Raw genomic sequence first — 72,089 nt, forward strand, 5'->3', positions numbered from 1 at the left:
ATAAGAGAGAAAAAAAAAAAAAAAGAGAGAAGCAAATTAGTTGCTTGAAAAAAATGCATAAAAAATGAGGCAAAAGCTAGTTTGTCTGCAAAAAATAGTGGTGTGTGTGCATGAATAAAGGAGAAAAGAGTTACCTTCGTCGTACCTAGTTAGGGCCCTGTGAGAAAAGAGTAGGTAGGTTCCCGGAATTAGTATGAAAGCTAGCCCTCTAGGTAAAATCAATGCCCTCTATGTTTTTTATATGTGAGTTTTAGCACTCTTGGCTAAGTGTTGCTCTTTGATTAGCAAGAACGGTATGTCTTGAGCTGATAAGTGAGCCATAATAGAGGGAAGATGAAATGAGAGTAGCATAAAACTTTACTGGGTATTCTTTGATCCATAGAAAAATTTTTCATGACCTTTGTGTTCATTTGTACATGAGTTTGATTGTAAAAGTATCTTCTGCAATAAGCCTCAATTGAGTGTTTGAATTTAGGTTGTCACGTGTTTTATTGTGTAGCTTGAAAGACTGTTAACACTTGAGTTGGCAACCGTTAAATAAGGACTTGGGACGATCAAGTGCTAAGTTAGGGTGTTTGTTAGCTTTAAAAAAGAGCTAATTTTATGTCCTTAATCCCACTTATTTGAATAATTCTTATGCTTTATTTGTCTTATTTGTAGGTAAATCGATCTCAAAGAGCAAGTGTGTTATTGGGATGAAAACTAAGCAAAAACAGAAGTTGGATGCACCATATTGAGTGAAGACATCAAAATGACCAAACTGCACTTAAGGGCAGTGTTACAACCCTCCCTTGACCCTTACGTGACACTGAAAGGCAAAGAGCATCGATTTCGGGACAAGTAGTTAGCGTTGCAATGCCCAACCAACACTCCAGCTTGATGCTATTGGACAAAAGCAGTCGAACAGGGCAGCATTGAAACACTCAGCAGAGCGTTGCAATGCTACGAACTCCAACGGACGAGTGGCTTCCATGCGTGCGCAACACAACATCACAGCAGCGTTGCGCCTCTCATTCGATGCTTGAGGTTTCATTCAGCAACAACGTTGCAACACTCTTGGTAGAATTGTGACGCTGTGATCGTTCTACAAATAGAGAGTTTTTGTTATAGTAGGGGGGAAGAAAAATACAAAAGGGTGAACAATTTTGGGCAGCGATTAGGATGATTTCTAGGCGATTTTTCACCAGATTCGTCATTCTTTCCTCTTCATTCATTGATCTTTTCTATATTCCTATGCAAGGCAAGGTAAATCCTTTCTTGGGTTTAGTTGTATGTTCGACTTCTTGAAGATTTCTAGTTAATTGTACTAAATTTTGTGAAATCATTAGATCTGATTTGGATTATATTTAATGGAATTTAATTGAATTGATCTGACAAATCGATTGTATTAATTTTTCTTTTGTAAAATCTTCATGGCTCTATGCATAATTGATGATTTAGTTGCATAAACTAGGATTGCATGTGTCGGCTAAGACTGTTTCTAATCTCATGCATGTTTGCCCTAGTTTAATCTTGCCTAATTAATCATGCTATAAGATTAGACTTTCCAACTTGTATTGTGTCTCAATACATGAACCCTTTCGTAATGCAATTTAATTTTAGCTTGGATTTTGCTGAGAAAAAAGAGTTTTGAATCAAATTAGGGCCAATTTGGTTTAATATTGAATTTGGCTAATTGGGCTATTAGTATCTCTAATAGGTTGTGGAGTTCACGGATTTGGTGTTATTAATTAGTATCTAATGATTGAAATTAGACATACATACTATCCCAAAGTCCCCTTTTATTGACTTTCTCTTTTTCTTCCAGATGGTTTAAAATTTTTGTGCATACTAGAATTAATGTTACTACTGTTGTCTTTGACATGTGAAGTATGAAAGTTCACAGACCCTCTGTCCAAGCGTCTTATAACTTTCCTGAATGGTTTGGTTAACAGGGACAAAGTTTTAGCAAGATTTTCTTCTGTATCTTTGCCTTTATTTCGAGTTTAATCTTCATTAAAAACATATTACAAAGTTGTACCTTTACCTTTCTTATCACATTTTTCATCAAAGGTCAATTCAAAGGTTCATAAAAATCCAAACAACTCATCCACCTTCATAGTAGCGGTATCATGGATTTTTCGACAGCTGTAACTTTCTTATCAAATATTTTTTGTAGTGAACCTAGAATTTTTCAAGCAAGTTTTTCTTCAGACTTTTTTAGCCAAGAGCTAAGGATTCATTTGCAATATCCAGGATGCAAGCATTGAACTCGACAATACCAAAATCTTAAGATATTCAAATTTTAAAGTTAGAATATGCATATGAGACAACTTCACTTTAGAGGTGCCTTCATGCACCACGACAAGGATCTCCTACACTTCCTTAGCAAAAACACATGTATTGATAAGTCGAAAATTTTTTTTATCAACTTCGTTGAAAATAACATTTAAAGCACGAGAATTTCCAAGGGAAGCCTCATCCTCAACTTCAGTCTAGTCCTTCTCGAACTTGAAAGAGATCTTGTCATCTTTGTCAGTAACTTGGGGATGTATCCATCCAAAGACAACTGCCTTCCAAGTCTTATTGTCAATGAACTTGCGGAAAGCTATCATTTTGGCTTTCCAATAGGAGTATTTAGTTCCATCAAGCACAGAGGGACAAGTAGCTTTCCAATAGGGTTGTGTGCCTAGTATAATGAAACTTCACTATATAAAAAGTTTAGCAATTACAACGAAAGTAGTTATTTGATAGGCTCCCTCTTCAGTGACTCACGTACAGCTATCTCTTCAATTTCAACTTAGGCTCCCCCTAAGTTTGAGCCTCGCTCACTTACACAAAGAAGTTTCTCCAAGCTTTGTATGAGATCACCTCAATACAACAAAGTTAGGTTCCCTCTATGAGTGAGATCCCTTCACATTCATCAAATTTAAGCTCCCTTATTTATGAGTTTTTATTATCTTCAACGTACTTAGGCTCCCCCTAATTACAATATCAAACCAAAATCCTCCTGAGTTCTACAATGGTTACCGAACCAAAAACTCAACGAAAAATACAAGGATTTTCAATAATAATACATGGAGTTTAAGGCTTAGACAAACCCTAAGCTCAAAACTCTCAATACATATTTTTCTAATAAGGCGGCTAACCCTAAAATTGAATAAGAGTACAATATAAATAAGGCTAACTTTTAGAATATCTTTTAGGAGTGAATAAATATTCTGTGCTGGAGAATAAGCAGTCACAGAAATTTGAAAATCAACGTAGACAAATAAAAAAAAGATATTTTATCGAATCTGCTGCTAAACATGTAAGAATGTTAATAACAATATCTTTAACATGTTGCACAACATGTTGCTCGAGTTTTACCTGTAATAAAATCAGTCAACCACACTACAGTCTTATGATAATATCAGCCTATCACATTGCAATAACAACTTTAGTAGAAGATAATTTTTCATTTGATTTTTAACATTGCGTAAAAAATTATTTCAGCTGAGCCCATGAAAAAGGGCTATCAATACAAATTTTCCATAATTTTTTGGCCACTTTTTAAGAATTTTGACCTTTGCTGTAACACCCGGATCCTTACATATTATGATCCGACCGCTACGACATGCATACTTAGACTTTTCTATCATGGGATGAGTTTTGGTAAAAATCTCAAAAGAACATATCTAATATTTTATTAATTAGGTAGAAAACTATATAAAAAGTTTATTTTACAAAACACCAGGATCCATAAAACATTAGTGTAGTGGTACAAAATGCATATATCTATAATAGTGAGTTTGATGGTTGGCCATTTGAGCGACGTCCAGTTCTGCCACCTATGCTGTGTTCTTACCTACAAAGTCTGTAAAAATAGGATGAGTATATAATATACCCAGTAAGTAGTTCTCATATAGGTAGTGACCAAATGCACAATCACATGCAACATGTCCTGAAAACATATGATTGGGACCGAAAACATATAATAACATGTGGTGGTCGGTTATGCTTCTAACGTAAATTTCTCTGCCCTGATAGGAAGATGAGGACTTAGGCGGAAACTAACCCATCTGATGATTAGCGGGTTATGCAGTCAGTAGGGCCAGAGTCGTATCCAACATCAACCTTTAACATAAACGTAAGATTAGACTAGAGAGGTGCAACCATACATATCCTGTTAGTCCCTAGCATAATCTTGACATAGAATTGGGTCTAGAGGGGTGTAACCATACATGCCCTGCTAACCCTAGAAGCATAACCTTTATCTAATTAAAATTTAATCTAATGAACAAATATAATGCATGGGGTCCCTTGTCAATAAACGTATTTTAAACATGTAATGCAACATAACAATAACATAATTATGCAACATATTAAAGGTACACTACCATGAAACACTTAAAGAGAGGGTGAGATAAACTACTTACCTTGACTGCGAACCTAGTTATTCCTCATTATTCCTTATGGTTTAATCAGTAGAGCTTTCCCTCTTAAATTAGAAGGAAATTTGAGCAGCACTTCCCTTGCGTTTCCTCCTTCTAACTAACAGAATTACTTCACCCTTTTCACACGATTTTTAGTACTGAGTTTCGCTTGAAAATCCGTTTAACTTCCAGCCTAAAGCCTCCTATTTATAGCCGTTTTCAGCTCTTCTCTATGTGACAACTCATCCTACACATGGCTTCTTTAAAATTACTTAGGTTTAAGAATTTCTCTTAATAAGACACCTAATTTTGGCTAACGTTTGCCCTTACGTCATCTACCTTTGTTTGTATTTCATTTTAGGGTTCTCCATGTATAATCTATAAGATCGTGGCCAAATTCAACGCATAATCCACGCTTCTGTCCAAATCTCGCTTTTTCTGTTCTCAGAATCTCACTCTCTCTAGCTTTCTCGTTGGTTTGGCTCTCGTGACTCTCGCTCTCGCTGGTTTGGCTCTCGTCGCTCTTGCTCTCGCTCTCACTCCTGCTCTCTCCCACTGTCTCACTAAGAATCTCGCTCTCTCCACTCTTGCTCTCTCCAATTTTCTCTCCAATCTCGCTCTCTTCACTCTCGCTCTCTCCACTCTCACTCTCTCCAATTTCCTCTCCAATCTCGCTCTCTCCACAATCGCTCTCTCTAATTTTCTCTCCAATCTCGTTAGTTTTCACGCGTGGGTTGCCTTCACTACTTGTGGATTCCACTTCCCCTTTTTAACTCTTTCAAATTTTAAGAGAATTTGGGCAATTAATTCACCTCCAATTCTTCCAATGAGCAGTGCCCAAACAAAAAGTTATCTACTACCCGAATTAACTAGCGTCCAACTTCTAATTAATCCTCCCTGATTCTGCCCCCTTATTCATTATTTTTGGATAATTAATAAATTTCCTTTTTTTTCAATTCTAAATTTTCACCAGATTTTCCTATTAAATTTATATATTTATCATTCTTAATTATATATTTTATTTGTTTTCCTAAATTAGGATTAGGGTATTACATTTATCACCCCTTTAAATAAAATTTCGTCTTACTTAACATTTGACATTTAATTTCCTGTAGTATATGCGTACAAATTTGGGTTGTTACATTTTCTTACCTTATCATCGAGCAATTTTACAAAAGTATCATTTGTTAGACATATTTAAATAATAATACTTATAATTAAAGTATGGATTATGTATGTGGATTAATAATCTATCACATTGATTTATTTTATTTGATTGGATCATATTATGTGATCTATTTAATTAAGGCCCTAAATTCCTAATTGAGTATAGACTAAATGGGTAGAAGGTTATTCAGACTAAATGGGTAGAAAATGATTCCTTTATTGATTAGGATTTAATGGGAATCCTAATTAAACTAGTATATAAAGATCTTAGGGCTATGGTCCTCAGTATACCAAAACAATAAGCACTCAGTCTTTCTTGAATCCCATCTAAAAAGAGATCCCACTAAGGGCATTCAGAGTTTTGGTCGAGGAAGACAATAGACACGTTTAACATGAATGATCCTGGAGTTAATCTATTTAATATAGATTTAAAGTAATTATACTAACAAGTGATACTAGAGCATGGATTTCATGTTGGATTGTTGGTTTATATTCGATTTCCGTTGTCATTGTGATTTAATTTTAATTTTCGTTAGTACTTATAGATTATTTTTAAAAATTGAGAGAATTAAATTCCCGTTGTGGCGTGAATAACACAACAAAAAGAACCCCCGTCGGCCATGGGTAGAGCCGCTAGTAGTATACTGTCAATTTCGCCGACGATAAGTTCTTACTGATAGTGGGTTTTCAGATTTTGTTGTCGGTTAATTCTTACCGATACGGGTGACAATTCAAACTGCAAAAAAAAAAAAAAAAAAAATCATTTCTAAAAACCAAATCGAAAACTCAATGAAACCGAAAAATGCAATTCAGTTCGATTTGAAGAAGTTTTTAAACTAAATTAATTCGGGTTGGTTCGGTTCGATTTCAATTTCGAAAATCGAACCGTTTTTAACATATATATATGTGTGTGTGTGTGTATATGTGTGTGTGAGTGTGTGTGTGTGTATTTCAAAAAAGAGTAAAACCGAATTTAAAATCAAACCGAATCATATATATGCTATTTAGTTCGGTTCGGTTTGAACCAATAAATCGGTTCGGTTCGATTTCACATATTAGAATGTTCGGTTCGATTCAGTTTGACCACCAAACCGAACCCGAACCGAACTATTTTCACTCTTACTTAACGATAAGGGATTTTTCACCAGCAGTATGCAAAAATCTCTCACTGGCCATAAATTTTTTTTTATTTGATTAAATTTCAAACTTGTCCTTGCTTGTAGCACCTTCTTTGTTGAGGTTTTTGGTGAATTAATTTCAAAAATGGTTGATATTGCTGACGTTTTTGTCCGAAGCTAAGTAGGTGTCGTTATTTTTACCTAACCCGAAACAAACAATATTTATAAAGCTTGAACAACAACCTAACTAACTCATAGTTAAAGTGGAAGTAAGAGGTCGATCCATAGGGAAATGTTATAGGGGTGTTCATGGGTTGGGTTGGGTTGGGTTGAAAGATTTTTTAGACCCAACCCAGTTCTTCGGGTAGTAAACTTTTTCAACCCAAATAACCCTTATTAAAAAATGAACCCAACCCAACCCAACCATGAAATATTTGGGTTGGGTTGGTTTTGGGTTAATCGGGTCATGTATTTAAAATTTTGTTCTAAAAGAAGCAAAACATAAATATATAAAAATCTAATTTAATTATTTTTATATATTGAATTAAGATTAACAACTCAATTTCAATTTATATAGTGAAAATTTTCTTTCTATAATGCAAAGAAACTACTTTTAAGAGTTGTTGAAGAATAAATTATTCAAAAAATATTGAAATTAAATAAAATTAAAATCAATATATATAAATAATTGTGTTATAAGTAATAAAAAATATATTTTAGAGTTAATAATAAATTCGGGTTGGTTTAAGTTATATTAGGTGAACCCATGAACCAACTCAACCCATAAAATTTTCATTTATTTGAACCTAACCCAATCCAAATGAGTTGATAACCCAGCCCAAACCGCACAGGTTGGGTTGGGTTGATCGATTTTTTTAGGTCATCAGGTTTTTTGAACACCCCTAAAATGTTATTTAATCCTTTCTTTAACCAAGTTTAACTATGAAAGCTATAAAACGGGATTTTTTATTAAGACAAGAAACATGCTAAAAATCAAAAGATAAAGGATAGGTTTAACCAAGTTTAGAACAATCTTACGTCTAATCCAAGTTAGATGTTCATTGAAATTCTTATCATTGAATTCTACAAATTTAATTCACAATCAGATTAAGCACGCAACTACTTACTTAATCTAGATTAAACTAGTCTCTACAAAGGTGGACAACTAGTATAACCTAGTCAAGAAAGCGTCCTAATCAACAATTAAGGTAGGATAGCTCTTACCCTAATCTATCTACATGCTTTCACCTTTATTGGGTTTCTTAGCGGTCATATAGAAGAGAAAACATGTGCATTAAGTTCTAGGATTCAATTGCATCGATTAATTGTTAAGATAGCTGACTCAATTAACCGAATTTTCTCCAAATCTAGTCATTAGTGTGTCTTAGGTTAGTCAACCATTCAACACACATTACTATTGCCTCTTGGAGATCTTGGCTAGACATTCTATCAAACATATTAAAAGTAACATATTCAATCATGAGTGAATGTGTCAAAACCAAGCATCTAGGCTAAACATGCTCAAGATATAGATCATTCAACATACTTCAAGAATTAAAATCAGATTCAAGAATGCTCAAATTCAGATTGCTAATAATAAAGAAAAGTAGAAAACTCAAAAGAATTTGCAAAAACTCTTGAAATAGAAACAAGATTCAATTACTCCATAAATCCATAGACAAATTCATGAAGAATTATAAGTTATTGATTACAAATAAAAAAGAAATCAAAATTTAACCTAGGTACGAAACAAAATTGTGCTTCCTCTCTTCAACAAAAATGAAAGGAAACTATTTATAGTTGCAAGGATAGCGTCATGATGCCAAGGCCAGCATTGAAACACTAAATCGTAGAAAAGCCAAGAAGCGTTGGGCTAACATTGCAACAATGTGCTGACGCTTGATTGTGCAAGGCATGTGGATGAATCACGTCAAAATCCGAATCATTGTAACACATCAAGTTTTTGCAGCAAAAAGCGAGCGTTTTGTCTTTAACTCAATATTCAATACTCGATACACGATGCTCGATTACTCAATAGCATTTACTCGATGACCCTTTTAGTAATTACTTGATGACTCGACAGCCTTACTCAATTATACTCGATAGTATTCTGGTAAATACTCATTGCTCCATTACTCGATAGTTGATTATACTTGATGGCATTCTGGGTATTTACTCGATGACAATTTACATGATTACTCGATGCTTGATTACTTGATAACATTCATTGGCATTTACTCGATGCATTACTCGATGGCCTTTTACTTAATGATACTCGATGGCATCTCGGTAGGTACTCGATTCTCTTCAATTTGTTAATTTTCTTGGTCATTTTTTATCCTTTTGGCACAATTTTCTCTTTATGACTCCTAAACGCCTCCGGGACCGTTTTACCTACAAAATTAGCATTTAAAGCAAATAATTAACATAATTTTAGGAAAATTAACATAGAAAATATACATCCTTTAAAGACTTAACGAAACACCCCCAACTTAACTCTTGGTCTTCCCAAGCAAGTCTAAACTAGAAATATGCATACATTCAAGCAAAAACATGAATATCAATTGTGCATTCATTTAGAGAACTCATTCAAAAATATTAATATGTACATGTGGTTTACTCAAAAATTTGATTCATATCTCTCTTTTCAACAATCAAGCAAATGAATGATACAAATGGGCATTTAAACCTTTAATATTTTTCTAACAAAGAATTGAAGCCTATTATTTAAAATAAAACGTTTTTCTCTTGTAAATCCGTAAAAGAAAAGACTACTCGGTTTTAGTTTATTTAAAGGCTAAAACTAGTAGAAAGGCTATATCCAACTCTCAATTCTTCTTCACCTTACATTGATTCGGTTATCGGTCTATGATATGAAGGAACTCTAATGAGGAGAACCTTGAGCGGAAGCGAATCAACCAAATTCAATAATTCATTGAATACAAAGTTTATAGTAAACAGACAATAAGATATGCATTTAAATCTAAATTACAGCATGCTTTGCAAAGAAAGGGTTTCAAGAAACCTCACCTTTGAAGACCTTTCTTCGCATTTTTTCCTCAAACGGATTCACGAACTTTTTGAAGATCTTATTCAAGATAAATCTTGAACAAAAACCGGACACTACCACAATGGATACCTTGGTATTCTCAGGGTGAGAACCTAAGAGTGGTGGGCTCTGACTATTTTGGTTAAGAGGGGAAGCTTAAGATGGAGGAGGAAAATTGAGAATTTTCAAAAATCCAAGACAAAACACATAACTCTTCTATATTTTTCTTTCTCTATCTCAATTGTTCAATAGACTTAGATTTTGAAGAAGAAAACATTTTTCCTTTTCTACTTGCTATGGGTGGAGAGAAAAGATAGAGAAAGGAGTTGTAACTCCCTTCCTTATTATCAAAATAATAATATGAATATGAATATGAATATGATAACTAACTTATCATATTATATATATATATTAAATTATATGTTATATCAAATATAACATATAACCTATAGTTTTAATATTGTATCACATATAATATAAACTATAGTTTCTTTTCTCTATAATATGACAGTTAATATAAATCATATTTATATTAAATTTAACAACTATGAATCTCATTCATAGAAAATATATTTGAATCTCATTCAAATATTTATTTCCTCCCATTAAGCTATAAGGTATCAAATGCGTTATGACAATTATATCACATATAATTGAAACAATTTAATTATATCATATATAATTAAATCCCTCTATTAATTTGAACCATTTAAATTAATCCAAAAATTGATTCTCAACTAAATCCCATTGAGCTACCAAGGGGACCTCATGAACCTGTAACTTGAAGCTCCAACGGTATATGAATAATTAATTAAACTCTTTAATTACATTATTCACCATCCGTTAACTGTCGAGCACTCCACTAAAAATCGACAACTGCACTCTTCACACTACAAATATATTTATGTGTCCATTGGATATAACCAATCAACAGTACGATGACCCTTCACAAATTGCTCGTAAGTACAGTTGGGCCAAATTATCGTTTTCCCTCTTAGTTACATCTAACTCCTTAAGTACCATTTATTCCTCTAATGAACAATATATCATAGTCCTACTATAACTAAACCCCTCTCGGGCCAGAAGAGGGTGTGGCACCACATTGTTCAAGACCCGGAATCAGCCCTTAAAGGAGAAAATTATCTATTTACCTCTGCCTCAGGGAAGAAGTGAATTCCATCTTAAGTAGTTGTGTTCACAACTCCTCAAACAGATGAACCTCCAAAATGGTAGGCTTTTTGAGTCACGATCTGACCACTCTCACCCATATAAATCAAAGAACTGCCCTCATAGTCACAACTCACTCAGGATTCAGGACATGTTATCTATGGTCATCCTGGTGAAATGTAAGTCTCTATTATGAACGGTGTTATTAATGAGACTAAGCATTTTGTGGTCTAGTCTTATACAAACTCCTTTGTATAGAATATCCCCGTTTGCATGCCTATACATGAATGATCAGGATCAGATCATTTGTAGCACTTTACAAAAATTGTAGTACCTACAAATCAGGCCATACTCATAGTGTCACCAGGATAAGGTACCCAGTCTTATCCATCTACTACAGACCTTTTAGGTTATCACTTAAACATGATCCATCTGTATATCTCCACATACATGTTTAAGTTACAAAGATATCCTTTGATGTTAGTTTATTAGTTAGTGGTTAATGCAACTAAAATATCATATATTTTATAGACAATGAATAAAATATCAAATATTTTATTAAATACATAATGAGTTTGTTCAATAATGTTTACAAACTATAGAACCCTACGAGATTTAGAGCATCAAGCCCAATATGATATACCTAACTTGCATTGGATAGAGACAATTCCAATACAAGGGTGCCCCTTTTTTTAAAAAAAAAACTCACACACACAAAACGTAAATGACATTTCTTTTACTTAGAGGGATAGCTTTCACAGTCACACCGTAGGAAACCTATCGCTCTTTTCTCGTGGGCCCTAACTAACACGATGGAGGTAGCTCTTTTCACCCCTATCCATGCACACGCACACGTGTTAGTGAAGGTTAAGTTAAATTGACAAATTTGCTTCTTTTTTTTTTTTTGTTCTAGTAATTTATATATATATACTAGGCCCTTTTTCTTTCTCTATGTCTAGACTTGCCTCTAAAACAAGATGGTTGTTCTTAGACCAAAGTTTGTCTTATCGGGGTAACAAAGAAAATTAAGTAGATATGACATTTCTAAGAGTTTGAGATTCTAAATAAATCTAAGACTAAGTATTCAATTTTTTTATGAAGCTAAAAGGAAAAGAAAGTTTCTTTTGAAAAATGAGTTTCAAATTTTGTAAGAAAGGCTTTTAAGAAGTTTAAAATTGATTTGTATCATTGCTTGAGAGAATGTGTCATCAAAGTTCATTGATAAGAATCAAAAGATTGAGAAAAACAAATGATCATGACAAACAAAGTGAATGTTATTCTTGAATGAATGAACATACTTTGTAATGAATCGTGCATTGAAAGCAAAAAGGAGTCATATAAAAAGGAAAAATGATGCCAAGATAATGATATTGTGTTTCTTAAGAGAATAAAAAAAAGAATGCCATAGGAATGTAATAGAGCTTAATCGAGATATATTTCATCAAGATCATAAAATCCACATAACCTAAGCTCAGATACTCAAAGGTTCCAGACATTGCAAAGATAATAGAGATAATAGAGCAAAAATTTTTGTAAGGCTCATTCTTAACAACCTAAAAAAAATGTTAAGAATATGCAATGTATTCCCACCCCTAACTTAAAAATTAAACATTGTCCTCAATGTTTATAAAACTAAGATATGAGCGAGAAGACAAAAAGAAAAGGGAATATAGAATTCCCCTGATTTCACGCAATTGGTGGTGGTAGACATTTTTCCTTGTTTGTTTTTGTTCTTTTCCTGCATCAAATTTTTTGATTTTTTCTTTCATTTTTTTATTCCTACAAAAAGAGAGAAAAGAAAATAAAAAGAAAGGAAAAGAAAAGCTACAAGAAAATGAAGAAAGTTAGTCTAAAATTTTCTAAACCTAGAAAGCTAATAAAGAAAGCAAGTAAAAGTCGTTTTATTTTTTACTAAACCTAGAAAGCTAATAAAGAAAGTAAGTAAAAATTGTTTTATTTTTGACACTTAGATACCTCCAGGAATGGCTCGGCCCAAAAAAAGATAATTATTTGGCAAAATTGTGGGTATGCATATGATAATGAGTATGTAACAATTAAAAGAATTGCTTATGTGAAAAAGAGTCAATCCAAAGAAAGGCTATTTTTTGACCAAGTTTATTGTCAGTACTTTGATTACTACATTGAGAGTACCATTTACTGTTAGTATTTTTGCCCAAAGGCTCCATTAATATTGTACTAGGTATCTAGTAAAAGGGGCCACCATATATGTGAAATTATTTTATCATATTTTATTTTATGACATAGTGTATTAATTGTGAGTGTATGCTTTATTCAGTTAGTCTTACTCAAATATTTAGGAATTTGAGTTCAATTCCTAAGCCGAATGGATCAAACTTCAAGATTTGGAAGGAAAGCCTGGAGATACTTCTTGGGTGTATAGATTTGGACCTTGCATTAAGGATCAATAAAGTTGTATAGATTTGGACCTTGCATTAAGAATCGATAAACCTACTTCTACTGAGGAACAATCGAATACGACTAATATTGAGAAGTGGAAACAGCCAAATCACATGTGTCTGATGATCATTGGGCACTCCATTCCATAGTCTTTTTGGGGTTCTATCACGGAAAGTGAAAATGCCAATAAGTTCCTTGCTCAAAAAAAAAAAAAAACAAGTAGTTTTTTTACTTCTTTAACTTCCATGGCATATAAGGGCAATGAAAGCATAAGAAAGTACATTATGGAAATGTTCAATCTCGCAGGTAAATTAAAGGCACTTGATATCGAGATAAATAAAAATTTATTCGTACATTTGGTACTTATCTCTCTTTTTGCACAATTCATTCAGTTTAAGATTAGCTACAATACTCAAAAGGATAAATAGAGTATTAATAAGCTTATCTCACAGTGTGTGCAAAAAGAAGAGAGAAAGATAGAAAGTGCTCACTTGGCAATTGCCTTTCATGATAAGAAGAAAAGCAAATCTACCGGTGTTATAGAAGGGACATCTCAGATTCTTGGTAAAACTTTGTTCTACGTCATTAAATTTATTGGAATTATGATCAATGAAGGTTTAGTTACAAGGGTAGTGACAAAAGCCACCTTAATTTTGTGCTGATAAAAGAGATGGACCAAATTGAACTAAAGATGAATTTTATTATTGAAATAACTTGTTTATGCACACTTAAGGTTTATGTGATTTAATTATATCAGGTACACAGACATAACACAAGTGAGAGATTATTAGACGTTTAAATAATAATACATATAATTAAAACATGGGTTATGTATGTGGATTAATAATTTATCACATTGGGTTATTTTATTAGTTTGACCCTATTATGTGATCTATTTAATTAAAACCCTAGATTCTTAATTGAGTATTGATAACTTGTAGAAATACAAGTTATTTATACTGCTTTATTTAGATATTATGGTTAAAAGAGAGGAAAATTGCGTCAATTGTAGAGAAATTAGCTAAGAAATGCAAGAATTATAAATTGTCGTCAATACACCCACTGACACCATTGCGATGGTAGAAAAGAATATTTCAAGTCTGTTTTGCAGGAAATCAAGTCACAGCATGCGTTCATGGCTCAAGAGAAAAGAACAACGCATCTACGTCGCATTGCGCCCATCATTCAGAAATGAATAGACGATCAACGCAATGACGGCGCATGTGACAATCGATCAAGAGCTAAGCGATTAACGCAATCTCACTGCATGCGGTAATAAAAAACAACACCGCATGTGGGCAAACGATCGAAGATGCAAAAGAGCAACGCAATTACGGAGGATTCTGACACGTGTACAGCTGACTGTTGTGCATTTCTAACGAGATTGATTACGTAACAGAAGAAATATTCATTCCACCATTTCCAGAGCTACCATAACAATAAAGTGGGGTCCACACTGTAGAGAGTCAAAGTTAAGTCTATAAATAGCCTCTGAAATTCTATGAGAAGATATACTTGATACGAGCATATTTTAATATTTGTATATTGAGAGAAAGACTGTCTGAGTGCTGATCGGAGAAGATCCGGGAAGATTTAAGAGACAAGGCCGAGAGGTGAGTCTCAGGAAAAATCCTTTCAATCCCCGTTGTGAAGCTTTATACCAAGGTCAATCCTATCGGACGAGCAAGCCTGAGAGGGAAGCTCTTCCTTCCATTCACTCCATTCGCGGGCAAGCAAATCCACCGTCCAGATCTGTGTCAAGACATTGGCACTCTTCTGTATGTATTTCTATCTCTTATCATCAATTGTATAATTGTATTCATCTTCTTAATCCCTATCATTCACACCATGTATCAAACGCTAAATATTAATATTGAATGTCATGATCATTTTCATCTCCATCTTTCTGTCTATTTCTATTCCTCCATTAATCGCTTTCTCCATGATGTTTTCTTAATCCCTTGGTAATTAGAATGAATTAAACAAGTAAATTAATCTGTGCTAAAGAAATAAGTATGTTTAGCTAAAGCATGCTAGACGGCATCTTCACCTGTGAGAGCAGAAGTGAAGATATCATTCTGCCTGTCGAGAGAAGGTTAGAAGAATGCGTTAACTAAAGCGAAAAGTACTTCCAGAGATGGAACAACCTTGCGTTCATTACATTCATCCTTGTTTCACCACAGAGATGTGGGAACGCGGTCGATCATCGAGAGGCATATGCCAAGGCAAAGCGGAACTGTAGTTAAATCTTTAATGCAATTAATGAACTTGCGATGTTTATATTAATTATCCTTTCTATCTTTGATTCATACATAAAGACTTGCCACCGCATAACACGACCCTTTGTATAATCTTCATAGTCAGTCTTAATCTCAGTATCATGTATCAGTATCATGTATCAGTATCCTGTATCTTGTATCATAATAGAATAGATTTACTTTTACCGCATTTTATTTTATTATCGCAACTTTACTTTACCGCATAATTTTACTTTAACACAATTTTAGATACCTATACACACACACTTTTTATTAATTGAAAAACCCCCGGTCACATATATCACGAACATAACGCATTAACTAGCAATCCCTATGTTCAACCTCGGTTCATTCCGAGAAACTTGCGGTGGAATTATACTCGGTTTCAACGCAAGGAAACTTGTGACAACGCATAGCATACTATAAGCATTTCATTAATAATGCATACATCTAGAAGTAGTATCGCATATCATCGGATCATCATGGCATATCATTTCATCATCATTTCATCATCTAGAAGTTTATGCATTAATGGGTGCATCTTGTACAATAAGATACACTTTGCATTCATCCAACTCAAATGCATTGCGTTGAGGGGTGTGTTGCGCTCGCATGTGTTCTTTGCCCGTCCTTAGCGAAAATGCACAATGTTGAGGTAGTGTTGCGCTGGTAGAAATACTGTGCGCCCGATCCTCCAGAAATGCGTTTAGTTAAGGGGTGTGTTGCGGGGATACATGCATTGTTGCCCGTCCTCTGCAAAGATGCATTTGCATTGATGAATTCATTGTGTTAATTTTTTACCTTGCGCCCATTCGAATAAAACTCCAAAGAAAATTCTTTTTTCAAACTGAGAAGTCTAATCGATTCAGCTTCCAAGGACATGATGAATTGGAAGTTGAAAGGACGTAAGACTCTGCAACTTCATAAATGTGAGGAGTGCGAATGGCAAGCTTTTTTAGTAGCTCGAGGCCTACCGCCGCAGAATTCGCGTTGGGCCCATCAAGGCCCAACCTATAAAAGCGGGTCTCTTCGTCTTAGGTTGTTTACTTGCTTCATTTTGCAAAAAGAAACCCTAAATCGCCTCTACATACCAAACCATTCTTCCTTCCCAAAACCTTAACAATTTCCAGTTTTCTTTCACTCAAGCATCCATGGCAGGCCAAACTTCCCAGCCTTTCGTTTCACCTTCAACACCTTCATCAGCTCAACTTTCCATGCGAGAGGCAACATTTCTTGCTACCAGCCGCCGTTTCGCTGCTCAACCACACACCATTCCTCGAATCGCCGGAAGACCCCGACGAAACCCTCTAGCAGCCAAACCAGTCCTATTCAAAAGGGGGGCAAAGTTCTGAAAACACCCCACTCCCAACACCAGCAGTCTTCACTAAAAGTGAGAAGAAGAGGCAAGATGACAATGAGGTGTTTAGGAGCATTCTGAGTAACCTGGAGAAAGGAGGAGGATTACCCAAGGCTGGGGTTGTGAACCAACCACTGCTTACGGAGGAGGTGACGGTGGAGAAGACAGAGGAAGTGGTGGAAGAGGAGACAAGGAGAAGCACTTTAGCCATAATGCATCCTTAGGAAACTACGCAAGTAGAATCCTATGAAGGACCCATCAGAGTCACATTGGAGGAAGTCGTGGCAGAGAAGCAACCAGAGGTGGTTGAGGAGAATAAAAAGAAAAAGAAGAGCAAAGGAAAGAAGGTTAGAGAAGGTGAGCCATCTCATCATCGCAAAGCAGAGAAGAAAATCAAAGAGAAGAAGGATGAAGAAGATGAGGAGGCCAATCTAAGGAAGATGAAAAAGAGGGGAGAAAGGAAAGAACGCAAGCGAGAGGAAAGGCGCCTAAAGAAGGAAGAAGAAAGGAAAAAGAGGGTTGCAAGCCCAAAGCTGGACGGTGAATCCACCTCCGTAAGGGAGAACAAGGGGGAATCAATGAAACTTAGAGAAACAGCGTAACCTAAAATAACGCAAACAGTTGCGACTGATGAAGGAAAATAAGGAGATGTTACCCCCTTGATGCGGCGTCGCAAGAAGAATGCGCTGCAAGGGTCAACCGTTGACCCTCCAATTTTGATTAATGCATTAGAAGAGCAGGAGAGGAGGAGAAAATAAGAGGAAGAGAAGAAGGAAAAAATGGCGCGGGCACAACTCATCATCACAGAGGGTAATCGAAAGAGAAGATTACAAGATGAGAAGGTGCGCCGCAATAATGAAATAGTGAGAGTCGAAGAAATAAGGAGGCTCGAAGAGGAACAGTGCCTTTTGCTGGCCTCCGAGCAGTTTGAGAGAGAGTTTGAAACAGAAGAGAGGGAAGAGGCAAAAGAAGAAAAGAAAAAGAAGGCAGAAGAAGAGGAAAAGAAGAAGGAAAAGAAGCGCTAAGCAAACATGCAGCGCTTAAGAAAGAAGAAAGGAAAAGAAATGACTGAACGAGAAAAGGAGGAACAACGCAAGGAGCAAGAAAAGAAACAAAGGCAACAATCCCACCTTGCGTTGACTAAAAGAAAGGGCAAAGCAGTCGCAGAGAGTAGCAAGCCCACGTTGGCAAAGGGGCCATCAAGGAAAAAAGAAAACGATGACTTGCTGATGGAGATGGGTTTTTTCCTTGCACCAACGCCACTACCAGATCTGATTACAAGTGTGATCGTAGAACATGGATAGGACACATTTTGCCAATGTCCCACCATTGTTATTCCAGAGGTAGTGCCCGACTTCTACCACGGACGGCTGCATGGCACCAAGGATGTGGTGACCATAAAAGGGAAAATGGTGTCTTTCAGCGCAAGGGACATCAATGAACTGTACTAGATGAAGGATAACCCAGATGCACGACGCAACAAAATCATTGATGATCCCACTGAAGAGCAAATGGAAGATGCGCTGCGAGTATTAACGCAACCGAGCACTAAGTAGACGGTTTCTTTAAAAGGCATCAAGACCCTGGTGTCCAAGACTCTGCTTCCTGAGGCGCGGCTTTGGGTTTATTTAGTCAAATAGTGGCTGATCCCAACTTCCCATGACAAAACAATTTCGAAGGATCGAGTCATGGCCACATATTGCATTGCGCGCGGCATTCCAATCGATGTAGGCCAGTTAATCGCAAGACAAATTCGAGGTTTTGTGGGGCACATAAGAAGGCAGTACTTCTTCCAATGGACGGTTTCAAGTTTATGCCTATCACTGGGTGTAGGCATTGATGAAGAGCCAACTGCAGAAGTTTATGGCCTAATAAACGTCAAGATTTTGAGGTTGCTTCTCAAAGATTCCCCACACCACCCTAAGCTCCCTTTAAAGAGGCCCCACATTGATTTGAATACGCCGCAAGAGCCCAAGCCAAAGAAACAGTGCAGAGACGACAAGGGAAAGGGGAAAATCCAAGAATAAACAACGCAAGATCCAGAACCCTTGGACCCTTTACCCTTAATAATTCGCCCTCCAAGTCCTCCCGCACAACCTTCCTCTTCCCTTCCTGAGCACTTTACCAATCTTCTCCTTCCCTCAGATTCTCTAACCGCATACCCAGCAGCCCCATCATCACCGCAACTTCCCCTTTCACCACCGCATGTTGATGACCCACACGATTTGGCTGAAGGCACTTCTATCCAACCTCAAAACGTCGATGGCGAGGCATTGCAGGCATAACCCACCATTGCTTCCTTAGCTGCTGAGTTAGCAGATATGCGGTCTCTTCTTGCCCAACAATAACAACTCTTCTCTCAACAGCAAGAGATCTTCTCTCAGCAACAAGCCTTCTTCGGCCAAAGAATGGATACGGTAATTGAGCGAGTCGATGATTTATAACGCAATGTTGCCATGACAAGGCAGGTGTTGATCAATATTCAGTGCAACACTTATACGATTCACCTGCACCAAAGACAGATAGTGGAGCACAGCCATGAGTACTTTAATTTTTTGACAGCATATCTTTATGGACCTGTGGTTCCTCCGCATCTCAGGCAGCATTTTATTTTTGCAGAAGCTTCTCAAGTACCACATCCGAACCCTCCTCTAGAACCTCCTGCTCCTCAATAATCTTTACATTTATTTTTGCAACCATTCTGTTAATTTTATTTAATTCATTATTTTCTATGCTTATCTAAATTCTTTGATTCTTTGTACAGGCAACAATTTTGGTATTGCATTATTTGTAATTACTTGTATACTTAGTTAATTTTCAATACAACTAAGTAACAATTCTATCCATAGGTATGTGCCTCTTCTTTATCATCCTTTATCAACTTTGCGATATTCTTAGTCTTTCTTTTTGCGTTATTCATTGCGCTGCCATGATGTATAATATGCATATACTTAGAAACATTTTCCACACTTTGTATTTTCTGACTAACACTTAGTTAATTCGTAGCTTAGCAATATTTTACCTTTTATCCTTCAAAATTTTGCTCAAACCTTCTTTTTGAAATTTTGTCTAAGTGTTTGTCTATTCTGTCCAAATAACGCAATGAAGACCTTGTGCATCTCTAAATTCGGGGGTGGGGAAGGTCTGAGCAGATGAGATCAAGAGTATGCGATCATTAAAAAAAATGTGTTCATTATCTTCAATATATATATATAATAATAATAATAATAATTTTCATATAAACTCCAATGTTAGTGCAAGGGAAACTTCAAAAATATTCCCAACCTGATAAGAGTTAAGTTGTGAAAGGAGCCTGCTCGTAGTTGGATGTTCGCATGACACCCGTGGGAGTAAGCCAAAACGAAGGTGGGTTTCCAAGAACAACACAATATGAAAAGAAAAAAACAAAATAAAAGAATACAAGAGACAACTCCTCTGAAATTCATGAGTTAAAGTTGAGATTGGCACACAACTGTAGTTGGATGTTCGCATGAAACCCGTGAGAACAAGCCAAAACAAATGGTGTAACCATGATCAACAGTCTCTAATAAATGATGCAAAGTATGACCATCGCATCCGGACACATCAAGTTGTTTTGACAAGAAGAGGTAAACATTCTTTTTTTAAAAAACTAGAAAAGCATTTTTGAGCAGAAATTTGTAGTATAGAAGAATAAAGTAGGGGTTTGTTATGAATTAGCAAGAATAGGAGGAAATTGCGTTGTTAAGTAATGTGCCTAAGTGAAGCATTCGGAGCAACCAATTGACGCAAAATTTAGGATAGGAATTGAGCAATATTGCCTTAGTAGAAGATATGGTTGAGGACAAGCAAGTATGGACTAAATGGGTAGAAGCTCATTCCTAGATTGATTAGGGTTTAATGGCAACCCTAATTGAACTAGTATATAAAGAGACCTTAGGGCTATGATCCCTAATATACCAAAATAATAAGCACTCAGTCTTTCTTGAATCCCATCTAGAGAGAGATCCCACTAAGGGCATTCGAAGTTTTGGTTGAGGAAAGCAATAACCACTTTATATCCATCATCAGTCTTTCAATGGAATCCAGTATGTTATTCTTGACAATTTGGCATAAATGATCCTAGGGTTAATCTATTCAAAATAGATTTAAAGTAATTATGCTAACATCCTTATTTTTTCTTCTTCTTCTTAGTCTTCTTCCTGTGCGACCAACTTCAACGACACTACATATAAGCTCCAGTCATCTTCTTCTTTTTCTCTCCCTCTATTCAATTTGCATTGCAGAGTGAGTTTGAGCATCAAGATCAAGAGTAAGAGAGTGAGACCATGAGAGAAATGGAGAGAGAAAAGTATCTTGTGAGAGGGAAAGGAGCGAGAGTGCAAGAGCAAGAAAGTTCAATCTACGTGCATGAAATTTATTTTTGGTAATTTCACTCGGATTTGACGTGAACAAATAGTAAATAAAACATCGTTTTCAGAAAGTGGAACAAATCTCTTTTTTTTTCTCCAAAATTTGGATCATCCATCCGGCCAACCCCATTTTTTCCATAAAAAAAATATCAATAATGGTGAAATAAATATTATAGATATTTTCCGTACGGATTGGCTGACATCATTCAATAATTTCAAGTGTTATTAATTAATCTTATTTTCTGTATAACAGCTCATCCTAATTTCTTTAATAACATTTTTTGTTTACTTCGTTTGGAAATTAATATATAGTTCCATGACAGGGACAAAAAAAGAAAATCGCAGCGAATCTGAGAAAATTTGAAAATGTTAAACCACATCATGGTCCTTTACAAATTTGAAAATGCTAAATATATCATTCCATGCATTAAAACTTATTAAAAGAAATTCAGTTTGTAATTAGTATAATTCATTTTAAATATAATGCAACTAAGCAATTTGTATTTTGAAGCACTTTAAAATGTAAGATATACAAACATTTTCATTGAAAATAATTATTTGAAAAATGTGTTCTTTAGGTTATAAGGTATATTCCAAATACATCTTAGTAGAGAAAGTTAATTATATGTGAATACGTTATCATAGGATAGTAATGAAAATTCGGCATAACACATTTAATAAGTAGATTAGCACTAATCTCTCTTACCTATTTCTTAGATGGTGTTTGGAATACCTTTTTCAAGTGTTTAATTTATTAAGTTTTAAATGGATCTTGATAAAAATGAGTTTATAAAAATAAGTTGATTTAAGATAAACACGTGAAATCAACATTTAGAAAAATGACTTTTTAAGTATTTAATGGTTAATTTCTCCCTAATTTGTACAATCTTAACAAAACACCCCAAAAGTTATCTACTTCACTTTTACTATGTTGTTATAGTTACCACCACCCTCTGCCAACCAACTCCAGTTACCACGACCAGTCAATTCCTATGGCCAACTCGAATGACCAACCTCATGGGCTACCACCTCCATTAGCAGCCACCTTTGCCCACCCACCGTCTTCGGCTAACTCCAGCAACCTTCGTAGACGACCTTTGCCCACCACCACCGTAGGCCAACTTCAGCTACCAACTCCAACAACTATTATTTTTAATTAGTAGTTCATAGTATTTTATACTCGTCCTTTGTAATAATTTGACATTAATAAGAACACTTTTAGTATATAACAAACCAAACAAATTTATATATAGAAACACTTCAGAGAAAAAATTACCAAACATATGAACGTCTTTGTTTTAAATAATTTTTTTATCAAAAATGTTTAAATAAAAATGAATTTTTGGAACACTTTTTTTTCTAAATCAATCCAAATAGGCCCTTAATAAAATATATAAATTGATTTAAATTTATGCTTTAAACTTGAAAATTTAGGTATCTAACACACGACCAAACTTGTCTTACAATATGTTACAGTATTTCTAGAAACATCATAAATAAACGCAGAAAACTAAAATCCATAACAGAACATATAGTGACTAATATAATGTCAAACAATGACAATGATGTATTTATCTGTAAATAAACACCAATTATAGTGACACTCGAATAATCCAACTTAGAGAATGATACTTAGGCTCCCTCTAAGTGTGATAATGAAACTTATGCTCCCCTAAGTGTGAGATCCCCTCAACTTTAACGTACTTAGGCTCCCCCTAAGTAAAAGAACATTAGTGAATGATCACTTAGGCTCCTCCTATGTGTGAGACTCCTTCTTTACTAGTATCTTTCTATCTACTTGTGAATATCTCTTCATGTTATGAACTTAGACTCCCTCTAAGTTAAAGAATCTCTTCTTAAGAGATGATATCTTAGGCTCCCCCTAAAACCAACCAATCTTCTCACGAAGCATGCTTCAACAACGTACAATGACACAATTTTAAGATAAAAAAAGATTCTAAATCAAAATTCAACTACCACAAAAACAAAACTCGTTTTGAACGAATCAATAAGATATAGAAACACTCAAGATCAACAATAGCAAAAGATTCACAATCCATAGATTGACACACTTGTGTTTTTCGGTACAAACACAAGACAACGACATGAATATTTTTCAAAACGAACAACCCTAAAATTGAACAAAATCATCATATATATTTGGGTAGTGTTGAGAATATATTCAATTAAAGAATAAATCAACTCTACAAGGAAAAATACAACAAACCACAAAATCTGAAAAATTCTACCGATAAGGAAAAAATGTTATGCAGATTTTTCTGTCTATCACGTAACAATATCACGACATATTGTATCACATGTCATAGAGGACAAGAAAACACATCAACAAATATGCATTACACATATCAACATCTAAGGAATCAATCTAAAGGAAGAATTGGCAGGACACAGAATATGTAACATAAACATGTTATTCAAATTTTGTCGGTAATAAATAAGCCAATCATACTCTAATAACAAACACTCTAACAAAACCAATATTTTTTTATTAGGTTGAGGTATGAAAATTCGAGCGTTCCCCCCTTAAACAAAGAAGTTCAACGTTAATTATCACTATATACTTACCTTGGCTTTATGGATTTTCAAATTGATAAAAGGAGATATTACATTTTTAACTTTATTCCAAAATAATTTGTCAAAGCTACTGGAAATATTTTCAAATATAGCAAAATTTTACTGTTTATCACATCACTAATAAACAGAAACACTTTGTTATATTAATAAATAAATTGACTTATTTTTTTTATATTTGAAAATAGTCTTAGTATTACTCTTTCCACACACTAGTGATATACACTGCAAGGTAAGTTTTAATAAAAATATATGAATCATAAAGAAATAAAATCGATAGATAGAGAATCAAACTTTTAAGATAAGAGAAGGTTTCAATATTTAAAATATTTCAACGTAAATATCGAGGTCTTAATTTTACAAAAATTTTGATGAAAATATCTGTAAAATTTCAGTTTCGATGGATATTTCTGAAAATTATAAAAAATTAAAAAAATAAATTTAAATTAGTAAATAAACATTTTATGATTTTTTTAAAAAATTAATGTGTCTATTATTTATATTATATTTACATTTTTGTTGCTTAATTATTATGTTGTTTCATGAATTTTTTTATTATATAATGAAAATATCAATTCACCCGTCGATAAAAAATCTATGGAAACGTGGAAATATCGATGAAAATACCAATATGTAGATGAAAATTTAATATTTTGATTTATATATTATAAATTTATAATTTCGTCTTTCAAAAAAGAAAAAAATATCAATACTAGGGGGGTGACATATGTGCAAACAGATCTAAAGGGATATGTGTGACATTACACAAAATTCGAAGTTAATATGAAAGGAGAAAAAAAGGTTGAAATAGCTTTGGGGTTTGAGCTTTATTATAATTAAATTACTGCAATGGATTCGATTAGATACGAGAATCATTAGATTCTAGTAATTAAATCGAATCTAACCATGTTGTTTATTTAAATTTTCAAAAAAGATAAAATATATCAACTGAATTTTGAAAATTAACAATGGAAGACAGAGAACATCCCTGGCTTAGGAGGAGATTTCTAATTCAGCGATAAATGTGTTTAGTTTAATTTTTCAAGTGTTTAACTTGAAAATAAGTTATTTTAGAAAAAATTAAAGTATTTGATAACTACTTAAAATAGCTTTTGAAAGACTTTCGAAGTATATTTTAAATAATTTTTTTTAATCAAAATAGTTTAAATAAAAATGAATTTTTTTGAAAAATATTTTTTCTCGAGTCAATCCAAACAAGCTCAAAATTATTTTGATACTATTATAGGTGGATTTATTGAAATGGACAAAACTAAGAGTCTAAAAAGATAGGAGACTCACGAATTGAGATAGATGTTCAATTTAACATAGCAAACCCAATTGAGTCCACGTATGACCAATAGTCACCATATCCGAGTAGATTGACCATTACCCTTGAATGAACTCAAATGGCTTATAAAAAATTCCAGTAAAACTCGAGAAAGAGCTTAGAGGAAGTTTATAGGACCAAATGAAGGAGCTTAGATGACATGTAGAGGAGCTAAGAGGAATATAGGAGAGCTTAAAGAACCTATGGGGATCTGAAATCCATGGAGGACCTGAGCAGGACCATAGACTATGGAGGACCCATGAAGGACCTTTCTGGAGGATCTAATACCATTAAGGAGATCTTGGGTCCATAGAAAATCCAAGGAGGTCCAAGTAGTACCATGGGAGATCTAGGATGCAATGAAAAATCGGAAAACCAAAATTTTCAAGCCCATCCACTGGTTTAGTCGAACTTTTTAGTATAAAATTGGACATCTTAATTTGTATTTGGAGAAAAAAATTGTTGGTTCGAATATCTTTTTTGTTGAAAAAATTAACCAAAATCAAATCAAACCGAGGGCATAACTCTAATGATAGGTTCCTTTTAGTACTTTAATGATTATGATGCATATATGTTTGTTATTTAAAAGATGCCAATAAAAAAAATAATAAAAACGTCCAATTTAATCCAATCTATAAAAGAAGGAATAAACTCAATTTTAATTTGCCAAAAGTAAAAAGGCACATTTTCAAAATAAAAGTATAAATACAAATAAAAATTGGAAGAATAAAACAAAAAATGGAAAACCAAACCGATAATAAACCAACTATTGTTTTTGTCCTTTATTCGACATCATTTTGGTGTCCTTCTTTATAAAACTAGTAAGTTCGGTTTAGTTTTTGGTTGACTCTAAAACCGAGAAAATCAAACTAACAATAAGTTAATATGTTGATTTTGTTCTTTATTGGAAATTACTTTGTTTTATTTCTTTATAAAATTTGATCATTTTGATTTGATTCTTGGTTAGCTCCAAAATCAAAAAATCGAACCAATTTTTACCAGAACCACTACGGAAGACATAACAATACCATGAAGATTTTAATAATATCATTGAGGTTATAGTTGTACCATAGAGGCCAAGGTGTACAAAAACAAACTAATAGGTTACGGAATTTTTGGATTTTAAAATTTTTTCAAATCTTATTATTAATTTTGATTTAATGTAGAATCATAAATTTTAGAATTAATTTCAAGAATTTTTATCATTAATTTCAAGAAATAAATACATAACTTGAGCCATTTCATATTCCTACTTTTTTTTCACATTCTTTTCAATCCAACTTTTTACAAATATAAATGTCATCATTTCTAAGTTTATAAATTTAGGGAAAAAAATATAAATATCTTACAAAGTAGAGATAGATTCAAGCATTTTGTTCGCTTGATAATTGGCGATGAATAGTCTTGTTTTGTTTGGTGGGATCCTTGGCTGCCGAGGGGCGCGATTTTGGATTCATACGGGTCTATGGTGGTTCATGATGCAAGGAGTAGTTTGGAAGCGCGGTTGTCGGAGTTCTTGGATGGTGAGGGAGGTTGGAGGTGGCCTATAGTGTCTTGGGAGCTGCTTGAGATCTGGGGTTTTATCCAAGCAGTGGGGCCTAGGGTGAGGGGAGAGGATTATTGGGTTTGGGTGTCGGATGCTAGTGGTTGGTTCTCTATCGCTAGTGCTTAGGAGAGTATACGTCCTCCTCGTCATAGGGTGTCTTAGGGTGGTATTCCGCGTCACTCCTTCTGTATGTAGTTAGTAGTGAGGGACAAGTTGGGTACACGGGATTGGTTGAGGAGTTGGGGTATGTTGTCAGAGGGGGGTGTCTTCTGTGTGGGGGAGGTGTGGAGTCGCGGGATCATTTATTTTTTGAGTGTGGGTTTGGGAGAGAGATGTGGTCTAGTGTGTTGCGTCAGTTAGGTTCGACGCATCTGGTGGCTGGTTGGGATGTAGAGTTAAGTTGGTTGTGCCGAGTGGGGTCAGGTAGGGGGTGCGTAGTAAGTTGTTCTATGTTTTCTGGTGTGCATCCATATACTACATCTGGCAGGAGCGTAATCGTGGCTGCATGGAGGTCGACCGAGGTCGGTGTCTGCTCTGGTTCACCTTATGGTCTCTATAGTTCGTGCTCGTGCTACTTCCTGGCGGGTTGACCTTCTTGGTCTTATCTAGTGTGTACAGATTTTTTTTCCTTTTGAACTTCACATTGTTCTCTGTAGCCCCTAGTTTATGGGGTTTTGGGTTCTTCTCTCTGCCTATCCTCCTGGTGGTTTGCAAGTTTGCGTCTATGTGTTGGTTTTGTTCTGATCTTATCCTGTTGGCTTTGTTTTGGTTTTGATGCCTTGTCTTTGCTTGTATTTTGTTGCTTTGTTGCCCTTGATCCCGGGCTGTAGGATCCTCCTTGTTGTTGTATAATAATATCACCTATTCTAAAAAAAATAGAAAAAAAATAAAATAAAATAATTACCATTATTTAATAACAGATTTGTTAACAGGCTTTTTTTTTATTATTATTATTATTCTTATACAAATGTCAAGTATGTTAGAAAGCAATCATTAATGTTTAATGTTAATGGCATTTGGGTGAAATTAAAGTGAGATATGTTATTCAATAATATTTTTTAACAGATGGTAGCTTTTATAGTATAGAGATAATTTCTTTTAAAAATTTATCATAGGTTGATTTGGTGATAAATAAAGGAACATCATCTTAAAAAGTTAGTCACCCTTAAAATTTAATATCTTACAAGTTTTCTTGACATCCAAGTATTGTACGGTCATAGTTTTTTCTTTTTTGTACCTATACCTTTTCTCTTTTTTTTTTTTTCATAGGAATTCTACATATTTTCACATCTAGGATTTACATATACGACATGAGTGTCGTCTTGACGAAGCGGAAGTCATCAGTTCGAGCCTGATTACATGGGTAGACAAGAGACAACCTGGCAAACTGAAACATCTTAGTAGTGAGAGGAAAAGAAAGTAAAAACGATTCCATTTTTGCACAACAGGGTTATGAAAATCCACCGTGAGATTAATCAAGATACACGTAAGCTAGTCCAACCCTAGAAGATATTTCAAATATACATATGGATGGTGTTGGGGAAGGATTTAGATGGCATGATATTATAGGTTTAAAATCTAAAATTTAATTATCTCAATTTCCACTTGTTGAATAAATAATAATAATATTCTCAAGTATTAATATGAAAAGCTCTTAACTGGCATTCAGGTGGGTGTGTGTTTGTTTTGATGTTGATTATAAAATTAGAAATGCTAATTTTAGGGGTGGGAGGGGGCAAAGGCTTTTGCTGGTGGTTGTTGCATCAAAGTCAATGGAATATTATTATTATTATTATTATTATTATTATTATTATTATTATTATTATTATTGTTTTTTGTTTCTCTTTTATTCTCATATATATATTATTGGTTGATGAGCTAAGCAACAATTTCAAATTCTCTATTAATTAGTCCTCATTTCTCACTTTTGTTTCTTTTGTTTATTAAGAATCCATTCAAATCCCCCCATTAATATTACCCAATTTAATAACCTACCATTTAGTTTAATTTCCCAATGCCCCCACAATCCAATAAACATATATATATATACACAAACATCACTACATATTTCAACTCTCTCTACATATTTAAAACCAATATTAGCAAGTATAATTTTAAACTTTTTGCAATATATCTTAGTTCATTAGTCTAATTGGCCAAATTTTTGTCCAAATAATTTTAAAATTCAATAATGTTATTGTCATTATATATAAAATAGCAATTGAGATGACAACAAAATTGATTCAACTCAAATCTAATTATATATATATATTTATTTATTTATTTATTTTGCCTCTATCGATCTTCAAGAAGGTACGCTACATTATAATTTTTAAATTTTATATATATACTTATACTTTTTATATAAAATATATATACTTAAAAATAATGTATAATAATTAAAGTACTGCATATAATTTACATTTTAGCCCATAATAAACGTCACCTAATATTTAACACATTTTATAATATACTAAAGTAAGTCTAGCTCAATTAACACATGAATGTGTTAGTAACTGTAAGAAGTCTGTATTTTAAAATCCAACTATACCTCTAATAAAGTCCATGATATCATTTGCATAAAAAGCATATAAAAAATCATATAAAAAGGGAATATGGTTCTAACCTATAGAGCTATACTATGCTTTAGTATTATTGCTATTATTATTATTTTCTAAAACATATTGCTCTAGGCATATAGTTCTCTATCAGACATTTATGCATTATAAAATATATATGATAGGCCTTCTAATATGTGTGTATATATATATAGGCAAGTTTTATTATTATTATTTAATATTTTATTGTTAGTATTTTGACTATTTAAGCAATCATTATATCTCGGAATATATTAATTATTTATTTTTATATATTAAAATATCATTTTGATTTCTATATTTTGAAGTTAGCTCGATTTTAGTCCTTATATATTATCCAAATTTAGTCATTATATTTTCAATAAATCTTAAATTGAGTCTCTATAGCTAGTTTATTACCCTTTTAAAAATATATATATATTTTTGTTATTTATACTTTTTTTTTTTTTTGTTATCTATTAATATTTTCAATATAAATTTTGACAAAATTTGTCCATATAGATTAAAGTAAACTTAAACTTTATTAAAACTATACCAGTGACTAAAATTAGGCAATTTAAAACATATAATAACTAATATAGGATAAAATGATTTTTAACCTATATTTATTTCTTTCCCTTCCAATATATTATTTTGAGGAAGAAAACTAATATTTTATTGTTTTAACTTTTTCTTTCTATGGGATTTGCTTATTGTGGAAAACTTTACTTTTATGGCAAAACCCTAAACCAAACCCTAACTTTATTTTTACACAACCCAATGACACTTGCCATTATATAGTAATTAAAGTGACATTATATTAATACATATAACCCAATATTTATTTTTTAAGAATTATATTAAAATATTGTCACATAGATATATTTGAATAATTAAATGATCACTATAGATTGAATTATAATATAAAGATTTCTTTATGTGGTGGGGATCCATCTTTTGATATAGTTTAGATTATTTCGTACAATTCTTTGGTTGGATAGCAATTACCTAGAAACTTTGGCCACTTATGGGCAAATGAATTCTCTCTTTAAATAATCTTTCACTTTATAATATTGCAAAAGGGGAAAAAGATATAGTTATTTTCATTCATTTGAACACCAAAAGAGGCAAGACCATTAATCTTTACACTTCCCTAACTTTGTTTCATTTCATTTCATATTGTTTTGGGTTTGATTATTTGGCCTTTGGACAAAATTTAATTCAAGGTGTTTTTTAAAAAATGATGATCACAAAATATTCAGATTAAAACAACTTAAATGATCATATTGGTTGGATTTAAATTAGGGACAATCTGATTGTAGGACTGAGGGGTGATCAATCTGAGAGCCTTTGAAATTATGTAAAATCTACCTAATTTTTTTAAGATACTTTTGAACAAATTTTCAATTTTTACCCTCAAATATTGTTACCATTACAAATCTTGTTATTGTTATTGTAGGGGAATTATGTACCAGTTACTATAAAGGTTACAAATATCATTACCAATTGACCATAAACAGTAAGCAGTAATGATAACTATAAGAAGACAATGATATCAGAACAATGTAAAGGAAACAATCTCAATCAAAATCAAATTACATTAAAAAAAAATGTATAAATAAATTAACGTGATCAAAAAAATCAAATTATGTTTGTAATTGAGACCCATTATGACTGATCCAATGATGGAATCCCATTATGATTACACCAAATTTGATTACGGATAGACAAACATGGCTTATATAAATTGAAATGACATGAATTTGATAGAATCAAATTAATTTGGACTTACTATTAAATGGAATATAATGTATATATATATATATATTGCAAGCAAAATATATATACATATACGTATATCTATATTGCAAGCAAAATATATATATATATACATACATATATATTTTGCTTGCAATAGATTTCTAGTTGATAGTTAAAAGTGAAATAATTTAATAATAATTGGCATAACTATCTCATTTGAGATTCAACGTTAAAATTCACTACAATTGATATAACTATGTCATTTGAGATTCAGAGTTTCAAATTCTCTTACCCTAGTTGCACTTACAAAAATTGTGAGTATACATATTTTAGTTTTATTTCATTTCATTTTTTTTTTTTCTTTTAGATTTTTCCTTTCCAAAAAATATTGAGTTTACTTGTCCCTAAACCCTAAAGAATATTGAGTTTACTTGTCTCTTAACTGAGGCCAATTTAGTAACTATTAATTAGGCTTCTTCGGTAGCTATTTTATTTATACTTTTTTATTTTTTAAAATTAAGTCTATATTTTCTTATTTTTTTATCATGGTTTGCTAACTTTCTTAAATACAAGAGTTGAATTTTTAGTCAAAATCTAAAAACAAAAATAAATTTTTAAAAACTATTTTTTTAGTTTTTCAAATTTTGGCTTGAATTTTTAAAAATATGGGTAGAAATTAAAAAACGAAATAAGAAACCTAGAGGTGGACGAGTGTATGTAGATTTAATTTTCAAAAAATTAAAACAAAAAACCAAACGGGATTTTAGGCCCCATTTGGTAACCATTTTGCTTTTTGTTTTTGGTTTTCTAAAAGTAAGTCTATTTCCTCCCAATTTCTTATAATGATGTGCATCTTTATTAAGTATCGTGATTGAATTCTTAGCCAAATTCTAAAAACAAAAAAGAAAAATCTTATAAATAGAAAAATCTAAAAAATATTTATACTTTATAGCAAAAAGTTCTAAAAGTGCTTATATTTTTGGAACTTTTTGCTATAAAGTGTAAATATTTTTAAATATTTTTTTATATTTAAAAAGACCCCAAACAAAAAAAAAATTTAAAAACTATTTTTTTAAGTTTTCAAAATTTGGCATAGTTTTTTAAACCATTATTGGTAAAAAAAAAAAAAATAGATAACAAAGGAAGAAATTAGAGGTGGGAATAGTGTCTATAGACTTAATTTTAAAAAACAAAATTGTTACCAAACGAGGCTTTAGTTTTTTGTTTTTAGTTTTCGAAACTTAAGATTACAAACACCTCTTTCACCTCTAATTTTTGTGCATTGTTGTCTACTTTTTACCAATGTTTTCAAAAATCAAGCCAAAATTTAAAAAGCTAAAAAAAATAGTTTTTAAAAATTTATTTTTGGAATTTAGCAAAAAATACTACTCTTTTACTTAAGAAAGATACAAACTATTATAATAAATTGAGAAGAAATAGGCTTAATTTTCAAAAATTAAATGGTTAGATTAATTAATGTATTAACAACTAGTCTTTTAAGCCATGTTTACCCTCGTGAAAAGGTAATAAATCAATGGTAATATGAAAAGTGAGCCCCAATTGATTATCTTTGATGTTGTTTATTTGTGTTTTGCATCCGTATTAACACATGAAGCCCACTTCCAAATTTGTAATAAAAAACGCGAAATTGATTGACGAACAAAGCGTGCTCAATCTAGTTGCATTTGGAAATTGTGGCATATTGTTACCGTCACGATTACCGTTATTTACTATTACCGTTTGTCCTTCAGAAATAACGATCACAGTAAATGTGAAAAAATTCATAATTTTAAGTAAACATATTAAAAACAATTTAATTACATTTGTTATTGAGACTTATTGCAATTGATCAATCAATGGATTTCCATTAAGATTACACTGATTTTCATTATGGTATGGTAAACGTGATCTTAATCCCATGCTCGGAGAGAATTAATCAATTCAACAAGCTAATATTTTCACTTTTTTTAAAAAAAAATGAATAAATTATATGACTCAAACTAATTCAACCTAAATATTTTAATTATTAAGTTTGAGTTGAGCTCATCATTTGAAATTGAATTAAACTTAAATGCCTTTGGTTCAATTTGACCTAATTAACTTATTAAAACCAATAAATTTCATTTAAATCTAATTTCCTCTCCTTTCTTAAGATGGCCCAAATTATTATTATTATTATTATTATTATTATTATTATTATTTTTATAATAATAGTGTCTCCTTGATTTGAGCCTAAATTGACTATATATTTTGAATCCAACCTGATTTTTGAGCTCTTTGTTTGAAGGATGGAGTAATTATTTGTTGAAATGCAAATACATATATAGTATATCCTAAAATAAAAGAAAGGACATATAGTACATTCTAAAATATAAGAATGTTTTTTTTTTTTTTATTTGCCATATTATTTGTTTGTCTTAGATTGTGCATGATTGGAGTTGGCATATGTATATAAAAGGTTTAGAGTAGGGCCAAGGGTTGAAAAACAATTAATAATATATCTAATTTAGAAGTTGAAAGCTAAGTGATAATATTATTAATTGATTATTTTACCTTAATTATTAATTGTATACTTTATGTAATTTTAAATAATCTAATATAATTCTTTTTTAAAACATTCTAAATGATGGAAATTTCTTTGATATGTTTTATTAGAAATTATATTAAATAACATCTAGATGTATTCAATAGGCTATAGGTTGCTATAACTTTTAAATTTTTATATTTAATTAAAAAAAACTTTTATATTGTAGTTTAATTTATGTTACTTTCAATATGGTAATAGTTATGAGATTATCAGATTTAGATTGAAGATCGACTCTTTATTATTATTGTTATTATTATTATTATTATTTTAAAGTTTAAAATTGCAACGAATAGAGAATAAATCGTCCACCTTTTAACATATTAGTTTAATTTATTATATTTTCTTAATTTTAAAAGGGAAGCTCATAATTTTATTCGCTGAATTTATAGTTTTGTCTATAATTTTATATTATAATTTTTTGTTTAAAAAGCCATTGGAACGTCAAATAATTAGTTTTTTAAATATATTTTTAAAAAGGTAATTACAATTGGTAGCATTTTTAAGAATAATAACCAAGCGTATAATATCATTTTAAAAAAATTGCAAATATAAACAAGTCTATCCACGATAAACTTCTATTGTTGATAGACTCTTACCAGTGATATAGTCTATCACTAATAGACTCTTACCAATAATATGATTTATCACTAATAGACTATTTAAATTTGGTCATATTTGTAATTTTTTTACATTATGTTATATCTACTAATACTTTTGGTCTAATGTCTATATTTGCAACGGTCCCTTTTAAAAATCTAAGGCTTGTTCAATAACCATTTCGTTTTTTTTTTAAATTAAGCTTATTTCGTCCTTATTCTTACCCAAATTTCAAAAACAAAAGCTATTTTTTTAGTTTTTAAAATTTGCCTTCATTTTTTAAACCATTGGCAAAAGATAGATAACAAAAGAAAAAATTTGGAGGTAAAAGTAATGTCTATAGGCTTAATTTTTAGAAACAAAATTTTAAAACTAAATGATTAGCAAATGAGATTCAAAAGAAACACCAAAGTGTTTTTTTTTTTTTTTTTTTTTTTTTTTTTTTTTTAAAGAAAGGAATGCACGTCATAAAAGAAGGTTGAAGGTTTCAAAAAGTCATTCCCACACATTTGTTGAACTAATAATAGTAAGAGTTGTTTTCATATATAGCAAAATAGTAACTTATTTATCAATATAGTAAAATAGTTTTTTATTTAAAATAATTTATCTAATAATAATAATAATAACAACAATAATTTTCATGTCATTTTTTAAATTTTTTTTAACAAATTATAATAACATATTGGCACGTTTAATTCGATTAAATAAAACCTAGTGAAAATGTCATTTAAGCACATCAAAATGTGTAGAGCTATAAGATTATTATTTTAATGTATTATTATTTTCTTTGTGTAGAGCTATAAGACTATTATTTTATTTATTATTATTTTCTTAATAAACTATTTGACTCTATAAAACTTAAAGGGTTGTGTTCACATGAATTGGTTCATCAACCCTTTGAAACATTTTTTTTAAATTGAACCTTTGGAAACTTTAATAGTATCTTTTCAAGGGTGGTAGATCAATCATGATATGGTTTTTTATTAAAATTTATTTGACTTGAATTAAAGCATGTTTTATTTAATACCTATCTATTTATATAATCCCACAATATATATGATGAGTCATTAATTCTTCCCTTCAATTAGTCGTTGCTACATTTTTCTACTTCTTCCACATTACATACTTTCATATAGTAGTATATTAATTTCTAGGGTTATAGTATAAATCATATATAGGATATGTATAGAATGAAATATTTATTAATATAGTAATTATTATTCTTACTGTATAGTTAATAAGAACGTCTATGTGAAGCAAAGAAGGGAATAACGTCTACGTTAAGTTGATACGAAAATTGAATATAGTTTCTCAACAAAAGAGGAAAGAGCATCGAAATGACGACTTTTCGTACTAAAATTTATTAAAACTAATAATAATTGAAGTGACGATTTCGAAAACTATGTAATAATTTAGGGATTATAATAAAATGACTTCTTAGCTGTCAATTATAAATAATCAGCACACATAATTAAAATCAGTACAGACCTGATTCATTATGATAATATTTTTATATCTTTTACTTATATTCAAATAAATAACTTTTGAAATATTAAACTAATTTCAAGTCGTGGCTTTCTTCCAACTTAGAAGCTGTGAATAACTTAAGCTGACTTAAGCCACTTAAAATACACATATATAAATATTATAAAAAGAATGAGAATAATTTAAGTTGATTTGAGTTAGAGAAATAGGACATCATAAATTATTTAATAATTAATATAATAATAAGAAAGAAAAGGGAAGTATTTAAATATAATAATCTTTTTTTAAAAAAATAATTAGGGGATTTCTAATTATGGCATGAAGCTCCATAATTGGGATGAAAATGTCCTTAGCCGGCGCATTCGAGTGGCTTATGAAAATGGAAAGGAGGACTAAAAAAGATAGGACACGTGGCAGATGTTTAGAGGAAGTACATACGTGGACATTCTAGAAATGGCAACAGGGGATAAATTCTCTCTCCTAGGGTTCCGCGAGCGACGTGTCGGCGATCTATTCGACAAAACAACTTCCGAACGTCTTTTTGTTATTTCCACTTCTCCTGGATTTGGTGTGTACGAGGAAAGCTTTAGTCTACGTGAGGCAAAGCGCGTGAAAGAAACGCGCTCCGCCATGTCGACACGTATGGTAAATCACGGACTCGGGATTCTCTGTCGGACGCCAAGGAGTCTTGGATTGATTTACCGTAACGACATGTCGGATGGACAGAGCGAGTAGATTGGTTTTTCTCTACTCGCGGTGGTTGGCTCATTAACACAAAAGGAGAAAACCACAGAGCGGTTTTGAAATGCGCCCAGGTTTTGGCACTGTTTAGCTGTCAAATGAAAAAACCGCTTTTAGCTTTTATTTTATTTTTAAAATTTCTGAAGCATATAATGCAACAAATAGAAATGAAAATTAAAAAAAAAAAAAAAAAAAAAAGGTCTTAGAGAGAGAGAGAGAGATAGATGAACTTGAATTGGAAATCTCTCTCCAGAAAAGCCACAAGAGAAGAAGCAAATCCACAGACCCTTAAGCAGTAAAAAGCCTACCTTTTTTCTCTTTTTTCTTGTATAATTTCAACTGTTTATTATTGTTTTGGTCGTTTTTGGATCTCCAATTTGGTTTTTTGAGTACCCTTTTTGGGTATTATTTGGGGGAATTAAGGGTTTCATATATAAAAAGAAAAAAAGTTGGGTTTTATTTGGAGATTTGAGTGAAATTTAGGGTGAAAAGAGGGAAGAAAAATGGGAAGAGGGAAGATAGTGATAAGAAGAATAGACAATTCAACAAGCAGGCAAGTAACTTTTTCAAAGAGAAGAAGTGGATTATTGAAAAAAGCTAGAGAGCTTTCAATTCTTTGTGATGCTGAAGTTGGATTGATCATTTTTTCAAGTACTGGCAAACTCTATGATTATTCCCAGTTCCAGGTCAGATCCCTTTCTCTCTCTACAATTCTCTCTCTCTAAATATGTATGTAATTTCTCTTCATAATTTCATCAACTGGGTTTTCCTTTTTTTTTTTTTTCCAATTCATATATGTTTTTGTTTTTGTGTTTCTCCATAATATCATGATTAAGGTTAAATTTTTTTTTAAGAACTTAAAGATTATAATCAAAATTAGAAGTGAAATATATATATATATATTTTAGTTATCCAAGATCATAACTTTAGTAGTACAGCGATTTCTTGGAATTAAATATCGTATGTGTGATAAATTGATGAGTTTGTTCTTCAAATGTATGAGATTTGTCGTTTAATTAAAAAAGGATTATCAAAATAAGACAATTATTTTGTGTTTTCAAGTATGGGGAAAATTTTCAAACATTATTATTGGATTATTTCTGCATGTTTTTTTTTTTCAATTATTATTATTATTATTATTTTGCATGGGCATTTTCTTTGTTAATATTATGGTTTCATTTTCTCTTATGTTGTACTGTAGTTAAAATTTCTTATTGGTTTTTTTTTTAATTATTATTATTTTAAATTTTCTTTCTTTAGATCTTTTTAATTTGTACCTTTCTGAACTTCCGAGGAAGTGAGTGGTGGATGATAGATTCTCTCTAAAACTAAGAACATGCATTCTGCTTTCTGTGTTTTAAATTAATTTTCTTTTTCAAATTTAGTTTTATTTATATATATATATATATATATATATATATATAGGCTGAATATTTTGTTGATATCTTTCAATTTTTAAGCTTTTGGAAACATGTTAATGTTTGATATAATTTAATTTCAATTATTGTATATCTTGATCACACTTTATGAGAAATAATATAATTGTGATTCTAGATTATTATTATTATTATCATCATCTTTGTCTAAATTCTTTTTTCCCCCTTAGGATTTATTTTTCTATTATTCTCTCTATATATTTTCTTTCTATCACTATATTTCTTTTGTTTTTGTAAGATTATAAATATATATATTTGAAAGAATTTTTAGGGTATATTTTTGCTTTCTCTTGTTTCCCTTTATGTCTAAGCATTGTCCAATATTCCTTTCTTTAATTCTCCATATATTTTCTCATAACCCTTTCTATAAATTCTCTAAAATATACTAGTTTTTTTTTTTTTTTTGTCTCTTTGATGCATTTTATCCTATTAGGTGTATTTTTTTTTCAATAATACATTGATTGGCATAGTAATTTATTCTCTCTCTTTGTATATATATCCTCAAAATTACATTCTTAATTGCATTCCACTTGGTTTAAGTATCTGTATTATTGCATTATTTGGTTGCTTTTTGCCCCTATTTTCACTATTCCATGAGCGTTACGATTAAATAAATATAAAAGCTTATGAGGATCTCTACCAAACTTTGGCAATATGATATGATCTAGGGTGGGTGAGTGGTCATCAAAACCAAGTTGAAATGTGTATACACATTTTTTTTAGTTCTAACAAATGTGTGAGACAAAAAGTGTATTATGTGTGGTTTTTATTTATTGAGATGACAGTTGTAATATATTTTTTCTCAAAAGATGATAAACATAATTCAATTGACATAATGGTTGTATTATTAACCTCAAAGTTAGAGGCTCGATTCCTCACTCCACATATTGTGAAAAAAAAAAAATGTAATATCTTTTAAATTGTGTAGGTTGATAATTTTATTTTATTTACGTACATAAAACACCAATAGTAAATAATTCAAAATAAATAAGTGCACAAACTGAAAATTATACCCACAAGTCCCGAGTTTCTACTTTTTATTATTAATGAAATTAAAAGTAGTTTTTTTTTTTTTTTTTTTTTTTTGCAAATTAAAGAAAAACTCATGTGGATGGCTTATTTATATTTGTTCTTTGATAATTAGTTTTTCAGTTATATTCAGAATTATAAAACTATTTGACAGTTTTTTTTTTCTTTTACATACCAAGTACTTTGCTTTTGTAATTAGATATATTGTTACCAAAAGTTAAATTGATATTAGGGGTGAAATTTTTGTGTTATGAAAATGAAGATTTAATCCCTATTATAAATAGAATATTTTTGTTTGTTTGTTTTTTCATTTTATCTGAGTTTAGGATACTAAATACATTTTCTACTCAAACTTGGGCAGCATAATTACTCTTTTAGCTCCAAAAATTTACATTTTCCACTTTTAATTATAAAAAGACAATGTGAAATATATATAAAAAAATTAAAACCATAAAGAGTAATATTCCCCTTAATTAAGAAAAAAAAAATACTTTCAAGAGTTTCTACTCTTCCTCAAATTCTAATAAGAAATAGAAGGATGAAGAGTGAGAATTCTCTTGAGAAAAAAGAATAAGAGAGAAATTTAGATTCTAAAATTTCATGATTTGATTTATGTGTACAATTCATACAAGTTATAATCCAAGACAATTATTACATAGTTTGACCTAAAAAAAAAAAAAAAATCCACTGATATTTGTTTAATTCTATATATTTAACCAATAATCCGAACATAACTCAATTGACATATGAGGGTATTAATAATTACGAGGTCTGTGATTCAAGTTATTCAAATCCCTTATACAAAAGAAAAAGGGAAAAAAACCCTTTTATGTATTCTAAGGATGTAATTTTTTTAGTACATTCAAGGATGATTGATTGAGGAAGATAAGTGATAATAGGGAATTGAATGACTTAACAACTTTTACTTTTAATAACATTCACTAACCTCTTACAAAATAATAACATCCGCTTGAATTTTAATTGGGACAAAGTTCAAAATGCAACCCACCTCTTATTGTAATCCAAAAGAACTATTAAAATAATATTCTTTTGAAAAATATGTCATTACAATTGTAAAATGCGAAAATTTAAACATGTAACAAATAGAGAAGCTTATCAAAACTTTAATTATCAAGAAATGCTTAAGTTGTAGCAGGACTATTAAGGAAATGACATGTCAAGTCCTACTATAATATACAATATACTTTTTAAGACGATCAATCAAAATCAACTAAGAGTTTGATGAGAAAGGATAAAAATGAAACCCCTTAAATTCAAGAATCAAAATAATATTTTAACTCAATTATATACAACATTCCTTGTAATTATAGATAAAACATTTGAATTTAGATAACATGCATAAACCGTGTTGATACTAAAACTAGGTACCAACTTTCAGTTTGTAATGTTTGGGAAAAATTGAACAATCACCCTTGCACGATAGAAAAGACCTTCCACCATAGTGGTACTTGACCACTAATACTCCAATGATTAAGTCAGTTACAATTTAGAGAGAGCAAGAGAATAAAAAATTCATAGTATTTTTAGCTTACCTCCAACGTTTGGAGCTCGTTTGATAAAATAGAGAAATGATTTGGTAATGGTCACTTGGTTAATTTACCTCTTAGATAATTAATTTGACCATTACTAACTTAATCTCTAATCATTACTAACTTGATTATGTGGTTGGCTTAATAGACGGACACTTGATCATAACTTGTCAATCATAGTCGACCTCCTTAAGCTCCATAGGATCGGACTCCATAATTAGGCATTATTTTGTTCTCATGGCCGACCCTATGAAATTGGCCTTCATGAGGTCTATGAAGTCAGCCTTTATGGCCTTCATAACTTCTATGCTAGACCCTAAGAGTCGACCTTTATGGTTCTTGGTGATCTTAGGATAAGAGTTGATCTCTTCGGTTATTATGATTGAGCCTATGAGTGGCCAAATAAAGTCCTTTTTGAGTGATCCATTGAGTTATTCTCTAAAACCAAATTTTCTTTTAATGAACAAACTAATTTCCATGACACACAATAAAGTAAAAGAAAGAAGGAAAAAAAAGTACACAACCATGAAAAATTAATGTGGTGGTTACGTAACAAGTTGGATGTAGCTTAAAAGCTTGGAACGCCACCTGTTAATTGCAGGATATAAATTTGAGGTATTTCTCTCATATATCCAACAGTACTGAACTACGAGCCACATTGTAGTGGCCTATTGAATAGTTGCAATCACAAAAAATGGAAAACAATAGCCTCAACTCACAATTACCAAATAAAAAAAACCTTACAAAGAGTGAACCAAAGAAAACCATTGACCCCAATCCTTCACCAACAACCTCCTATGAAAGCTCGAAAAATTTTCTTGCTTTTTCACTGACCAATTAGTTGACACAACAGCAGAAAATACGAGCTTTATGAGGAAAAAAATGACCTGTAACTTGAAACAGCGAACCCAACATAACTTCAAAACCAAAGATCCTCAACCATAGAGATACCAAAAGTTTGCTAGAAACAAGACCACAGGTGGTAACTTACGTCCTTCAAAGCTATCTGCCTAGAACAACCAGAGTATGTTAGGGTAACACTTTTTTAATCATTATCTTTCATCTTTAAATCACAACTCGTGAGAATTCTTTTTCCTTGAGATGTCCAAACCACAAAAATGTGCTCTATAATGTCGTTTGTATTCTTATAATGATCTTTTTATTTGAGGAGCTATCATATGGAACAAAGTATTCTCCAGCTATATGTTTTAAAGATGTAGAGTAATTATATCTAGAAAGAAAAATTGAGGACCATCTCAAATCAAACTGCAGTTTCTAGTTCTACCTGTCTTTTTGGAAAAGAACATGTCAAATGATGCTTCATCTTAATAAGATTATGGATGAGTCATAGCAAAATCATGTAATAAGAAAGTTGTGTATGGAAAATTGGCAAAAAAAAAAAAAAAAAAAAAAGGAGAGAGACAGACAATCTCTTTGGAAGAAACTTCTACTAAAAAAAAGGTACAAAGATAGGACACCTTTTGAGAGAAGCCTTTTTCACTCTCTCAAAACTCACCCACTCACTTTTCTTCACTCTAAGTTTGTCAAACTCTCGTGCTTTTCTTTCTTTTTGCTTGACTACTTGACTTACAAATGAGGATGTATCTACTATTTATAGGTGTGAGATTAATGGAGCTCAAGCAAGAGGATTTCCTAGGTTTTTCTAGGATGCAAACTATTCTAGATCTTCTATGAGATTATCCTTATCTAAAGGAATTTTTTAGAATTCCTTTCTCACTGGCTTGCCAAATGGATGTTCGAGGAATGATCGAAGAGTTCCTCCTCCATCTGCCTTTCAAAGAGAAATGTTGTTTTTTTTTTTTTTGTTTGTGTGAGTGTGTGCTTTATTGTGGGATATTTGGGGGGAGAGAATCAATAGTGTTTCGTGGTGAAGAGAGGGACCTTAGTGAGGTCTGGTCTCTAGTGAGGTTTCATGTTTCTCTTTGGGTTTCAGTTTCGAAGACTTTTTGTAATTGTTTTTTAGACAATATCTTACCTAGTTAGAAACCATTTTTTAGTGAGATTTTTTTTGTATACCTTTATATTCTTTCATTTTTATTTTCTCAATGAAAGTAGTTGTTTCAATTTTATTTTTTTTTTAAAAAAAAAAAAAGAAAAATTAAAAACCTCTCTGGAATTCCTTGGAGTCCAAATAAATGCTAGGATATTTCTTTTGAGATATTTATTCAATCTTCTAGTTACTAGAGATGTGTAATATTTACACTTAAGCTATTTATGTAGATACTTTAAGAATCTTCTAGAATAGTTAGTGTTGTTTCTACTTCAACAAGTTGGTTCAAGATCAAGTACATTAAAAACGTGGTTCGAGAAGGAAAGATACGAAAATTGGGAAAGAATGTTTGTAGAGCAAAACATATCATTGGAAAAGAAATGTTTGAACAGTGAAATAGGTCGATGTTCTTTATATTTATGTGTATTCGAGCCAGCTCGCACGTAACTCAACTATTCTTACAACACAATCACTTGACATTTAGATGTCAAAGAAACTTGTAAGACATAAAATCCTATATAGACGGTCACCATAACTCAAACTTATTTCCTTTCAAGTCCTCTACTATTTACATGAGCCTTTATAGACCACAAGGCCATTAGGTTATTTACCTTAACCTATCAGGCATGGTCATTCTGAACAACACCATAATCAGATTTATCAGACTTCTAGCAACAAGACATATCAAAACCCTTCCCACAAAATACTGCATAAATTGGAAAGTTGGGAAAATTGCACCGATCCATGTTCATAATGTCTTCATCATGGTTTATGAAAGAAGGGCATAAGTCAGGTGTCCTTGATTTATTTAGGTAGAATTTGAGATATTCTTTCTAATCTGAAACATTATGTGAAAACTGAAGATAAAAAGTTTGGATGAATTAATGTTTATGATGTTTCTGGAATAGCATGGCAATTAAGAATTCCAGATTTGCTTTAGTGTGATTATGTACTGAATAATTAAGTATTTTTTATCTTATCAGCATAAGGTCGATTACTGATCGCTACAACAAGATGAAAGAGGAGCAAAATCAGCTGATGAACTCTGTTTCAGAACTCCAGGTAATCTCTCTTCGTTCATCTACAATTCCAATTTCCTCATTAATTTAGTCTCGTTAACATAAACATCTGCATGTTTACTGTATTTTGAATGAAGCATAAACTTTGTAAAGAACTTTCTACCAATACATTGATATAGAGACAAATATGTTCCTCAAAGATGATTTTTTTCCAAGGTGAAATTCAATGGCTTGGAACATCAGATGGAACTGCATAGGTTATGTCTCGATGAAAAGTGAAATCACTACGATACGGATGATAAAGTTAGAAAAAAGGCTAAGGACACTAAGAAAATAACTTCTGCAATAGATTCTTGATCCCTACAACAGAATTAGAGAACTTGCTAATGTTGTGATCTTCAAAAAGTTTATGAAACTTGCATGCGTATGAATTCACGATAGACTTCCTTAGACAATTACACAAGGAGATAAGAAAGGGGCAGTAAGGAAAGCAAGGAGGTGTCAAGTGGGAAAAGTAGTAAGAAAGAATGACAAAATGCAGGACCCATGTAACTAGGAGAGAAGCCTTTAAGTTGTTTTTTAAAAAAGTAGGAAGTGTTTTAAGTAGTTATGGGCAGTAGAGAAAAGGCGAAGAGCCTAGAAGGCTTTTCGAGGACTAGAATTCTCCTAAATTGCACTTCGCTTTTGCTTACAAATGAAACTTCTTTTAATGCTTATCAGAGTTGTATGAGAGAAGTGAGTTCGTTGAGGAATGATGGAAAATAAGATGGAACAATAAAATAAAGCATGGTTGGAAAGTTCCCCAAAGTTAAGGGGAGTTTCCTCAATTCAAAGCACAATGGACGTTAGACTGAAGCAATTGAAAATGAGATGGAGCTGAGCATTGAGAAGGATATGGAAAGTGAGATGTAACAAATGGAGGAAATGTGGCGCAGATCGGAAACCACAACAATAGCTGACAAACATATGGGGGGGAGAGGGATGATAGAACTGGAGATGCTGATATTTAAGAAGCACCAGATTGGCGGATTATTCAGGGTGCGAAAGTACATTTAAGTAAATAAACAAAACTTCTCATTAGTATTCAGTGTACCTATCGGAAACTTCTCGACCTCCTCCATTATATCTTCCACCGGCAATCCTTCCCCATTTTTCACTTCCATGTAAAACTCCATTTGGCAGAGAGATCTAGGAATTGGCTTCCCTGATTTTCATCATTCACAGAATCAATCTTAGTTTTGGGCCTCTCGGCCACAATAATCGTTCGGTGGGGAACATTAATCCTTTTGGTGTCCTAACCTACAATCCTTTGTACAAACATTTAGCTTATTATCCTTCTCCAATCCTCTTCTTTCGTCTCTAAACTTTGGAAGTATAACATCTCATGAAAAAATTTGATTCTTCTCCTAGCTCATAGGTTTGGGGAGGTTTATTGTTCAGCCTTCATTAACAGAGCCTCTACTTATGTCCTCGGCTAAAATTAGTGTATTTTGTGAAAATCAGCTATGGACTTGAACTACCTTTCCTGGCTTCTTCTTTTTGCTTTAAAGGTATGGTATTGTTTTGGAAAACAATTGCGTCCACAGTTGTGAGCTCAAATATACAAACAAAGAGCTGTCTTCAGTCCATTGAACGACAAAAATCACTTATTCCACAGCCTAGTTTTATTTTTTAGTCTCATGAAATATTTGATTGGAGAAAAAGATGAGAACCTTTTCGTGTTGAGATTTTTATATTTTAAAGTATCCACAAGTCTTTTGAGTTTTCTTGCACAGTAGTTATCAAGGCAACTTGTAGGATATTAAATCTAAGATAAATGGTCACCATAACTTAAACTCATTTTCTCTAATGTCATTGCTATTTACATTGGTCCTTATTGACCACTAGGTCAACCCAAGGTGGTTGAGAATATATATAAAATATTAAATATATTATAACCCATCGACCTAAGTTTTAGGGTTCAGTGGTAATTCAATATGGTCTTAAGAGTAAGAAGTTCAGTGTTTGAACCTTGCAACACTATTTCCTCCCTAATTGATATCAATTGGGCATATGTTGGACTTCATAAATCACACTGGTATTTAGGCTCACATATAAGAAGAGTGTTGAGGATACATATGAAATATCAAGTATATATTAACCTTGCCTAAGCTTTTTGGAGTTTAGTGTTAGTGATGAGTTAATAGACAGATTTGTTTCTCTTTCCTGACTTACCCTTTTTCTTGATGGTTAGCAGTTAGGATTTACTTGTAATATATCCAGTTTGCTTGTTTATTTTGTGATCCCTGTGTTTTGGGTGGGTTGGTTTTGCCTTTATTTTCCTTCTTTTAAGTCTGCAAATCCACACGAGCCGCAAGGATCAAACTCTGGAGATATCAAGGGATTTGCCTTCAATTATACTTTCATTTATAAAAGAAGGAAATAATGTAACATAATAGAAACCCTATACTGTGATTTTATCAACCTTGGAGGCACCAAACAAATCTCCTAAAAGAAAAGAAACTTCACATAATAATGTGTGCATACTCAGCAATCAGCATTGAAATTTTAGGTACCACTGCAAAAGTTATTTAAAATCATGGATATTAGACTATAGCCTAGAAGAGGAATGGCAGAAGAAAAAGGCATTTACTCCAATCAGTAATTACGGCACAGAAATAATAGTTTCTTATATCTTCACAAATATATAGACATATATTTTTTTTTATTCCTTAGTTTTGCACTATATCCCATTCTATTCAAAAGTGAAGTAAAGTAAGGCCTTCCAAATAAATTAGTTAAAATCATTTGAATGTTCAACTCACCTATGCCACAAGTAATACTGTAATGCTGACCATCTAATCTACGATTGCTAGTTTTGGAAAAGAGAGGCAGCTGCTTTGAAGCAACAACTGCATTACATGCAAGAATGTCACAGGTACTCCAACTCTTCCTGTACTTTCTTCTTCTTCTTCTTCTTTTTTTTTTTTTATAAAGAAACTCTTCCTGTACTTTATATTATACAAGGAGAAAAAAATATAATCAAACCGTAAAAACTTCTCAAAGGAATCCTATTACTGAGGTTTAAGCCTGGACACTTGCTATTGTATCAACTAGTGAGCAAAACACAAATGTTCCTCTATTTCACAGGTCATTCACAAGAAACCAAATTTTTTTGACAATTTGGTGCCGAAATATTAGATGAAGAACAAGAAAAACGTAAGAGCTAAGTTAAGAGCTAAAAGGACTCTTGTCAAACACCCAAAAAAAAAAAAAAGGAAAAAAAGGAAAAAAAAAAAAAAAGGAGCTAAAGAGATGGGTGTTTTCTTTCTTACTAAGGCTCAAATCATTCCAATTCAATGAATCGAGTAAATGATTAACAACATGCACCATACACATCAATAATTGCATGTGCCATTTCAATTAGGCATAAGAACAACTGAAGTACATTCCAACTAGAAATAGAACACAACTTAAGTACATGAGAATTATTTTATATTCAGAATGTAAGTGTCATGATACAATTTTTAGACCAATTGAAGAGCTTGGAAGAAGTTTGGTCACTTGTTAGGTTCATACCTCTCTACGAGCCTCAATGAGTATATGTTGTTTGTAATAATCTTCTAACTCTTATTTTGCTTGATTGAAGTCCCATGTTATATTTGTTTGGCTCCTTCTGAAGGTTGAGTTTTGGTGTATCACTACCCCAGTACTCTTTCATTTTTCCTGTATGAAAGAATGGTTTCTGATTATATACATATACATATATAGCATGTAGGAAACTTGAAACAAGACAAACAAGATCGATAACTTCGTTGGATATCATTGTGTGTTTGAATCGCCACCACACACGAAAAAGCTGAGTGAAGATCAAATGATCCAAACATGTAGACTGTGACATTCACATTATATGGACTGTATGTGTGCACGCACAAACATGAGATAGACCATTTAACTCATGAGCAGAATGAATGGTAGAACAATGGTTCAGAGCAGGGTGATGATGAATCAATACTTGATTGAAAATGAAAATGATCAATTACAATTGAGTGTTGGAAGAAATAAGCTGACAGGTGTAGGAGTGTCTTTTGTCAGTTGTCACTTTTCTGTTGGGATCAACACAGGGAAAGAGAGTGGAGAGGGAGCTCCGGAATCTCAGACTTCCTGGGCAGTCCATAGCTTGGAGCTTGTATTTCAACTGGAATTGGCAAATTCAGAATGTTCTTGGATTTCCCTTTTCTTTAGAAATGGAGAAACTTTACGTTAAACAGAAGAGAGAGAGAACCACAGACAAAAGGCCTGGGGTCCCTAAACCAAAAACTGGAGGATCAAAAGAGTGAGGGCCTCCAATCTAAAAGAATGAGAGCACGCTGTGTGTTCAAAAAGAACTATATAGAGCACTCCAAGAGGAGGCAGTAGGACATTTTCACAAAAAGATATTGGAAGTAAAGGTCTTATCTAAGAACAATCTTATATTCCTTTCCTTCCAAAGAGCCTAGAGGGAAGCTCTACAAGCATTACTCCACAAGACTCTAGCCTTATCTTTGAGCCACCATCCGGAAAAAATTATTACTTCAAAGTTTAAATTGATACAACCCATAAAGTTTAAGGGTAGTAATTGATATTTTTCCTAAAATTTTTGGTATGAAAGAGAGATAGAAGTTGATTCCAAATCAAATGGTATCAGATATTCCACAGTGAATCAAACAAGATTAAAAAACTTTTACTATTTTCTCAAAAGTGGGACCTGACCAAGATCAAAAAACTTCTAATATTGTTCATGAAAAGGTTGATTAGTTCTTCCTCAATGCTCGACCTCATGAATTTTCTCAACAGAAAACCATTTGATAATTTTAATTTTAGTCAAACTCTACTATCCCATCCTTCATTCTGATTGCCTTCATGAGCAAACGTCCAACAGCAAACACTGGCCTACCAATATTAGAAGGTTCTAAATCCTCTTCCAATCGTCAGGGCTAGAATAACTTTATATGGTAAGTGGTAACTTCAAAATATATTTTAAGCATGAGTTGTAGAAAATCACACATTCCTTGGTTCTTTAAAATTAGACTGATAATTAGATAATCATGATAAAAGGTGGAAAACTTAACATTTTATTGACACCTTACGTTACCATCCATGCTCTATATCATAATTAAGGCATGCTAATGACTGAGAGATAAAATGAAATAATTCAAGTCTGAATCGATGAGGAATAATAATATAATTCAATAGTTTACGTAAATATGAAAAGGAGTTCATAATATATCCACACTCCTATATTTGCAGACACCTGATGGGTGAGGAACTATCTGGCCTGAGTGTCAAAGATCTACAAAATCTGGAAAGCCAGTTGGAAATGAGTTTGAAAGGTGTCCGTGTGAAGAAGGTATAAACTATGAAGAGACCTCAATAAAAACATACACCTGATAAAGCATATTGTATGCGGATGTTTATGTGTTCTTGTATTTTTCTTGCAGGAAAAGATTTTAAGTGATGAAATTACTGAACTAAGACAGAAGGTTTTCCCCACTGTAAATATCCATGTATCTCATTATATCAAGAAGTGCTGAAACAACAGCTAATTTGCAATAATTATGTTGCAGGGAAATCATATGCATCAAGAAAATGTGGAACTCTACAAGAAATTAGATATGATTCGTAAGGAAAATGCAGAACTGCAAATGAAGGTAGAGATCCAAAACTTATGTTGAAATGCTTCATTTTTTACTTTATTTATTTTTGGGTAAAAAACCAAACTTTCATTAAAAAAAAATTAAAGAGTATACAATGGCATACAAAGAAAACAAGTCCACCCACATTAAAAAATAATAATAATAAAAAAAAAAGGTCCAATCCCTAACTAAATTGTCCTCCTAGGATCTCTCGACTTCCGTATTCTGCTATTTCTCTCTAGTAAAATCCCCCACAACATTGAAAAGAAACAAGATTACCACATAACTTTTATTTTATCCCAAAATGGGGGATTCAAGTCCCCTCCTCAATCATGACTGCGTTTTTTGTGTACCAGGCCTATGGACCAATGGAAGTGGATAAAACGAGCAGTAGCTCAGTTCATCAATTCACTATCACCAATAGATACAGTATGCCTGCTCCCGTCCATCTACAGCTAAGACAGCCACAACCACAAAACAATGAAACACCAGTACCAGGGATAAAGCTGGGGTATGTTCAAGCAATCTGTATTTATGACATGAAATAAATTCCCTATCAAATTCATCTGAATATCAATCTATACTACTCAACTTTTACTCCCAAGCCATACTGAAATAGATATAATTGAAACTTGCAACAGATTGCAACTGCAATAACAGCAGTTAGATCATGGATGATTTATCCATGGTCATTTCATCAACTTGTCATACAGTACGGTCATGTTCAACATGAAGGTGTCTCCTGCTTCAGTCACTAGTGCATTAATGTCACCAGATCCATCACATTTGGTATGCAATGTTCTTCAAACTCTATATATGAGATAAATTTAGCAGCAAGACCAGCTACATAAGTAAGTTTACCAATAATGACAATGCATCATATGTACCATGTGTTGTTCTAGCTGTTTTTAACGTTTGTTGTGTTAAGTAATTGACCAGACTCTAAAGTTGTGATGCCAATTAGTTGAATGAAAGTTAATGTTCATCCAATCTTATATATGGCAGTACTAAGCTGGTAGACACTTGATCGCATATGAGATGCCTGCAGTGTGGGCTTCCTTTTGTTGAGTTGCCAAAATTAACCATATTAAATAATCCCTTATCCTAAAAGAGTGAGCTGTTTTGGGATTAAAATAACCATTCATATACGTCACTAACACTCCACTTGTGTGTATTCTCAAACTTAACTTGGATGATTAATGAATGAGATCACCAATGTAAAGCAGCTGTTAGACTATGAAATTTTAAACCAGTAAAGGAATTTAAAACTAAAGGTTTCTCTCCATTCACTTTTATAATCACCAATCCTTAAAACTTGAGTTGTTAGCTTATGATTATTTTGTTTAAATACTTCAAGCACTCTGCAATATCTGCCCTGTCATACCCAACTTCAATTCATAATATATAGAAATGCCAATCTATGACTAATCCTTGAATTGATTTTCTTTTTCTATTTAAGATGTTTCAAATATGGCTAGAATGGTTCATTGAGAACCAAAAATCTATGATAGTAACTAGAAAGTGTTGCTGGAGTAGCCAGTTTGCAATTTCCAAAAGAAAGGGGCACTTCTCCATTTCTTCTTTGTATTTTGTAATTTGGATATGTTATATACTTTTTCCACAATTATATTACGCTCTCAGGTTATGTTTACTTGTTTACGCTGGTGGTGGTATTCAATCTCCTTTCAATATCCCAAAGTTGGTTTGTATGGAAAAAGAAATTTTATTCCTTCAGCTCCATGGCAATGTGAAACCCAAAGGACCTCTGACTTTCCACAGACAGGAATAGGCATCATTTCAACTAACTTAAACCAATTTTTAGGATACAACTAAACTTTGTAATCCTATATCTTTGCAATATAAATGTATATCTTTGTGCACATAGGGGCGAGAAACAAGGTCCTTTTGGCTAAATGGCCTTGTGATTCCATCATGAATCTGACATCTTATGGCCCAAGGTCAATGTGGCAAGTATGACCCTCAACCTTTTGAATAGACCGTTGGTAGGGTTAAAGCACTTCCAGAAACCCATGAAACTTCTCTCTTTTTTCTATCCCAATTTGTTCTGCATGTGGTGGGAGATGGGAGGAATGCTTACTTTTGGGAGAATAAGTGAACGAGGGTAGAACCATTTGTTCCTTATCCCCAATTTATATTTGTTGTCCATTTTGAGAAATCATTTGATGGCTTTGATCCCCTCTCGCTCTGAGAACCTGCCTTCTTCTTGGGAGTTCTGTCACCCGTTGACATTTAAGGAAACAACAGATATTTTGCTCTATTATCTTTGCTTGGCAACTTTCGCTTTAGCCCTGGTAGGATGGATATTTGCCTTTCAAGTCCCTGTCTACCAGGCTTCTCCTCCAATCCTTTATTTCAATGTTCGGTTAGTTCCTCCTCCTCAAGTGATTCTATTTTTTCCTTTGTTCGAAAGGTGAAAATTCTCAGGATGGCTAAGTTCTTCAAATGACAAGCTATGCATGAAAGAGTTAACACCTTGGAACAGATCTCAGCTAGGAAGACCATTTTGGTCGGTTGTCTTTGTTGTATTATTTGCAGGAGGGCAATATAGGACCTTGATCATAACGTCTGAAGATGTGATTTTGCTAATGCTATTTGGAGATGTTTTTGTGAGGTGTTCAATTTTTACTTAGCTCTCATTGTGTAGGAAGACAATCAAGGAGTTTCTTCTCTATTCGCATTTTCATGAGAAAATATTATTCTCGTGGTAGGTCAGGTGTGCTATTTTGTGGGATCTATGGAGCGAGGGAAATAATAAAATCTTTAGAGACAGGTCTTACAGTGAATGCTTGGTCCCTTGTTAGATTTAGATTCTATGTTTCTATTTGGGCTTCAGTGACATGGCCACTTTGTAATTACCCTATTGATCTTATGTTACTTGAGTTAAGTCCATTATTGTAGTTTGGCTCCCTTTGGGAGATTTATTTTTATAAATCTGTGAATTCTTTCATTTTTCTCATGAAAGTTTGGTTATTCATCAATAAATAAATAAACAAATAATATATTTATACATGCAAAAGAATATACATATGCATGATATAATCAGTATAAAGTAGAAGTCAGAAGTAATAGACATAAGGCTAAGTGGATTGAAAGAATGTATAGCATACCTTCCTGATTGTAAGGCTGTAAACTGGTTTGACATGAATATACAGCACAGAAATGAAAACTTCGGCATCTGAAAGATTAAATATAGAGAACAAAACGTGTACGATACACAATATAGTAGAAATTATAAATCCAGACATCCTCCATAGCACAATGTCAAGGTATACACACAAGAGGAATCGCTGGTACTAACATGAGCGATAAGTAATTATAACCTACAAGTAAATAAGAAAAACGTGAAAGGAAAACAGAAATAAAAACCACCAAAGTAAATGAATACCAGACTGAATAAATTTGCATTGTTCCTTGCTTCACAAAAAGATCCAGATTGTAACTTTGTAAGCATGTAAAGGTCCAGACTATAAATCCAGACATGCTCCATAGCACAAGATCAAGGTATACATACAAGAGGAATCACCAGTACTAACATGAGCGATAAGTAATTATAACCTACAAGTAAATTAGAAAAACGTGAAAGGAAACAGAAAATAAAAACTACCAAAGTAAATACAAGAGTGAATAAATTTGCATTGCTCCTTGCTTCACAAAATGTCCAGATTGCAACTTTGTAAGCATGTAAAGCTCTAACACCAGAATACCTGATTGATAACATGCATAAGCACCATGAATTCAATATCAAAAGAAAGACCCACTTACAAATTATTTAGCCATATACGTAAACTAGAATTGTGCTAGACATAAACCTAGTTTAAGAGCAAATATGAGACATAAATCAAGAATATAACTATTACATTTCAGAGATAACATAGTATCACACACATTAGATATAGATTGCAATAAATTTAAGCCTTTTTCACACGCAAAAACAATACAAGCTTTTATTAACTGGTTCAATATAAACTTTGAGCTCTTTTTAATAAACCTACCCAACCCCTTACCTTTTGAAGAGAGGTACCCTGCCTAAACTTGACGTGTGACTTGGTGAAGTTTTGAAACTAGCAAGCCATTGCTGGCTCTTTTCCTTCCATTACACTTTGCTACACAAGCACAAGAACAAACAGAACATCGATAATTATTCCTATTTGCCATGTATCGTATGCAGTATAAGCTCACTAGAGAGATATCACTAACTAGCAGTTTTGCAAAATAAAAAAAAAAATTAAAAAAAAAAGGTGGGCAGTATTAATGTATGAAACTGAATGATATAAACTATCACCAATTGGCCTAGTAGTAAATAAAGGGCTAAGAAGGAATGGGTTCAATACATAGTGTCCGCCTACCTAGGATTAATATCCTACAAGTTTCTTTAAATTTACCATAGCCTATCAACTTAAACTTTTGGGTCAATCAGTGATTTAATATGGTATCAAAGCGCATAAAGCCCAAACCGACATTGGGTCCAATAATAAAAATTGAGATCCGATTCAAGAATAGTGAACTCAAAAGAGGCACCATCTTAAGGGAGCATGAGGTACTACGTTCAAACCTCTGTTGTCATTTCCTCACCAGACCCCAATTAATATTGACTTTCACTTGTTGGGACTTCTACAAATTTTCAAACCAACAAGGGGGAGTGTTTAAGAGTTGATTAAATTTACCATAACCCATCAGTTTAAGCATTTGAGTCACTCTGTGATTTAACAATTAAAATTTGAAGTTGCAAATCAAGAGAAAAAGAAATAAAACTCCCAAGATCTTGATTATAAGCATTAAAGTCCTTAGTTACAAAAACTCAAAGCGGCCTCCCACCCCCCAAACCCCCCTCCCCAAGCTCTACAACTCTAAAGACTCTTATTTCTCTCCAAATAAATGTTTCAAACGATTTACAAAATCAAAAATGTAAAGTGTTTGTCAAAGTGCAGCCCCTATCCACAAAGGGTGAAGTAACACCTCCTCCGCTCCTCCAAAACCTACTCTGCCATTTTCCCTTTAAATGCCTTAAAAAAAGACTTAAATCACATCTGCAAATTGATCTCTAGAAAATATGCTTCAAATCCTTCGAGGCACTCTTACAAACAATGCACCATTGAGGTTTAGAAAGAAAAGAAGGTGGTTTTTTTTTCTCTCTTTGTTCTTTTGTAAAATATCAACTTTCACTGAGAAAAGAAATGAAAGAATACAAAATCATAAAAATAAAATTAAAAAAAAAAAAACAAAAACAAAAACAAAGCCCACATGATATATAGAACTATCTCAATTACGTTTAAGAACTCCCCGTAGTTTAGGTGAATTCCTAAAACGATATTAAGGATAACCCTCATTAACTAATTGATAAACAACCCCAAGAAAGTTAAACAAATTTAGCTTGGAAAGATGATCAAAGAAACATAAGAAAGAAGAACTTGTTCCAATTATCCTATCGTTGGTTTAATGTTTCCTTGTAACACACATATTAATTATGTTTTCCCTTATTGACTGTATTTATTGTATTTATTAGGTAATTATTTTAATTTCCTAATCTATAATAGGTCTGACCTCTGCATATGGTGACCTAATTCTATTATTTGTGAATAAGGCAATTTAGCAATTCTCTCGAAAATTGACATGGTACCAAAGCAGGCGGTAGAGGTCATGTGTTCAAACCTCTACAATGGTATTTCCTCCCCAATTAATATTAATGTCCACTTATTGGGTCTTCTACATATTCTAAGCCCACAAGTGAAGGAGAGTGTTAGATGATATAATATTAAATTTACCTATATCTATTAACTTAAGCTTTTGGGTAAATCAGTGATTTAACACCATGGGCAATCTTCCTGACTTGGGATAGATTGTGTGACTCAACTCTTCATGGCTTGACTTGCAACTTCATCGGTTGATTCAGTTGAGATATGTAATCAATGGATTGACGTATCTCAGCCAAATTATCTTGGAAAGTCTGCCAAAAGTTTGCATCACTATAATTTGTTTGAAGCCAAAGTTTTTGGTACCAAATGATATAGAAAACTATCTCAATTACGTTTGAGAACTCCCCTCACAAGAGGGAGCAACCCTAAAGAAAGTGACTCCAATCAAACAACATAACATCTAGAGAATAATTACAAAAGAAAATTGTCACCAATGCCCAAAGACAAACACGAAATCTCACAAGAGGCCAAACATCACAAGACTCCGTCTCAGCCCCAAAGTCTAGGAACTCTTATCTTATATCATTAAAAGCTTCGTGTCGGGAAGCTGAAGACCAAACACATCAAAGAAGTAATTCCAGACCGACCGAGCATAAGCACAACTGCAAAAAATGATGATCCAACTCTTCCTCCGTCTTTTGACAAAGGATACAACAAAAAGACCCAACCAAAGACGACAACGACCTCTAGAGCCTATTCATAGTATTAATTCTTCTGTGGATAATCATCAAGACAAAGAACTTCACCTTTTATTGGACGACAAACTTTGCATAAGACAAAGTCAATGGTGTAAATCCTCCTATGAGTGGCTAACCGAGCAAAAAATTTGATTTTCTTGAGATTCTGACCTTCTAAAGCAATGAGAATAGGAGGTGGGGGTAGGGGTGTAAAGAAAACCCCACAAAAAGAAAGAAGGGACCAATAAGAGAACTCTAAATGCAAATTAATGGCTTAGAATTGAGATCCCTAGTCCTCAAGGAAAGGAGAGATCATTAAAAAAAAAAAAAGAATAATAATAATAAAATTAACAAAATGACAACAACAACAAAAAGAATATCCAAAGAGTCCTAATCAAACAAAAAGAATATCCAAAGACTCCTAATCAGACAAAGAGCACCCAAAACCCTAAACAGTACAATGGTACAAGAGAAAACTCTAAAAAAAGAGAAGGATAGAATCCACATAAGCAAATTCTAAGGGGGTGAATTGTAAAAGCGAGAAAACATAAGGCAAAGAAACTTTCCCACCACAAATCCTCCTAGAAATGAATCATTGAGGCATCCGACCTTAATAGAGATCCTCAAAAAGCTAGAGAAATTCATGTGCCAAGAGGTAGAAGTGCCTTTGACATTAGAATGTGTAACGGGGTTTTTTACTCATGGCACATTTGAACGATATTCAAATTCATGTGCCAGTGACATTGCTGTGCCAACCTAAATAATCAATGATCACATTTGAATTCATGTGCCAGAGAAAACACTTGATGGTTCTGTAGAGATACCAGTGTGATGGATTCTACAATATTCTACCTCCTCAGGGTTTTTTACTTGTTGACTTCTATTTTTTATAAGAGACCTCCATTATCAGCAACATGAATTCAGACTTGATATGCATATTAACCATTCATCATATAAGTAGAAATCCTTAATATAGACCAAAAATTACAAGAATCCTTATATTACCTAGTAAAGGCCGTCTGACATAGAAAATCCTGATTAGATAGACATGAAATATAGAACGGAGCATCTAAGTTACAACTAGGCTACCTTGTGTGTGAAATTCCTGACATTGCAGGGTCGTCCAACAAAAATCGGTAAGCACTATAAAACATAACTAATGGCAATACCTAAAGTGCAAGACTAAACAAGAATTTAAATCATACAAGATCATGATAGAAATTCTACAGGTATAAAATGGAGACTTATTTCCAAAACATAAGGTTTCCTTTCCTACCATTAAACTCATGATAACAGTTACACTGTTCAACAGGCTACTTGAAATTTCCTCCTATATGACAATTCCTTGCATTATGTGCTTGTGTCTAGGCTACCAGTTCTAAAGACGCCATAAACACAAAAAACAAGGTTCAAATAAATGAATATTGCGAGAGTACCTTTCATTTCACACCCATTTTCGTCGTGGCCAATCATCAACAGCCCAAGCTTTCACCTATCACAACGTCAAAGTTTCCATAGATAATGAGTAAGTATTGCAGACATCGATTTCTCAATTAGTTCTCTAGAAACCAACTGATATGCAGAAAATAGCATGGATGCAATGTCCCTGGTGCTCCAGTCTGAGAAAATCAGACAACTCATCATGCAGTTGAAAATTGAAATATATATATAAAAAAACACGTAAGCTTAGTATATGTTACACAGCGCGTCGAAATTCTAAATAAAACAAAAATAAACTCTCAAACAGTTCATCGGAGAATATCCGATGCTAGTACTCCAGCCATGCATCCGTAGATACAAGAAACTCATCCTTCATTAAAAAAAACATTACACAACGATCAAATATAAAGATCATTTACTACGAAGGCAGCTGAATCATACTACGGAAGAAGACGCAACATCGTATCAATCTACACGCTAATCGGAAATGAGAAAATAACCGAGGAAAAAACGGCATTACCCCACATGATCAATAAAGTAAATGATATATCGAGTCGTCCGAATCAGGAAATCGCCATGGATGATTCCAAACAAGAAGCAACAACTCAAAACCTAGAAACACGACGAAGAATTCCGACGAGATCATAGTTAGAAGAAGAAAAACAGAGAGAGACGCAATGGATTTTTTCCATGGGACTTTCAGCTTTCCTTTTTTCCCGCGGATTGAGAGAGAGGAATCAAAAAGCTGGTGGCGACGAGGAGAGAGAAGAAAATATCTCGGCCAATTCCGGGAGAATGAAATAAATAATGTAGGAATTCGGATTCTCTACAACCGGAGCTACGAAAAGACAATGGGTTCGTAGAGCTGTCGAGTTCTTAGAGGTCAAGTTGGAAAATGAAATGACGGTTTTGACCCTGGGTGGTGGAGTGAGAGTAGTTGTGGGTGCAGGGAAGTTTAAAGGAACTGATTTTGCGGGGCCCACAAGTGGAAACGTAGGACACCATGACCCAGACAGCTCGGACAAAAGGTAACCAACTTGACAAGTTGTTTTATAGGGGTTGGTGAAATTGCTGGAAATTTTGGCACATGTCTCTACTGTTGTAAATAATGTTTTTATATATTTTTTTAATTAAAGAATATAATATATTATTTTAGTCTTTATTTATTTCATTAGTTTTTGTACTTTGAATGTCTTGGTTTATTTTGGGAAAATCACACAAACCATCCCTAAAAAATAAGGTTTGTTATAATTATTCTTTTAAATTTTTAATTTGATCAATTAAATTCTTAAAGTTTGATAAGTATTGTAATCAACCTCTTGAATTAAAATTTGGGTAACCCATACGTCTGAAAAAAATTACATTTATGTTAAACTTGAGTATTTAAGGAAGAACAAAACGGTCATATAAAAAAATATGTTATGAATTTTTTTTCTCATTGAAGAAGAAGCGGCTAAAGAATCTGATGGAGGGATCTCTCACCAATTGAGTTTTTTCTTTTTTTTCTTTTTTTCCCTTTTCATATGAGGTTTATTGACAGTGATAGAAAAATCATTGAAATTACTAAAGAAAAAAAAAAGCATATCAAAATCAATTAGCAATTAGCATTCATACATATCCAGAAAATAATAGGAATATAATGTTCAATTTTTAGGTTGTTTTGGGTTCAAATTAACTTCAAAACTTATTCTTTTTCTTTTTCTGTCAATTTTGATTTAAGGAGTGTGTATGGCTGGTATTGAGCAAAAGGATATTTTAACTGTGAATGTATAGTTTAGGCTTTGGTTAATTTAGTTAGACTCTATTCTTAGGGTGTTAATGAAGGAACTCGTAATGAAGAAATCCTTGAGCAGAAGCAGATCGTCCAAATTCCATTAATTATTGAAAACATAATTTATAGTAAACATACAATTAGATATGCATTTACATTAAACTACAACATTTTTTTTTTTTTACAAGAAAAAGGGTTTCAAGATATGTTACCTTTGAAGACATTTTCCTTTATGAAACTCCCTCGAACAGTCACGTTCTTCCTTGAAGACATTCTTCAACGAAAACCTCGAACTGCAACTCGAACACTACCACAAAGAGTCATTGATATTCTCGGGGCGAGAACCCATGAGTGGTAGGCTCTGACTATTTTGGTTAGAAGGGATAGTTTTGGGTGGAGGAGGGAGATTGAGAGAGCTCTCACAAGAACTCACAGAACTTTTCTGCAACTCTCAATCGTTTTGCCAATTGCAACGTTAGCCGTAGAGGAAGAAGAGAAAACCACTTTTCTTTTATTCCTCTTGCCACAAAATTAATGATCCCTTTTAGAAGACCAATCAAGTTTTAGCAAAATAGTCTAGTGTACCCTTAACAACTATTTTGCAAGGATGCTACAGTGAAGCAGGAAAAAAGTCACCGTAGGGTGATCAAGTGCCCCTTCACTGAAATGAGACATTCTCAACTATTAGACAGAAACAACTCCTTGTAATTGTAACTAATAGTCACTAGTGTTCGGTCCAGAGTTTATTAACATCCTTAACAATCCTGTGTAAGTGTAACCCCTCATTTTAGGTTCTAGAGTCCCGCGCCAATGAGCTAACCTTAGGGAAAAATCGATTGGAACAAGAGATTAAAGTAACCCTATCCATTTTTGGAGATCAAATAAAGCATCATGCAATACTACCATCCTTTAGGGGGACACCCACGATGCCTCTGCTGGGGCTGATGCCCTAAACTCTTATAGGATCCTGTAGTTTATAAATACCTATATGAACAAACACTTGTGATGTAATAATATGAGATATTTTCTTCACTGTTGTCTATGAAATATGAGATATTTTAGTTGCATTTACCACAAACTAATAAACTAAGATCCCTAGTTGTCGTTGTAACTTCAGCATGTATGTGGAGACATACAAGTGGATCATGCCTTAAGTGATAATCTAAATGGTCTGTAGTATATGGATAAAGGATGTAAAGTGCAACAGATGGTCTGATCTTGATCATTCATGTGAAGACATGCGAGCGGGGGTGTCCTATACAAAAGAGTTTGTATAAGACTGGACCACGAAGTATCTAGTCTCCTTATATAACAACGTTCATGACAGAGACTTTCATTTCACTGGGATGGCCATAAGTAACATGACCTTAATCCTAGGGAGTTGGGAACTCCTACTTATGAGAGCGGTCCTTTGATTTGCATGGGTGCGAGTGGCCAGATTGCCAACTCAAACCTACCACTTTGGGAATCCGTCTGATTGGGGAGTTGGGAACTCAGCTACACAAGATGGAATTCACTCTTTCCCCGAAGCAAGGGTAAGTAGATAGATGGTTTCCTTAAAGGCTGATTTTGGGGCTTGAACGATGTGGCGCCGCATACCTTCTCATGGCCCGAGAGGTGTTCACTCATAGTAGGACTATGATGTACTGTTCATTAGAGGAATTAGTAGTACTTGAGGAGTTAAATGTAACTATAGGGGCCAAACGGTACATTGACGCAGTTATAATTGCGAGCGATCTGTGAAGGGTTATTGTACTATTGACTGGTTATATTCGATGGTCACAGAAATATATCTGTAGTGAGAAGAGTGCAGTTGTCGGTCTTTAGTGGAGTGCCTGACAGTTAACGGATGGTGAATCTCGTGATTAAAAAGTTTACTCAACTATTCACGTACCATTGAAGCTTCAAACTACAGGTCCATAAGGTCCTCTTGGTAGCTCAGTGAATTTAAGTTGAGAATCAGTTTTTGGATTAGTTTGAAGTGTTCAAATTAACAAGATGGAGTTTGATTATATATGATATAAACTGGTTCAATTATATGTGACATAGTTGACGTGATGTATGAGATACATTAATTGGAGGAATTTGATATAAATATGATTTATATTGAATAAAGGAGAAAGGGACTACGATTTAAATGTTACATATGATGTGATATTAAAACTATAGGTTATAAATATAATATGATAAGTTAGTTATTATATTTATTTATAATTAAAACAATTATATGATAATTGTGGGTAGTTTCTCCTTTAACCATGCGTGAAGTGGTCATGTTCAGTTTTCATAACTGAAGGATAAAATGAAAAATGTTTTCATTTTGAAGGAATCGCTTCATTAAGTGCATGACTAATCGTTTAGCTCACGAGAGACTACACGATAGCCTTCAAGTGATTATCTAAACAATCGTGTACTACCGCCTTTTACTAAATGATCATGTAAAGCGATTTACTAAGCGATCACGTGGCAAGCGAGGTTCACTAAATAACCGTGTAAACGATCAAGCCTGTTTTACTAAATGATCGTGTACCTAGCGAGATTTACTAAACGATCAAGCATACAAAGTTTATGCGATAAACAGTTCATTCTCCCACTTGTTTGATCGTATAGTTTGATTGTTGTTTCCTCCATCCCTCTACCAAATCCAACAGAGCCCACACCTCCTGGATTCTCACTCCGAGAATACCAAGGTTGTCGAGTGGTGGTGTCTAAGGGGTTGCTTGTTCGTGGAGAAGATTGTTCATGATCTAAGGGACAACGAGAGATTGGGTAGGCGTTCTAAGTGACAGCGAGAGGTTACTATTCCAGTCTTCACGAGAGCGAGAGATCAGTAGAAGAAGAGTTCTTCAAAGGTATGTCTCTCGTTCCTTTTTGTATTTAATTATGAAAGCATACTGTAATTTGTTATAAGATACATAACTGTTCTGTATATTTGTGAATGCCTTTAATTTTGTCACAATGGGCTTAGAAAGATCTTGCTTCCACTCACTAGTTCTCTTGATAAGAGCTCCTTCAATTGGTATCAGAGCCAGTTTCTGATATTCCAAATCCATTGATGTATAGAATTGCATTTACTTACTTGGTAGGTGTGTAAGCATGTTTACATTTTGTTTAGGTGCTAAATATGTTTGTGGATGTGGATTAATGGAGTTTATGGGATGATTGCCTCTGGTTGTTGAATTCTTTTACATTTTCAAAGTTAATTATAAGGGCCCCTGTGTTTTTTGGGCATATTAACTTGCTATCAAGTCTGTAATTCAAAGTGTTTGAGTCAGTTTGAGTCGCTCGTGATGAAGCTTCAAGGCATGCTGATGCACATTAATTCGAGGAAGAAGAAGACCAAGGTTAGTCAGATCGTGTAAACGATAGGGTAAGCGATCGTTGAGTGTAGGATACTCGGCTGCAAGGTAAACGCGCGCGCACTAAACAATCATGTAGGTCAGCATGCTTCATCGCATAGTCACTGACTACACGATCGTGGGGTAAATGTTACTTAGCGTCTGTTCTTCGATCATCTAAACGATCATGCTTCACAGCATCGTAGCCATCTACACGATTGTTTAGACTTGTGTTTAACTTGGTGCGATGAACGATCGAGTAGCCTTCATGCTTCATCGCATAGTCAAAGGTACTCGATCGTAGCTAAACAATCGTGGTTACTCACCTAATTTACTAAACGATCAGGAAGAAAACTTCGCCCGGGCGGTTCAAGACCCAGTTCGCTTGTGAACTAGTTTGCTCGATTGTTTTATGTAATAGATAGAATTTAATTTTCGTTTTTGAGGCTAATCATCCCGATCCATTAGTTTTTTTTGAATGTACATAAGATGTATATTTTATTATATGTCATATAGTATGCCATATAGTTGAAATCCCACCATAGGTTATGCATTGATCATGCATCATCTCTATATTGTAAGAGTTATGATATAGTAGTTTGCATGATTAAATTACTTAAGAGCATGCTCATGCATCATATAATATAAGAGTTATATTTATGCATGCATCATCTTTATATTATAAGTGTAATAGTATAAGGGTATATGGAAGCATGTATGCTTAGTTCATTACCAAGTATATAAGAGTTATATATAGTAATGAATGGACATTGCATGAAGCATGACATATAGGTTAAATTTATAAGAGTTATAAATACCTAGTTTTGCTTAGCAATGTGAATGATTTTGATTGAATGATTTTGATTGTTTCTTTTATCAGAGTTATAATGGAAATTAGAACTAAAATCAATAATAAAGACATGTATGCGAACTTAGACTTTAATCATGTTTTAAAAGAGTTTTAAAATTTGATGGAGATAGACCTAAGATCACGGTTCTAATGAGATTAGAAACCTAAGGTATAATCTTTTAATCAGTTTAATAGAATTAAATTAAATAATAAAAGATTAAATATGTAGCAAATCTATCTATAAGAGACCTTTTGTCTAAAGCGGGTTCTGTTTAGGCTGAGGTACTTAAGCTGACGGAAACGAAACACCCCTACCTAGAAAGGTGAATTAGATAGATTTGATACATGTATGCAAATTTGATGATAGTCCGTTAAAGAGTTTAATGGGACTTGATTTGAACTTGTTTAATATCAAAGACAAGAGTTGTTTTTGAGAAAATTAAACACACTTAGATAAAATTAGTAGTCGGGTTGTCTATGTTAATGAACCCCTAGGTAGAACATTTAGTGGGAGGTACTTAGGGTATATGATGCTTCACTTAAATCTCTTCACGTTTCTCCCTAATGTTCACACCGTGAGATCTATCCTCAGCCTTGAGGCACACTGGGAGTGTCCCCCTAAAGGATGGTGTTTGGGTAGGTCAATACCAAGGTGAATGAAGAGAATGTTTATAGTAAGTGGGAGCGGACGTGTGACAATATATCCCACGGTCTCTCTCATTAGATTGGATAAAGTTTATGTGCATCGCCTCGAGGCTCCCTGGGAATGTCCCCCTAAAGGATGGTAGTTTTGCATGACTCTTTATCTGACCTGTATAGGATAAGGTCGCTTTAGTCTTTTGTCCTAACCTGCTTTTTCCTTACGGTGGACGCATTAGGGCGGGACTCTAGAACAGAAAATGAGGGGTTACAATTACGCGGAATCGTTAAAGGTTAACAGTTCTGGACCAAAAAATGGTGACTGTTAGAGTCAGTTACAAGAGTTGTTTCCGTCTAATTGTTAAGAATATCTCATCCTAGTGAAGGGGCACTTGATCACCCCATCGGTGATTTTTGTCCTGCCTTGCCAGGGCATCCCTCAGATCCCGATCGAAGATGTTGTGCTTGCCGGCGTATGGATGAAGTGGAGTGGAAAGCTTCCCTCTCAGGCTTGCTTTCTCGGTGGAATTGACCTCTTGCACAGAGCTTCAGCTTTGGGAATTGGAAGCATTCCTTGCTCGGAGACTCACTTTTCAGCCTTTTCTCGTCGTTCTCCCAGATTTTCTATGTAAAGTCTCTTCATACCAGCCTCATTTGCAATGAATTCAAGGAATCTATTTATAGACAAGACCTTGGCTCTTCGTATTGGTGGTCCCACTGTATAATTATGATAATTCCTACCATGGTGTAATGGAAAAGTTCTCTCTGCTTCATGATCAATCTGTCAGAATCGTACAACAGAAAGCTGTACACTTATTATAATCACCTGTGAATGCGTTGCTCTTCACATTTTCGATCAATCGCCGCATGCGGTGTTGTTGTTTTGATTACCGCATGCAGTTGAAATGCGTTGATTGCTAGAGTCCATGATCGATCGTCGCATGCACCGTCATTGTGTTGATCATTTCTTCGTTCTTGATCGATTGGCACATGCGATGTAGATGCGTTGTACATTTTTTCCTCGAGCCATTAACGCATGCGGTGACCTATTTCCTGCAAAACAGAGACTGGAACATTCTATTTCGCCATCGCAATGGGGTTAGTGGATGCGTTCATGACATTTTATAATTTTTGTATTTCTCAGCCAATTCTTATACTATCGACGCAACTTTCCCTTCTTTTTGTCGCATTATCTAAACAAAACAACATAAATAACTTGTATTTCTACAAGTTATCTGCATGCGATATATGCGATAAGTCTATAGGACATACACATAAACCTCTATTCTTATTTATGCGATGACAAGATAGCACACACATAAATAAGGCGACCACATAATATCATTCCTATCTCTAGGATGCATGTGATGCAAGTTGACAAACAGAGCTTATCTCTAAGTCCCTATCTCTTGTTTATGCAAGTCTAATCTTGCTCTTTCGAGTCCAGATTCTAACCTAGCTCTCTCGAGACATTAGGTTCTTTCTTTAGATTCTCTCTCGAGTAACTCTAAAAGGTATTTTACACAGCATAAAATAAGACAATCGCAAGTAATGAACTTCCTAGGTCATGTTAGCTTAGTTCTTCTCAACCCATTCGACTAGTTTAGCTACTCATGCATATTAAGAGAATGAATAGATGTAGAAATAAAACTTCCTTTGTATAAATATGAATATGAAGTACAAAATAACAATGCAAGTATAGAATAAAGGGCCTGGTAGAAATCTCTTGCTGCCAGGCGTTTACACTGTTTTCTACTGGTGCTCTAAAGATAATCTCGCTCTCGCGAGAGTCAGCCCGCTCTCTGCTTCTATGCCCTAAGGTTCTCTCTCGAGTTGCCCTAAGCGATCTCTGGCGCCACCACTCTTCTCTTGCTCTTCCTTAAAATGAAAAAGGAAAAGTATGGAGAGAGGTGTGAACTTGTGGAACAAAAGATCGTTAAAACAGTGAACCCCTTTTTTGAAGAATGCCCTTGGTATTTATAGAGCATCCATGGTGAAAGGCGACTTCTCTCTCCTGGTTGTACAGATGGAACAACTTTAATTCCTGACTGATACGCCGAATAATTGTCACCGAAAAATCTGAATGTACTTTGTGACCGTTATCGGCTGTCGACTTAATTTGGATTCGACTGTCATCAGCTTTCTGTCCCATCGTGCTTAATTGGCCTTTCACCCAAATGCGCCCACCATGTTGCGCTGACCAAGTTACGGCGATCCTTCTCGGACGAATGTTTGTGAGCATGATCAATGCAAAGCCTTACGGTGAAGTTGCACTCGACCGATTATTTCCTATGTAACATCCTGATTTTTTTTTATTTTTTAATTATTTATTTATTTTTTATTATTATTATTGTTGGCTACTTGGATAAATTATATGAGATTTATGTTTTTTTTGGCCAAGCAAAAATATGATTTAATTATGTGGAATTAATTGAGTTTTATTTTGGCTTATATTTTGGGAGATTTGGTTATCTATGGAGATAATTAAATGTGTATATTAGATTCTTTTTTTTTTTTGGAAAAAGAAAAAATATATATAAGTATATATATTTTGGGAGATAATTAAGGATTTTTTTTTTTTAAGGGAAAAGGAAGAGTTTAATTTGGTTATATATATATTTGTGGAAAGGTTAAAGAAAAGAGAAAAGGAAAAAGAAAAAAAAAAGTAAATTTTCTTTTTTTTCTCTCTCTCTCCATACGCAAGCAGCCCCCATTTTCTCTCATTTTCTCACCGTGACCTCCTCGCCAGCGCCGTCACAAACAGCTTCACCTTGCCGTTCTGTCGACGCCATGAGTAGCGCCGCCAACCTCGCCGTTCCGTCGACGCCGCGAGCAGCGCCGCCAACCTCGTCGTTCCGTCGACGCCGCGAGCAGTGCCGCCAACCTCGCCGTTCTGTCGACGCCGCGAGCAGCGCCGCCAGCCTCGCTGTTCCGTCGCCGCCACAAGCACCGCTGTATCGCTGCTGCGCCAGTCGACCGCTGCTCGCCTCACCGACGTCAGCCCCGCCGTCCAGTTTTGCTTCTGTCACCGTTCGCCCGCCACTGCCTTTTTTCTAGATTGGGTAAGTTTGGATTGTTTTGGGCAAGGTTTGGTGTTGATTCTTTTTAAAGTGCCTCTTGGTGTTGGAAACGATTTTAGTGTTACCCATTGTGTCGACTTTTAGGATTTGGATTTCGAGGTGTTGCTAACAAAGAAAGGACCATTCTCTTCATCGAAGAGTTTTAGTTTTGGTAAGTTTTGTGTAAACTGGTTGGTTATTCTTTTGGATTGAGAGTAATAGTGGAAAAAAAGTAAGTTATTGATTTTGGAATTAATTCTTGATCAGATTAGCTACTTGAATCAAGTTTTGGAATTTGTCTTGGATCAAGCCACAACTTTGGGTTGATTCAAGTTTTCCAAAGGTTTTAAAGAATTATTTGCGTGGACTTTTGTGACCAAGTTGAGGTAAGTGATACTATTACTGGTGCCTTCGTGCCAGACAATCTAGATTAGACTTATGAAGTTACTTGGTTGACTCTGGAGCATGATTTTGTTTGATATTATGTTTTACTAGTTGCATGGTAGTTACAAGTATTATGAGCATGTTAAAATTATAATCAGTACTGATATTATGTATGTGATGCATGAATAGACCAGTAGAGCAGTTTATTGTCTTGCCTTGACGCGTATTATTACTATGTTTGACGGTGTGCCTACGGGCTGCTAGACATGCGTGAACCGACAGGTTAACGTTCATGTTATTATCATGTTTGACGGTGTGCCTACGGGTCGCTAGACATACTTGAGTCGACAGGTTTACGTTCATGTTACTTTTATTTTCATGTTTCATGTTTTAACGGTGTGCCTACGGGCCGCTAGACATGCGTGAACCGACAGGTTAACGTTCATGTTATTATCATGTTTGACGGTGTGCCTACAGCCGCTAGACATGCGTGGGTCGATGGGTTCACATTCATGTTATTATCATGTTTGACGGTGTGCCTACGGGCCGCTAGACATGCGTTTCAAGGCAAGATAGTACGTCTTTGGGTTTTTCTTTCATCATAAAAAGTCGATGTAACTATATGAGCTACGGGCTAATTTTATTTTTTCTTTCTTTGTTCATGGATGCATAGTCTGATCCCCGTAATGGGATCACTTACTGAGTATTTTATACTCAACCTTTATCCTTATTTTTTTTTTCAGGTAAGGGCAAGGACACTCAGGCGACTGACAAGAGGAATTCGTGACAGTGCCAAAGGAACCAGAATTCGCTTCCGCATTTGACTGTTTATATTTTCGCATGTTTTGTTTTTATTCATTCATGGATTTATCTTAATTTAATTAATTAATTTATCTATTTATTTATTCATTTTCTTTTTTATAAATTGTTTCTTGTTAAAAAGGGATGCCCGGGTTGAACAATTTAAGATTTTGAGATATGTTAGAACATTTTTTTTTATATAAGAACATTTTTTTTTATATACTTAATGCAGTTTAAGATTATGATTATTTTCTTTAATTTACTTTATTTTCTTCAATGAGAATATTTATGCATGCATGTAGTAGCGATTCCCTTTTTAGTAGTCCTAGAAAGTGGGGTTGTTACAGTTGGTATCAGAGCCCGTGTTTTGGGGTTCTGTAGACTGACTTATTATGTAAGTCCAGATTGTTCCTTTGGCAAAACGGATTCTTCGTCATCGCCAGGTATGTCCTTTATGAAAAGTATTTAGAATAATATGCACTTGAGTTAATAGCATTTATGATTGCAATTGATGTGTTTTGTGCTAGTAAGGAAAGTAGCTAAGTGGTAGTTGCGAATAACTGTCAGGAAAATGGTTCGTGTTAGGGGAAGAGGCAGTCATAGGGTTACCGGAAGGGGGCATGTTCCCGTAGAGCAGAATCCTTCAGTTCAGGATCAAAATCCTCATGATGAGGATCCACAAGTTCAGGACCCTCCGGTACCAGAGGATTTCTTGCCGCCTAGGGACCCCTCTGGGTCAGGGTGGCTGCGAACCTAGACACAAAGTAAAGCTCAGCACACGGCCATGCCACCACAGACGCAGCCTACCCCCGTCGCTCCAGCAGAGGTTACCGATTGGGCAGCCACTATTAGGGAAGCAGTTACATCAGCTGTGTTGGATAAGGTAAAGGACATGTTGGACGAACGACTGGCTCAGTTTGCCCAGTTCCATCAGACATCACCACCACAGGATCAGGTGCCGCAAGTCCAGACTCAGAACATGATCTAGAACCAAAGCATGTCAGGCCTTTCAGTGGAGGCTAAGCATTTGCGATATTTTAGGAAGTATAACCCTAGCACCTTCAATGGATCACTAAAGGACCCTACCAACACATAATTATGGATATCCTCGATTGAAACAATTTTTCGTTATATGAAATTCCCAGAAGACCAGAAGGTGCAGTGTGCTGTTTTTATGCTTACCGATAAGGCTCAGATATGGTGGCAGTCGGCAGAAAGGATGTTGGATGTAGGAGGGGATCCAGTGACTTGGGAGCAGTTTAAGGAGCACTTTTATGCGAAGTACTTCTCTGCCAACCTGAGGTACAATAAGCAGAGGGAGTTCTTGGAGTTGAGGCAGGGACACAGGTTAGTGGAGGAGTATGACTAGGAGTTTGATGCCTTATCCCGTTTTGCCCCAGAGTTGGTCGCCACGGAAGCCATGAGGGCAGAAAGGTTCGTTCAAGGCCTAAAAGACAGTATACGAGGTATCGTGCGAGCATTCAAACCAACCACTCATGCTGAGGCACTTTGTTTGGCAGCCGAGGTGGACCCACAGTCAGAAGATGAGTTTTCACGAGTATTCGGGGCGGGGCCTTCCTCAGGTCAAAAGAGGAAAGCCGATCAGAAGGCTTTCGAGCCTCACCTCTATCAGAAGGTTCAAGGTTCAAACAGATCGCTTCGTCATTTTAGCAGCAGGCTGCCGAGACGGGTACGGTGGAGAGGATGCGACTGGTGTGTAACTCGTGTGGACGACGTCACTGGGGTCGATGTTTGGCAGGCACCGGAGTTTGTTTTCATTGCAAGCAAGAGGGGCACTCGGTAGATAGATGTCCTGCTAGAGGCACGTTCGGTCTTAGGAACCAGTTTGTAGGCCGTGATCAGAGGAGTTCGGATAGGCCCCAGCATCAACAAGGTTGTGTTTACTCTACCACTCGGCAGGAGGCCGAGAAAACAAGCACTGTTATAACAGGTACGCTCCCAATCTTGGGGCATCTTGTGCTAGTATTATTTGATTCAGGTTCGTCCCATTCGTTTATATCATCACTGTTTGTTAAGTATGCCATGTTAGAACTTGAGCCTTTACACTTTGTGTTGTCGGTTTCCACTCCGTCTGGAGAAATTATGTTAGCAAAGGAGAAGATAAAAGCATGTCAGATTGAAGTAGCGAGTCATACCCTGGATGTGACTTTAGTAGTCTTGGACATGCGAGATTTTGATGTGATTTTGGGCATGGATTGGCTAGCTGCTAACCATGCCAATATAGAATGCTCTCGCAAGGAGGTGATCTTTAACCCTCCCACGAGAGCCAGCTTTAAATTTAAAGGGGCGGGGACGGTGGTCCTGCCGAAAGTGATTTCTGCATGAAAGCCCAGAGGTTGCTTAACTAGGGTACCTGGAGTATCTTAGCTAGTGTCGTCGACACTAGAGAGCCTGAAGTCTCCTTGACTTCAGAGCCAGTAGTACGTGACTACCCGGATGTCTTTCCAGAAGAACTCCCAAGTCTGCCGCCGCATCGGAAGATAGACTTTGCTATTGAGTTGGAGCCAGGCACAACTCCTATCTTGAAAGCTCCGTACAGAATGGCCCCAGCAGAACTGAAGAAACTCAAAATTCAGTTGCAAGAGTTTTTGGATAAAGGTTTCATACGCCTAGTGTGTCCCCTTGGGGTGCGTCGGTGCTGTTTATGAAAAAGAAAGATGGGTCATTACGGATCTGCATTGACTATAGGGAACTAAACAAGGTGACTATCAAAAATAAGTATCCGCTTCCCAGGATTAATGATTTGTTTGACCAATTGTAGGGAGCTATAGTGTTTTCTAAGATTGATCTTCGGTCGGGGTATCATCAGTTGAGGATAAAGGACAGTGATATTCCCAAGACAGCTTTTCGTTTGAGGTATGGGCATTATGAGTTCGTCGTGATGTCATTTGGGTTGACGAATGCTCCTGCAGTATTCATAGACCTGATGAACAGGGTGTTTAAGGAATTTCTTGACACCTTCGTGATAGTCTTCATAGATGACATTTTGGTTTACTCTAAGACAGAGGCAGAGCACGAGGAACATTTGCGAAAGGTTCTAGAGACCTTGAGGGTGCAACAGTTATATGCTAAGTTTTCCAAGTGCGAGTTCTGGTTAAAGCAGGTGTCCTTTCTAGGGCATGTGGTGTCCAAAGAAGGTGTATCTGTTGATCCTGCAAAGATCGAGGCAGTCACGAGTTGGTCTCGTCCTACCACAGTTGGAGAGGTACGTAGTTTCTTAGGGTTGACGGGCTATTATCGTTGTTTTGTGAAGGAATTTTCCCGTATAGCCGCCCCTCTGACCCGGTTGACCAGAAAAAGAGCTTCCTTTATTTGGAGTAAGGCTTGTGAGGATAGTTTCCAAGATCTCAAGCAAAGGTTGGTTATGGCCCCAATTCTCACCGTACCCGATGGAACAGGTGGTTTTGTTATTTACAGTGACACCTCCAAGAGAGGTTTGGGGTGCGTGTTGATGCAGCAAGGTAAGGTAGTTGCTTATGCCTCCTGCCAGTTAAAGAACCATGAACTGAATTATCCCACACATGATTTAGAGTTGGCAGCTGTTGTTTTTGCTTTAAAAATCTGGAGGCACTACTTGTATGGCGAGAAGATACAGATTTTCACTGACCACAAGAGTTTAAAATACTTCTTCACTCAGAAGGAGTTAAACATGAGGCAGCATAGATTGTTGGAGCTAGTGAAGGATTATGATTGCAAGATTCTGTACCACTCAGGAAAGGCAAATGTAGTGGCGGATGCTCTAAGTAGGAAGGTAGCCCATTCAGCAGCTTTTATCACCAAACAGAGTCGTTTATGTAAGGACCTTGAGCTGGCTGAGATAGCAGTGATTGTAGGGGAAGTATCTGCGAAGTTAGCACAATTGTCAGTACAACCAAGTTTAAGGCAGAGGATCATTATTGCTCAACGCAGTGATCCTTACTTAGTTGAAGTAGCGCAGCATGTGAAGATGGGATAGGGTGGTGAGTTCTCCTTGTCAGTAAATGATGGTCTTACTTTTTGAAGACGTTAATGTATTCTAGCAGATAGTGACCTCAAGAATGATCTGTTATGGGAAGCTCATAACTCCCCATTTTCAATACATCCTGGCAGTACCAAAATGTACCAAGACCTAAAACGTTGCTACTGGTGGAATAACATGAAAGTAGAGATAGCAGAGTTTGTCAGT

The 72,089-nt window shown here is 34.1% G+C and overlaps 1 protein-coding gene and 1 long non-coding RNA gene across 14 annotated transcripts; one reads left to right on the forward strand and one right to left on the reverse strand.

Annotated features, from left to right (window-relative positions):
• Positions 1-36,607: 36,607 nt before the first annotated feature.
• On the reverse strand, positions 36,608-57,838 carry LOC120091548 (uncharacterized). Of its 12 annotated transcripts, none has more exons than XR_016524715.1 (7): positions 57,582-57,838; positions 57,058-57,113; positions 53,256-53,354; positions 47,135-52,955; positions 46,381-46,561; positions 46,041-46,133; positions 45,928-45,942 (listed from the first exon to the last, which is right to left on the reverse strand). It is a non-coding gene; the product is annotated as an uncharacterized LOC120091548 (long non-coding RNA). The 12 variants fall into 12 exon arrangements; XR_016524714.1 differs by having other exon boundaries at positions 46,381-46,566; XR_016524716.1 differs by lacking the exon at positions 46,381-46,561.
• LOC120091547 (MADS-box transcription factor 27-like) lies at positions 43,027-50,220 on the forward strand. Of its 2 annotated transcripts, XM_090307424.1 has the most exons (7): positions 43,027-43,619; positions 46,432-46,493; positions 48,845-48,944; positions 49,036-49,077; positions 49,162-49,245; positions 49,587-49,741; positions 49,872-50,220. In XM_090307424.1, exons 1-7 carry the CDS (start codon positions 43,572-43,574, stop codon positions 49,885-49,887), a joined length of 507 nt encoding a protein of 168 aa, XP_090163550.1. In that variant the 5' UTR covers positions 43,027-43,571; the 3' UTR covers positions 49,888-50,220. The 2 variants fall into 2 exon arrangements, with proteins under 2 accessions (XP_090163550.1, XP_090163549.1); XM_090307423.1 differs by having other exon boundaries at positions 43,478-43,619; positions 49,587-50,220.
• Positions 57,839-72,089: the final 14,251 nt, after the last annotated feature.

This window comes from Benincasa hispida, chromosome 11 (assembly GCF_027475165.1).
Source record: "Benincasa hispida cultivar pf3 chromosome 11, pf3_genome.v1.1, whole genome shotgun sequence".
Classification (NCBI taxonomy): Eukaryota; Viridiplantae; Streptophyta; class Magnoliopsida; order Cucurbitales; family Cucurbitaceae; genus Benincasa; species Benincasa hispida.

Excerpts from the sequence above, each read along its gene's own strand:
- LOC120091547 (XM_090307423.1), top strand. The coding sequence starts at position 43,572 with ATGAAAGAGGAGCAAAATCAGCTGATGAACTCTGTTTCAGAACTCCAG. Across the intron at positions 43,620-46,431 it reads ACTCTGTTTCAGAACTCCAG|TTTTGGAAAAGAGAGGCAGC; the intron begins GTAATCTCTCTT and ends TACGATTGCTAG. Across the intron at positions 49,078-49,161 it reads TTACTGAACTAAGACAGAAG|GGAAATCATATGCATCAAGA; the intron begins GTTTTCCCCACT and ends ATTATGTTGCAG.